Source organism: Gossypium hirsutum, chromosome D12, assembly GCF_007990345.1.
Source record: "Gossypium hirsutum isolate 1008001.06 chromosome D12, Gossypium_hirsutum_v2.1, whole genome shotgun sequence".
In the NCBI taxonomy this organism is placed as follows: domain Eukaryota; kingdom Viridiplantae; phylum Streptophyta; class Magnoliopsida; order Malvales; family Malvaceae; genus Gossypium; species Gossypium hirsutum.
The window spans coordinates 41453912-41526000 of NC_053448.1; the positions used below are offsets into that span (position 1 = coordinate 41453912).

General features: G+C 31.7%; 5 protein-coding genes and 1 long non-coding RNA gene across 6 annotated transcripts in view; 2 read left to right on the forward strand and 4 right to left on the reverse strand.

Moving 5' to 3' along the window:
• Window positions 1-3110: 3110 nt before the first annotated feature.
• On the forward strand, window positions 3111-4029 carry LOC107942883 (protein TILLER ANGLE CONTROL 1-like). Its single transcript, XM_016876618.1, has 3 exons — window positions 3111-3116; window positions 3385-3876; window positions 3970-4029. The coding sequence occupies exons 1-3, from the start codon at window positions 3111-3113 to the stop codon at window positions 4027-4029; spliced, it is 558 nt and encodes a 185-aa protein (XP_016732107.1).
• A 1701-nt stretch (window positions 4030-5730) lies between these two features.
• LOC107947532 (uncharacterized) lies at window positions 5731-5987 on the reverse strand. The gene is made up of 2 exons (XR_001697157.2): window positions 5900-5987; window positions 5731-5773 (listed from the first exon to the last, which is right to left on the reverse strand). It is a non-coding gene; the product is annotated as an uncharacterized lncRNA (long non-coding RNA).
• Window positions 5988-19622: 13635 nt separating this feature from the next.
• LOC107945903 (cytochrome P450 78A9) lies at window positions 19623-21738 on the forward strand. The gene is made up of 2 exons (XM_016880053.2): window positions 19623-20710; window positions 20791-21738. The coding sequence occupies exons 1-2, from the start codon at window positions 19733-19735 to the stop codon at window positions 21412-21414; spliced, it is 1602 nt and encodes a 533-aa protein (XP_016735542.1). The 5' UTR covers window positions 19623-19732; the 3' UTR covers window positions 21415-21738.
• A 7416-nt stretch (window positions 21739-29154) lies between these two features.
• On the reverse strand, window positions 29155-30401 carry LOC107945902 (cytochrome b5). Its single transcript, XM_016880052.2, has 4 exons — window positions 30238-30401; window positions 30028-30122; window positions 29668-29734; window positions 29155-29550 (listed from the first exon to the last, which is right to left on the reverse strand). Exons 2-4 carry the CDS (start codon window positions 30112-30114, stop codon window positions 29288-29290), a joined length of 417 nt encoding a protein of 138 aa, XP_016735541.1. The 5' UTR covers window positions 30115-30122; window positions 30238-30401; the 3' UTR covers window positions 29155-29287.
• A 34568-nt stretch (window positions 30402-64969) lies between these two features.
• Window positions 64970-67275, reverse strand: LOC107945901 (uncharacterized membrane protein At1g16860). The gene is made up of 4 exons (XM_016880051.2): window positions 66849-67275; window positions 66514-66669; window positions 65514-65725; window positions 64970-65432 (listed from the first exon to the last, which is right to left on the reverse strand). Exons 1-4 carry the CDS (start codon window positions 67167-67169, stop codon window positions 65264-65266), a joined length of 858 nt encoding a protein of 285 aa, XP_016735540.1. The 5' UTR covers window positions 67170-67275; the 3' UTR covers window positions 64970-65263.
• Window positions 67276-71190: 3915 nt separating this feature from the next.
• Window positions 71191-72089, reverse strand: part of LOC107945900 (homeobox-leucine zipper protein ATHB-7) — a 1143-nt gene continuing 244 nt past the window's right edge. Inside the window, exons 1-2 of the mRNA XM_016880050.2 lie at window positions 71860-72089; window positions 71191-71780 (exon numbers count right to left, since the gene is read on the reverse strand). The exon at window positions 71860-72089 is cut by the window's right edge and continues 244 nt beyond it. Coding sequence (XP_016735539.1) covers window positions 71442-71780; window positions 71860-72089 — 569 coding nt within the window. The 3' untranslated portion in view covers window positions 71191-71441. The remainder of the gene's footprint in view (window positions 71781-71859) is intronic.

Genomic DNA, 72089 nt, shown 5'->3' on the forward strand with positions numbered 1-72089 from the left:
CACACATTTAGGCATATTTACACTTTAGCCCTTAGACTTTCACATTTATCACAATTTAGTCCTTGTTACAAACAATCACAATTCATTCAATTTAATACAAATTCATGCTGGCCGAATATTACCCATTCTCATATCAGCCCAAAATTTTCATCTATTTTAAAATTCAACCACTAAATTTTCATATTTCACAATTTAATCCAAAATTGACATTTTTACCAAAATTCACTTTACAAAACTTGTACATCTAACAACAATGATTTATTTTCCATCATCAACTAAAAAAGTGCTCATGCATTCAACAATGGCAACATTCAAATACTTTAACAGTTTTAAAATCGAAGACATGGGCTAGCTAGTACTAGTTGCAACGATCACAAAAACATAAAAATCATCAAAAACCTAGTCAAAATGGACTTACAATTGAAACATGCATGAAATGAATGCTGAAAGCTCCCAAACTCATCTTTTTCTTTTGATATTCAGTTATGGAGAAAGATGATAGCATAAAAATGGTTTTTTATTTAATTAAACATTACTTAACATTTTACTAATTTGCCATTAAAATAAATTCATATTTACACAAATGCCAAACCAAATATCATCCACTAACTCACATTTGGGTTAATTATCACATAAGGACCTTTACTTTAATATTCTATAGCTATTTGACACATTTAGCTTATAGAACACAACTTTTATGCTTTATGCGATTTAGTTTTTTTACCTAATTAAGCATTTAAACGATAAAATTTCTTTATGAAAATTTCATACCATCATATATTCATGCTGTAAACAATAAAATAATAATAAAATAATCATTTCAACTTCAAATTTTTGGTCCCAAAACTATTGTTCTGATTTGACCCAAAAACGGGATGTTACATTAAACATTCCATATTAAACCTCCACTTAACAAGTATAATCATGTATAGAAGTAACCAATATCATCTGATAACATTATTTACATTCACTTCCCAAAATGACAAGCATAAGACATCCTAGGTACATGTCAACACAAAAAGAAATATACATCACCATGTTTTGAGTTCGGGATTATTTATGGATGCTGAATCGGCAATTTGACTTTAACCTAACTTGTGCACGAAAAACAAACCTTACACTGAGTATAAACTCAGTGATATTTCTATAATCCGAATGCTTAAAAGTAAAATTTCGAGTTATTCCTAGTTGACTTTATCTTTTCCCTTTTTAGTTGAGGGTTCCGGTACGACATTAGCTACGGAATTAAAACAATTAAAATTCATCAATACAATACAATACAATTTCACATTGAATATTTCAATTTTTATTCAACTTTTGTCTAAATTCTAATTTAGTCCCTAAACTGAGACTAACTTTATTTCTTTAAAACTAATTCCTTATTTTCATTCAATTTCCACTTTAGACTAAATTCAACTCTCTAATTTCACTCAAATCCATAAATTTTGAAATTTTTACAATTTAGTCCTTAATACTCAAAACTTATAATTTATTTTACAATTCAATCCATTTTTCATTTCTAACTTAAAATTCTATCAATTTAATCCCAAATACTTAAATTATTCAACATGAACAAAATCTAAAAATTCAATATTTTCTAAAATTCCAACATAGGTTAAGTAGTATTTAATACTAGGATTCTAAAAACATAAAAATTACAAGAAATGGACTAAATTGACTTACCAATTAAGCTTTGAACTTTGAAACTCTAATTTCTCCTTTCTTTCTTTCCCTTTTTTCTTTTCTTTCTTTTTCTCCCTGTTTAATTTCTATTATGTTTCTTTCTATTTCTTTTTGTTTCTTTTATTTATTATATTTACTTATTATAATATAATATAATATAATATAATATAATATAATATAATATAATATAATATAATATAATATAATATAATATAATATATAGTTAATAATTAAGATATAATATTATAATATATATTTTAACTTTAACTTTTATAAATATCTTATGCGGACTCATTTATAAGCAATGGCATAATTCTTATTTAGTCTCTTTAATTTTTATTTAATCTATAATTCAACTTTCACCATTTATGCAATTTAGTCCTTATACCTAATTTCTCTTAATTCATATAAATTCACCTAACAAAAACCTAATTAACCACACAACTAGCTAAATATTTACGAGTCCAATTTACGGTAACAGAGTCTCGAAAATGCACTTTTAGACACCCGTGACTATCGAGTCATTACACCCCTGACTATCAGGTCATTACATATACCATGCCCTTATATGGCATTTTTGGGTAAGAAGGGTCTGTGAACCCTTCGAGACTCTTGATGGAGTTGCGATACAAAATCCAAACTGAATACAGACACTTCAAGTCTAATATTGGGCTCGACACTTTACAGACTTCTCTTCAAACGAGTCCAACCTCCCCTCAACACCCAAATAGACAAAAAAAAAACCTCACAATGTTTCCAATTAGTGGAATTAGTGGAACCTACTAAAATCCCTAAGCAAATATGAGCCAAAAGGGATATGGTTATTTCTTCAAGATTCGAATGCATGTGCTCTAAAGATAACAGATATGTAACGTGTTTAAAGTAAAAGCTCTAAGGAACTTATGGTCCTTATTTCTTCAAACTTGTATTGTGGCCACCTATAATTATAAAGCAAACGATTGTGTTGTTTGCTCTACAATAATGAGAGAATATATGTATTCATAGACAAATTAAAAAGTGCTCAAATTATTAGTCTTTTCCCCCTGAAAACGAGAACAAATTAATTTATATTCTTTTTTCAAATGAAGTGAATAGAAGTACTCTTTTTTGCTGATAAACCCTTACCGGAGGGACCTTAGGTGACCCACCAAGGTAGCTAGATAGAGGCATATCATATGTATGTCCCTTTGAAATCAGATATGGTTTAAAAGGAATCCAAAGCGTCGGCCATGGTGGGAGATGAAAGATTGAACCCTTATAGGTTTCAAGGCAGCAACAAGAACAAGAACTAGACCCTTTGCTTTTTTACTATAGTTTCCTCTACAAAACATTCCCAGCCAGTCCCCCCTTCACTCACTACATTTTCTATTGACACTTTGCCCATTGCATTGATTTTTCTCACCAAACAAAAGCTTGTCTGAAAAAAAATGAAGGTAATTACAACATATCCATAAATTATTTCCTTTCTAATGAGTATATTTCCTCTGAATTTTTGTGTTTTTAATGTTAAATTTTACATAATAGATCTTCAACTGGGTGCATAGGAGATTCAATCATACCATCTTCAAAGGTTCAATTCCTATATATATATAATAACGGTCCAAGTATTTATATATTAATGCTTGTTTATTTTCATAATAATTCTACATTATCACATTGGATGATCATGAGAGAACTTTGGTATTTTGTGCAGATGGGTAGGCTCCAAATGTTAAGAATACCGATGATGCCATTGTAATCGAGCAAGTAGCTCTGGTTGATGTGCTTGATGGCATTCTAACAATTGGCACCCTCGGTTTCGACCCTTTGGAATCAGGTGGACAAAAAGATTACGAAAACGATGACGAGCACGGGGAAGAACCACGATGTTTCGAGGATGGTGTCGGCAATAACGATGATGGTGATGTTCATTTTGATGATGGTAATGAAAAAGTGAATCGGCTGATGTTCGGTGCTTTGGACCACGGTTTTAAGGACGAGGCAATGCCAGTTTGTGAAATTAAGTGCCAGTCTGGGAATCAGAGAAGAACCACATTGGCAGAGCTCTTCTCCACAGACTCGCCGAGCGGTCTTGAAATGGAACTGAATTGTGGCAAAAAAGCCATTGTTGGAACAAAGCAGGGCGTTTTTTTGGCTACGAAACTGGTTCCTCAAGTAGAAGAAGGTTCAGGTCCTATCAGAATGTTACACAAAGTGAGTGGCCATGAAACCATAAACAAAGCTTTAATTAGTAAGTTGATTAAACAAATTGGGTTTTTTTTTTCTTTTTATATTTTGGTTTATTAGATGATGAGGAGAATGTTGAAAAGGAAGATCCATCCAGAGGTTGAAGGCAAAAGAGGGTAATGTTGCAAGAAACATGAAGCTTGTGAATTCGTTTCTTTGCTTCAATCTCAAGGTATATATAATTTTACTAACATTTTAGCCCCTGTTAGCAAAACCTTTACTAAGAGCGCTCCATGATGCTACCACCAATCTATTTAGGAGAATTCTCAAAAGAGGGTTAAGACACCACTGTTATTTTAGTACTTTGTCAATACTCTCTCGGAAACTTTTCATTCCCTTTTGTGCTCTACAAAATTCTCAAAAACCATCACTAGTGGCTCTCAGCACATCGTGTGAACCATCTTCAATCTCCGACCTTACATTCTGTGACGTATACCTACCATTTTCTTCTTGTTGTATTATATGTGAAGGGTTTGCAACTAGCTCTTGTTTGTACGTACTCCATGCCTCCATGGTTAGATCAAGTTTTTATTCACTACACCAAAATAGGCTTTTAGCGGCACTTTTTTAGGCCTTTAGCGCCACTAAAGTGCCGCAAAAAATGCCGCTAATGACAGCGTTGCTAACTTTAGCGGTGGTTTTAGAAACAAACGCCGCTAAAGAACAAGACCTTTAGCGGCGCTTTTCCACAAACGCCGCTAAAAACCAAGACCTTTAACAGCGCTTTCCCACAAACGCCGCTAAAGACCAAGACTTTTAGCGGCGCTTTCCCACAAACGCCGCTAAAGACCAAGACCTTTAGCGGTGCTTTATACAAACGTCGCTAAAGACCATGACCTTTAGCAGCGCTTTTTTAAACAAACGCCGCTAAAGACCATGACCTTTAGACAACCTAATTTTTATCCATTATCAAGGCATTTCCAACACTTACCCTTGGAAAAATTAACCAGCCTTTCTACTAATTTTCCCAGAGAAAATATGAAAACATGTAGATGAGAAAACTTCCAAGCAAGTTCATCCACATATTACGCATTTTGGTCTACTTTTTTAAACTAGTGCAATTTTCCTCACTTGTGTAGATTTCGTAATACATAAACAACTTCCTAATTACATTTCAAAATGTCAATGAGTAGGCATGTGTCAGTACAACTTTAGACAACCTTAAATAGTTTTATGTATTACGAAATCTACACAAGTGAGGAAAATTGCACTAGTTTAAAAAAGTAGACCAAAATGCATAATATGAGGATGAACTTGCTTGGAAGTTTTCTCATCTACATGTTTTCATATTTTCTCTGGGAAAATTAGCAGAAAGGCTGGTTAATTTTTCCAAGGGTAAGTGTTGGAAATGCCTTGATAATGGATAAAAATTAGGTTGCATGAAGCTCATCCATGAGAAAATATTCCTAGCAAACGATAGCAAGAAAAAGGCACCTATTTTTCTTGCTTCCATCCTCCTAATCTCTCTCCAGGGTCATAGTTTGTGAACACCTGAAACTCATTTCCAAGTTTGCTTGAGTGTCGTGGCTGAAAATTGCATGCACGCAAACCCAAAAGCTCTGCAGCTCTATCCCTCTGCACCTCTCTTACAAGTCATTCTCTTAGCAATCAATAATACCAAACCACGAGAAATGATGCAGATTAATTAAGACAGAATCTTGCAAAATCTAATCGTAAATATATTTCATGTTCTTGTGGGGAAAAAATTATCTCCCTGCAGAGTAGCAACTATAAACCTATAGTTGGAAAAATGTAGAACATGAGGATTGGAGAAAATACTCACCAAAACAATAATGATGAAGAGATCTTCCCTGTGTTTTTCATCTACTAGTTGAACTGCAAGACTATCACTTCCATCATCCTCCTAGAGGTATTAAAAAAGAAGAAAATATAAGAATTGGTTACTCAAAGGTACTACCCTTTCTGATGAAAGATGAACTGTTAAATACATGCAGAAATGAACCGTACAACACAAACAGAAAGAACTTACTTTTCCCATAATCCACTTAACGAATCCACCAAACAAACTCCGACAAGCACTACCTGAACCTTGCCTACAAAATATTTTTAAAAAATCAATAAATCATCAATTGAATTACAACTATCAATAAACAAGTATACAGTCATACAGTACAATTATCAATAAACAAGTATTGAAATATTACATGATTAAAATAACCAATATATAGCCATTTTCATAAAGTGTTCCCAGGTAATTTAGACTCCTTTTACATGTTAACAATTAAAAAGATAAAAAAAATAAATAAGAGGGTAAGTTAAAAAGTGGGGGTCCAATTAAAGAGATTGTCCAGCAGTACCCATTTTCGAAAATATCAGTCTAATCTAGTAAACTCAAAAAGAACTAAGGCAATACCTTTTTCACTCGTATGCACATCTATTCCGCCTCTAAAAGGATACAAGAAGTCAAACAACTATAAAGGATACAAGGGTTAGGAAATTTCAAGTTCAAAACTCCAAATTTCAATAATTTCTTGATCCAAAGCTACCAAAATCAGAAATAATAGAAGTACTTATAAGCTACACCATAAAACGTGAGATAAACAGAAAACACATGTAACCCTAAGAAAACCTAGAAATTAAATAAAACTTATATAATAAATTCCTATAAAATTTCAAGTCTTCAAACTTCTCTTTACTGTGCTTTATTAAGAAGTAATATTGCTGAGTACAAGGGCTAAATAAACCATTGAACATTCCAATAGGCCAAGTAGATTTAACACTAAAGGAAGGTAAACCATTGCAATCACAATTCACAAGTAAAATGTAGACAACAATAAAAAAAATTCCAATTTTTGCTATTACAATTTCAGACAATTTCTTTACATGATAAACAAGAATGCTAAATCAAAACATAGCATCTATGATAAGTTAAAATGTATTTTTCAATCTTGAGATCATATATATATAGGTTAGTAAAGGATGGGTTTCATTTCAGTTATAGATTATCAGTGATTGGTTCGAAATAGAGAGGGGGGAAATCAAATAAACCTTGGCGACGTACTCCATCTCCGCGAATTTGAAGGCGAGACCGAGGGAGTTAAAAAGAACAGAAACCAAAGAACAAGCATCACAGAATTTATCCAACGGAAGCCCTCCATCCTTGGTTCCACACTGCGATAACTCTTCAAATGCCTGCAATATTTGGAGTTGAAATTTGAAGTTGGAGGAAGAGACAAAAAACCCTTATGAGTTTGGGTTTGCTGGATTGTTTCAAAAAAAAAGATATTGGGGCATGGAAAAAAGAGTGAAGAAGCCATTTTTATTGTGGTTTAAGGCAAACCCGGAACTGGCTTCAGTTCTCTATATATAAACAAGAAGGAAAGAAAGATATAAAAAGAAGAAGAAGAAGAAGGAGGAGGAGGAGGCGATGAAATTTAAGAAATGGGAGAAAAATCTGAGGAAAAACCAAAGAAAAAAACAACCCAAAGAAGGCGTGATTTTAGGGGTTGCTCAGTAAGAATTAGGTGTTTTGAGGATACCGATTTTAGGGGGAAATTTTAGGGGTTTTGAGGGGGGAAATTTGGGATAAAACTGATTTTTTTTAAAATAAAATAATTTTCTGGCGTTTTTTATAAAAACGCCGCTATTGCTTATCTTTTGCGGCGTTTTTCACAAAAACGTCACAAAAAATTATTTTATTTTAAATAAAATGATGCTGTTTTGATCTGCTAAATTTTTTTTGCTAAAATTTATTAGTTAAGTAATTTTATAAAACATTTATTATTACTATTTTTTATAAATTGGATTTTTATTAAAAAAGCTAAGTATTCTCAAAATAAATATCATATATTTTAATAAGAAAATAAATGATTAAATGATTGTAATTAATTATTAACTTAGAATTATCCAATATAAACAATCAATCTCTCACATATCAAATTTCTATTAAAGATTGAGACGTTAATCAAGATTTTAAATTATTCTTTTCTGATCTAATCTCCATTTTATTAGAGATTTTTTTTCTAACTAAAATATAACTATTATTTTGCTAGATGTTCGACGTGGAATGATTTTAGTTTTTGTATTTTATTTTTATTTGTTATAATTTGGTCTTATCTAAAATAGATAGTTGCCTATTCATATCAATATGTTACTTTTTTTATTTATTTATCAATGTTTTTTTTAAATCTAATATTTAAATATATCAAATGGTTTAGATTAAATATTTTTAAATATAAAAGCATTAATTTGAAGAACTATTTTAGTTGCCTATTCATATCAATATGTTACTTTTTTTTATTTATTTATCAATTTTTTTAAATCTAATATTTAAATATATCAAATGGTTTAGATTAAATATTTTTAAATATAAAAGCATTTTTAAATATAAAATGGTTTAGATTAAACATCAAGCCCTAAAACAGTAAATTTGATCATTATCTTATAAGCTGTAAACACTAAACTCATATTAACACTAAAATGTAAACTCTAAACCTTAAATCCCAATCCCCAAGCCCTAAACCTAAACCCTGAACTCAAAACTGTAATCTTAAAATAATAAACATTATGATGATATTTATTCATCATTATCCACTAACCCGACCCAAATCCAAATGCAAACCCTGCTCTGCTCATTTTGTTTTCCCAACCCTGGACCTCAGCACTCGCCACTCACCCACCCTAACGAAGTACCCAACGTAATTCGATTAATGATTGAAAATATAAGATATTTGCTTTCTTTTGCAATTGGGCTATTCAAATAAATTAAACCTACCTGTCCACCACTACCACTATACCGCCTGAAGCAGCATTCGGCTTTAGACTCGAGAGCCAGCCAACACTTTTTGTTATCAAGAAAAACAAACAACTTTTTCTTTTCGGGAGCAAATCGTCCAACTAACCCCACCGACTCTACTAGCTAAATTGAATCCCAACTTCACTTAATTATTTTCTAAAATTCAATATTTAATAAATTTTATTCGAATTTCAATATTTATAATATTTTCCTATAACCCTTTCTTAGCCTAAAAAACCTAGTATTAATTTCTAGTGGGTATTAGACCAAGTAACAACCTCATTTGTCCCTTTTCATTCATTTTCAGTTCTTACTCTTGAGTAGGTACTATTAAGTCATTGTTGTGTTCATGTTTGATTAACTAAATATAAAATTATTTTTGGTAATAAAATTATCAATATATAATATTATTTATCGCGATATTTGGTGTTTTATATTACTTTCTTTGATTAATTTAGTCGAACTATCAAAATCTATTATTCTTATAAAAAATTATTCTATTTTTTATTATTTACAACACAACAATTTAAGTTTTATGATATTTTATTTTACTCATAATTTAATATATTTTTCTAGTAAAGTAGTTTAAATAAACTGTGATTGAAAAATAATAATAAATAGTTAGGAGTTAGGACTTCTCTTTAATAAAAACATTTTGTATTAAACAATATTATTTGTTATCATTTAAATGTAAATTTGACCAATATATAATAAATACAACGAAATATTAATTTTTCCACTTATAATAAAAATATAATTGAAACATTACTTGAGAATATATCAAAGAATGAGACAATTGAAATGGTTATAGATTTTATTATTAGCGGCGCTTTTTCAAAAACGCCACTAAAGGTCAGCATTAGCGGCGCTTTTTCCAGAAACGCCGCTAAAGGCAAGAGCATTAGCGGCGCTTTATCAAAAACGCCGCTAAAGGTCAGAGCATTAGCGGCGCTTTTTCAAAAATGCCGCTAAATGCCCCAAAAATTCCGCTTAGGTTTTTTGCGGCGCTTTTTGAAAAATGCCGCTAATGCTTATTTTTGGCGGCGTTTTCCAAAATTCGCCGCTAATGCTCGAGCTTTAGCTGCGTTTTTGTAAAAGCGCCGCTAATGCTTGATTTTTAGTGGCGTTTTTAATTCAAACGCCGCTAAAAGCCTATTTTGGTGTAGTGATTGCAAACTTTAAAAGGGTTAAATCACTATTTGAGACTTGAATTTGACAATAATTTTCGTATTGGGACTTATTTTATTTTTGGTTCAAGTTAGTTCTTGAACTTAGTAATTGTTCCTATATTAAGACTTGAACTTTCGGGTTTTCAAGAAAATATCACTTGAAAAAAAAAATTTAAATCCTAATATAAAAGTAGTTGCCAAATTCGGACACTAGAGAGTGATTTAACTCCTTCAGAAAAAAAGTTAATAATAACACCGAGTTAAATCCTACCACAAGGCCCCATAATAATCCCCCTCACATGGCTACTACGTCTGCTGCCATTCGTAATTGGTAGGGACGAAATTCTCACTATCCTTTAACCACCATTAATGAATATCACATTCTTCACTAAGTAATTAAATTAGTACCAATATATATACACATATATGAATTTGATATTAACTATTTCACCATTGTTGTTGCAGGTGCTGCTGCTACAGCTTGAGCTACGAGTTGATGATGATGATGACCTTGTGCAGCTGGAAATTAATTGTTTTCTCGTCTTGTGCTTTAAATAATTTTATGTTTTATTGTTTTCATTATGGGCGAAGGGACGATGTTAATTCAATCCAAGCTATTTTTCATGTATGTGAGAAATTTTGTAACCATGTCATTTTCTTTTTTCTTTTGTTATTTGATGATTAATTTTTCGGGATCCAGGATGAGTATTAATTTGACTGAAAGTTTCAGCTATGGTGTGTATTTTGGACTTCATTAATTAACTGGGTTCAAGCCTACATGGGTAACAGGTCTTTGGTGGATTAAACCATAAACAAACAGTTAATTAATCCGATTAAATTCATAAGTTTATAGTAAGGCTTGCCTCACCTTTTATTTAGTTTGAAATATTTTATATTTATTATTTTTATATATTGTGTAATTTATATTACATAAAAATTAAATTTACAGTTATACTACTATAACATAAACAAACAAAAAAAACATGTTAAGATGACTATATATAAAAATTTAATCATTAAAATAAAAATGAAATATATATTTTTTAAAAATTAATATGGGTGGACCTAAACTGGACTTGGATTAGCTATATACAAATATGGACGAGCATGAGCAAATTTTAGGCCCATATTTGGGACAGGGTTGGGTTGAGCTTAGGCAAATAAAAAGTGTGTTAATATCGTGCTTGGCTTAACCCATGAACACCTCTAACTCAATCTTCAATGTATGAATATTGTATCAACCAAGTCCTATCAGTCTAATGTCAGTATGGGTGTTAAATGCAAGCTCGGGTTATGCGTATACTTATAACATCAACAACATGGATCTAACATGTTAAAAAGAAGAAAAAAAAAAGAAGAAGCAAACATCATCATCAAAATTTAATCCATGCGTTTCAAGGCTTAGTTTATCATTGTTTCTCAAAAGTGTTTTTGAACAAAAACTAAAATCTTCTACTTTTATTTGTTACGAACATCGTAGAAATCGAATTATTCTGTATTTTAATAGATAAAATTTGTTAATCCAACATAGATCATGATAATATGGATAATCTCTATCCTTTTTCACCTAAAACTCTTTAAATAAAATAATAATTATATACCAATTATATTATTTGAATTTTTTTAAATAGTGACTCAAAGAAGCAAGAATTCAAAGCATATGCTATGTCTGGTGTAAGATTTATGGAACTGCAACTGAGTTGTTCAGCACCAACCAATTTTAATAATTTATTAATAAAAACACATAATTAAGATTATATATAGACACAAAAGACAGTACATATTCTTCATCTACTTAATAATATTATATATTGCTAAAAAGAGATCTATATGTGTATGATGTGCATGGGCTACCAATACAAAGCATGCAAATTGCTTCAGGTGTATGAAATTATGGTCTAAAAAAAAAAGAAGAAAAAAAGTTCTGTCTGGAATCAAATCTTTGATTAAGAAGGAATATGAACACAAAATTTCTTACCTAAATTTGGGGTTTTTTTTAAAAAAAAAATAAAAAATTCAAAGATACAAATCTAGCTATGGGTGTTCAAAGTGAAGAAAGCTTTATTTGTTTATGCTATTTTAATATATCCCCATTTTTGTTTCCTCTTATTTTTATGTTGACAAGTTCATGTATGATCTTTTAGATAGATATAGATTTTTTATGTCAAAATGTTGGTCCAATATCCAAATGGGACCAACTTACAAGCCTTTTGTCATCAACTTAGTGGTCAAATTCATATATATATAATATGCTATTTTAATATATGTATAATGAAAATTTTAATCCTCAATGCCTATATTTTTGTCAATTTGTAGCTTAATTTAGAAATTACTCTTTCAAAAAAATTAAATCGTTTTTTATGGAAATACTGACTAAAACATTATTTTTGTTAATGATATTAGCGTGGTAGCTTATGTGTACTTCATACTGACATGACACCATTTGTCTTATATGACATGTTAACAAATAATTTAAAAATTATAAAATTATTCAAAAAATTAATAAATATATAAAAACACATAAAAATAGCATGAAATGCACATGAATTGCCATGCGCGCTGTCATGTTTAAAATTTAACATTTTAGTCAGTATTTCTATTGAAAACGCAGAAATTTGACTTTTTTTTAAAGGATGATGGTCAAATTTGACTCTTTTTAAAAGATTGAGGACCAAATTTAACTAAAATAATAATAAACGCTAAATTGACAAAAAAAAAATTAAGGGTTGAATTTGTCATTATACTTTTAATATAAAAGTGTTTTTTAAGTATCATTGAAGAACCAATACACCTTCAAAGTTTTAAACTCAATTTTGAAGAAAGTTTAGGGACGTCGGTTGAAGAGCGAGTGCGACATTGCTAAAAAGCTTTGTACATGTGATGGTTGGAACCCATGTTTTGTAGCATATAGAAGATCCATGAGCAAGGTAACACTTCGAGAGAGCACTTGATTAGCTAGACCAAGTGAGACCTTAGATGCATGACGTACTACGTATTGGGTTGAAGGTTATCTTTAAATGGACAACGAAATATAAGTCTCTTTGTATCTAAAGGTGTTCTAAATCATTCTTTATGTGCAATCACTCTTCAACAATTATGGATTTCACTTTTTAAAATTTTTTAAGTTGAGATAATTAAATTCTTAAAGATAAAACGATTCTCCAATTACGTTCAAAGAAAATGTAAGGGTTTTTGCTTATAATTTGGAGAGAAAACTTGACATTTAAAGGACATAATAAAAAGTTTCCCATATTAACAAATATGAAAATATTGATTGATAGATACAAATAACAACAGAGAGAGTGAGTTGGGAGTTTTTTAATAGATATTTCATATGGAAAGCAAATCCAAGTTGTTCAACTTTTCTCAGTCAAAAGCTAAGAGCAAATGGCAATGGAAAATGTGATATGATCCATAAAGCATGTATGTGGCTCTTAAAAGTACCATGGATTCAAAGCTGAACATATTCTTCCATCATTCAAAGATTCAAAATTGAAAAATATTTATTTATATAAATATATCAAAGTCAAGAATCTTTACACCTTCCCCAAAGTGGGTTAGGCCTTAACTATCCCACTAATATATGAATATTTTTAATGCAAATTAAGTTTTTTTATAATTAAAGGGTTAATACTTACATACCGACATACATTCTCATATTCTACGTATTATGCGTTTAAAGGGAGTTATCTAAATTACTTACTCCTTTTGAAACTCAAACTTAGATAAATTCTACGATTGAATATCAATCACCAGAACAATCACGCGTTTAATTTTTAAAATTCTAAGTTATGGGTACTTTTTCATTTCAACTAAAAAGGTTTAGTGTTGATTTCATGTAGGATCAAACCCAAGTTGGTAAACCCAATTCCCAAAGAGTTTATGCTTTGTTTTGTTTTATTTTTTGGCATAATTGTAAAAAAAAAACCTCAACGTTTGAGGGCTTTTGATTTTGTACCCTTGACCTTTTTATTTTTTGATTGACACCGCCAACATTATGATTTTTTAAGAAATCAGCCCAGTTTTAACGGTCAACCCAATTTTAATGGTCAATGTGAGTTGACCGTTAATCAAATTGTGACATCTATTTTGTTAAATAGATTACGTCATTTATGACGTCGTGTGCTTATGTGGCATGCCACATGGGCTATTATATTGACCTACAATTTGATTAACGGTCAACGTCCTACAATTTGATTAATGGTCAACTCACGTTGACCATTAAAACAGGATTGGTTTCTTAAAAAATCGTAATGTTGATGGTGTCAATCAAAATATAAAAAGGTCAAGGACACAAAACCAAAAGCCCCAAACGTTGAGGGTTCTTTTTGCAATTATGCCTTGTTTTTTTTTTGGTCAAAAAGAGGATATAAAAATGAAGACATAGTCTTAATGCAGACTAATTTGGACTGAGATGGTACAAAATCTATATTGCAAAGATGATGTAATTGCAAACATAATCTCATGTTTGACCACAACATTAAAACCAAGAATGCAGATAATTATTTGATTAAACAAATTTTTTAGTCTAATTTTAAACAACTAATTAGCAAGTTTTTTCCACACTAAAGGACGAAAGCACAGAAAAGAGAAAACTATGGAAAGTTGAAACACTTTTTGAGTGTTTCGCTTGGTTGCCCTTTAATATTATTTGATTGGTGATTTATATGTACCACTTTCAATTCTCTACGAATAAAGTACATTTAAAAATTCACTTTAAGGGGTTAAATTTAAATTATAATTTTTTTTTTTAAAAATTAAATTAATTTATATTTTTTAATTTTAAAAAGAATTCAAAGAAACTTTGTTTAGAGAGATAAATTTTTAAAATTTTGAGAGGTTAAAATTAAGAAATTATTTTTTTATATAACATTAGGGGGTTTAAACCGTGTTAAAAGAGTTTTAACCACGGCTCTATATAAGTTAATTTGGCATAATTTAATTTTCCACATGATGCTTTGAGTAGGTAAAGAATGATAACAACGTTAGTTGCTACTGTTTCACTGAATTTGAATAAAATTAAAGTCCTTTTACTTGTTTGATTCAAATTTAATGAAAATTAATTACTAGTATTTTAATCATAGAAGTAAAAAAATTAAGCCTTTGAAATTAAATTTAAAGTATTGAAAGGGTACAAAAATTGAGAGCATAATTAGACCCACTAAAAAACAAAGACAAAAGAAAAGGAATAATTAAAATGCCTTTGATCTAGAAACATTACATGACATCAATGCTAGTTATGCCCATACTTTTGATTCCCTCAAAACGTCCTCCTAATTGAAGAGATTGATCATAAGTTGATTCGCAAATGCGCCAAATAATTTAGTTACATAAAATAAAAATTATAGGTTACAGTGTTAAAAAATTTGATATCTTTCAAGTAAAATTATGGGTTCCAACCCAATAGATAGAAATCATAATAATAAGTTAAATGTAATTCATCTCAAACCAACCCAAAAAGACATGTTATTGCTTCTTCTTCTTTTCCCTTTTGATCACCTATGAGGGGAACAAGAAGAATAGGTATATATGATTTGGGTTTTGGTCTTCACTTTATTATATTCAAAGGAGGTTTGGTGGGTGATATGAAGCTTCTTTTTTCAGATCTTTGAATTGTTATTCCCCCATAATCATGCTTAAAAACTACTCTATGAATTGCTTTATATATTCCCATGTTTAAGGTTCTGTTTTTGGAAATTACTTGCTTCAACATATTAATCAACAATAATAATTGTCGTAAGAATAACGCTAAATGCTCAAATTAGGGTTTATGTAAGGGTGAAACTTTTTCGAAAGTGTTAAGATAAGGGATTCTTAAAAATCGTATGTCAAGCTTCAAATTATGTTTTTGTTTCTTTTTCTTTTCATGTAATATTTGATTAAGATGTTATGTGTTTTATTCAAATAATCAAAATTAAATATTAAAACTAAGTTCAATCTGATTTAAAAGCTTTCACTAAATAATCATAATTTGAGCTCTTGTACTTAAAATGATACGTTTCAAAGTGTGCTACAAAATTAAGAGACAACTTTTTGATTCATAAAAAGGCAACTCAAATAAAAAATTTAATGCAAACTGACACGTAGTTCTACCTTCAAAAACAATTTTAATTCAACATGTGTTATCCCATCGAGATATTATCAGGATTTGATTATATTATCTTGTGCAAATCATGCATGGGTTTTAAGTCTTACACTACATGGGTCATATCCAAATTCGTTTTACCCTAAATACGGATATATTTTGATTTTTAATTTAATTATACATTATCATAATTGATTATGATTATAATTATTCGGATGTTATGAAAAATTTTTAAAAAAAAACAACAACAACAAGCTTAGGATCAAATTGTTACCGGGAACTTGTACTTTTTTTTACAATTCATAAGGGCTTTATTAGTCAATTGACCCCCTAAATTCCTCAATTTTCAAATTGATCATTAATTTTCTTTTTGACAAGAGTAGTCCCAAACGATCAATTTCATCCCAATTTACTCCAGTAACCAGTATCAAGCAAAAAATTGACATATGGCATATTCTTGTTAGTCACATACATCTTTTGGATAAAATGGGAAAGAATTGATAGTTTAAGACAAAAAAAAATCTAAGGATCAATCTGAAAATTAAAATTAATTTAGGAGCTAATTTATAAATAATTATTTTTAAAGAGTCCAGAATATTATGTATTTAAAAGCCTTTGAACCCACATCTTCTAAAATATTAACGATACCAACTAAATTGAAATTCAATCCACTCATTAATATTTATCCAGTTTAAGCAAATAATAATTATTTTTTATTACGCGATTTGAGGATTTGAATTTTAAACCCCTACTTTTCATACATTTAAGTCCTATTCTGTCTTTTATTCCAATTTTTAATTCGATTTTTATCTTGTTATCTGTCATATGGTTTATATGTAATAACTAGACTATTGCATATCTACGATGTGGATAAAATTTATTTATGTAAAAAAATATGTTTATAAAAAAATTATATAAAAATACTCTTATAATAATTTTTATTACTTTGTAAAAATAATAAGTTTTTAATCATTTTCTAATAAAATTGATATCTAGTTAACTTGTTATACCAACTTAATCAAAGATTTTAAGCATATTATAGACATAGTTTTGGAACAATTATGGTTCCAGCTACAACAACAGTTGCAACTTGAGAGGTAATTGATCTGAAAATCATAACTTGCGATATTTGCGGTTGACAATCTTTTGATTCTTTGAGCTAAATTTATTTGGACTCTCGACTTGTGTGTTCTGGAAGTGTTTGTGGCTCAACTTTGATGTTGATCTAATGTAAAAACAAATCACAAAGGATCGGACTTCAACCATATCAAGCAAATTGTACTCTCTATTTTATAGAGATTGGATTGGACTAACTGAAGAATATCTTAAAGATCTCAACATTTATTTTAGCCTTTATTGAGGATAATATCATAACAGTCTGAAAGGGTACTTTGGTGGGAATTTGATTGTAATTGATATGTAACTTAGCAAGCTCAAAATTCTTACATATTTTCGACTTGTTAGTTAAAAAAACACGTGAGAAAGAGCACTAATTTTTGTGAGTAAAACAAGTGGTCATTATGATTTTGGGGGAAACATAGTAGAGAGTGATTTATATCGTAATTTGAGGTTACTACTTGAGTAGTTGTAATAATTAGATCAGTTGGAAAATAATGATTTAGCTCTCTAACTAAAACCCGAGAAATCAACTCACAAAAATAAACTATTTTCTCATATAGATATAAACAATGACAAGTAGATATAGAGAGTAGAGACTAGATCCAGTTTGACCCAACATAATCCAATCCACTAGTAACCCACGTTTCCTTGAGAAATTAATTTTAAATTCAAAATTAGTCGCATAACAATAACATTCAAATTTCCAATGTGTTCAATTGACAACAAATAATAAAAAATAATCAATAATTTAAAATTTAAAATTTTCTCAACAAATCTATGTTTTATAAAAAAATTTATGAGTCCCTAGACTCTTCGTAAAATTAGAATTTAATTACCATATTTTTACTTTTAAGAATTTAATTTTTTTTAAATTTTAAAATTCAAGTTCAAATGTTAACAGTATTAATTTTATTTTTTTTAATTTTATTGACGTGACATTTTAAAATAAAAAATACTCACTTGAAAGTTATCTAACTAAAAAAATAATGTTGTAATGAACAAAACAATTTTAATAATATTAAGAGTTAAATCTAAAATTTTTAAAATTAAAAAAAGACAAACTTTTTTAACCCAAAACAATCCAAATCAACTTCTCTCAAAACATTTAACTAACAGATGCACGCAATGTAATAGAAAATACGTGTAATTCAGCTAATGGTTTGTTTACTCATTCAACTTTCGAAATTTATGTATTTTTATTTCTTAATATAAAAATTTTAAATGTGCTACCCACCCGACAACATACGTCCACGCGTGCACCTCGTCTCATTCTTTATAGTTTTTTAAACAAAATAATAATTATTTCAAGAATTTCCTAATTACCCATCCTCCCAAAATGAAAGGAAAAAGCTTTTTTCAAAAAATTATTATTATTTAAATAATAAAATAGTTTCTGTTATTAATTTGTACGAGGAAATACGCTCTTCCCTAACTAAATTTTGCTAATTATATTGGTGTGTCATGATCATGCTTAGAAAATAGTGTCCGTTCACACTCGAAATTAAGATTTAATTAAGCTTTCATAAACAAAGAGTGAAGTTCAATCCAACTTTCATGGACTGACTTAGACCTACATTGTGTGTCCCCCCACAATCATACCTCACCAGTTTAATTTAAAATTTGGTCATTATCAAATCCATCTTTTTTGAATTTAATTATATTCGAGTTTTTCATGTCTTAGTTGTAAAATTATTTTTCTAAATAGATATTTTGAAGTTTCATTGCATCACATATCTTTATACTATCACCTAAAATTTAAATTAATCTCTTAACTTAAACATTCTGATTGATTTTTCAAAAGTTGTATAACCGTTAGCTTGTGCGTTAAACCCCAACCCAATTTTGAAAAGAAGTATATTTAAATACGTAAGTCAAATTATAAATGCGTGCGATTACAACATGGCCGATTTGGATCTAGTATGTTATAAAAATAAAAAGAAATAGGCATCTTAACGTATATGGCATTGTTTTTTTAATTAAATCTCAATTGTTTATACGGTAGATATACACATATGTCATTTGAACCACATGTTTAAAATATGCTTTATATAAGTAAAAACACCATGGACGTACTCATATTAGAAGTCAAATTGCATTTTGCTCCCTCTATTCAAATTAGTCCTTGTAATTAGATCAAAGACCGAACCGATCCCTCTGTTAAAAATTTCATCTATTTCTATTGTTAAAAATTGGTCACTGTACATTAGAATGAGGTACACGAGGCACGCCACATGTAACCATCTGTTTATTCCGTTTGCTACGCCAATTTTTAATAGTAAAAATTGATGAAATTTTTAACAGAAATGATTTTTTTTCTCTTTGATTTAACATAAATAGACTAGTTTACTCATTTTTCAAGTAAAATAGGATAAAATATAATCTAAATCCTACTACAGAGCCTTCATGGTACTTTTACCACTTTATATGATATCCAAATTATCATTTAACTCATAAACTAAAAGCTATGTAGGCGAAAAAGACCTAATTATTACAATACCGATACGTTGGGTACTTATATTATAATTAACCCTACTTTCTAGTCACTACGGCGCCTATATAAATAGCATACACACGCATTCATTTTACGCCCCAAAATAAAAAACCCCCAGTTCTTTTTCAGTGTGCTCTTCTAGTCTCTTCCACTTTGTTTGAACAATTGCAGTACTTTTATAAGCTAAGCCACCCAACACCACCATGGGAAGTGACATAGAGAGTGTTTGGCTCTTTGCCCTCGCATCTAAATGCAAAGCTTTTTCTCAACAGAACACTGCATGGCCAATTTTGATCATAGCTTTAGCTTGGCTGGTTATGACCGTAGTGTATTGGGTTCACCCTGGTGGTCCAGCTTGGGGCAAATATAGGTTCAAAAAGTGTGCTATCACTATCACTAATAAGCCAATACCAGGACCAAGAGGGTTGCCTTTAATCGGTAGCATGAACATGATGGCTAGCTCTTTAGCTCATCATCGGATTGCTACCATAGCCGAAACATGTAAAGCCAAGAGACTTATGGCTTTTAGCCTCGGTGATACCCGTGTTATCGTTACGTGTAACCCGGAGGTGGCTAAAGAGATTCTTAATAGCTCTGTGTTTGCTGATCGGCCGGTGAAAGAATCGGCTTATAGGTTGATGTTTAACAGAGCAATTGGGTTTGCTCCTTATGGTGTCTATTGGCGAACACTGAGGAGAATTGCGGCTACTCACCTGTTTTGTCCTAAACAAATAAAGAATTCCGAAGAACAGAGACGGTTCATTGCTGATGAACTGGTGAACTTATTCGGTCGTCACGGCCATGAACGAAGCTTCATCGTACGGGAAGTGGTGAAACGTGCTTCGTTGAATAACATGATGGTGTCGATATTTGGTCGGAAATATAAGTTGGATTGTGATAACAATGAAGTTGATGAACTTAGAGGTTTGGTTGATGAAGGGTATGATTTGTTGGGGACATTGAATTGGTCTGATCATTTGCCATGGTTAGCACAATTTGATCCTCAAAATATCAGGGTTCGATGCTCGAACCTTGTACCTAAAGTTAGTGGCTTTGTCGGTCGAATTATAGCCCAACACCGAGCTCGAACTAACGAGGAAGCTTGTGACTTGGTCGACGTGTTGCTGTCTCTTCAAGGTGCCGATAAATTATCCGATTCCGACATGATCGCCGTTCTGTGGGTAAGCTATCGAATAGTGCAAGTTAATGGGATCATTTCAATTTTAGTCCCTTCTAATAATTATTCTTTTTTTTTTGGTAGGAAATGATATTCAGGGGAACTGATACAGTGGCAGTGTTGATTGAGTGGATATTGGCTAGGATTGTGGTTCACCCTGATGTACAAGCAAGGGTTCATGATGAGCTTGATAAGGTTGTTGGTAGATCAAGAGCCGTTGATGAGTCTGATGTGATGAACTTGATTTATCTAATGGCTGTGATCAAGGAGGTTCTAAGGTTACATCCACCTGGTCCGTTACTATCATGGGCTCGCTTAGCTATTACTGATACAACCGTTGATGGGTATCATGTGCCAAAAGGGACCATGGCAATGGTGAACATGTGGGCTATAGCAAGGGACCCACAAGAGTGGGCAGACCCGACTGTGTTTGTGCCCGATAGATTCGTGGCTAAAACGGGTAAGGTGGAGTTTTCCGTACTGGGTTCGGATCTTAGGTTGGCTCCATTCGGGTCGGGTAGGCGAACATGCCCCGGAAAGAACTTGGGGTTGACCACCGTCAGCTTTTGGGTGGCGACCCTTTTGCATGAGTTTGAATGGCTACCGTCGGATCAGAATTCCGTTGACTTATCAGAGGTTCTAAAACTATCTTGTGAAATGGCAAATGCTTTGAAGGTTAAAATTCGCCCTAGGCGTAAGTTAACCTAAGCCTATCACAATAAAGAAATGATCAGTGCAGTATCGGAGAAGAATGACATAAACAAAATTTATCTTTGCTTAACCGCTGTACTGTAAATACAAGTGATGGAAGTCTATAATACAAAGTTCCCATGCCTTAATCATTTCCACTAACGTGGTAAAAAAGATGCATGCATGAATGGATGTGGGAATAAGCTTTAATCGATTCTTGTTTTAGAAATAAAATTGATGTGTAAATATATAGTTCCACAATGTTAAAGCCATTATATAATTACTTGAAAGCACGTGCTAATAATACTAGATATGATGTTGAAATTCATCATAAATTTAAAAGTCAATTTATGCTACAATATATTTTAGGTCCAACCTCCCTTAAATATTCCCCATTAACAATTTAATTCACAAGTTTGTTTTATCAACATATTTCTTTTGTCTAATTACATTTTTTGTTTTTGTACTCTTTGAATTTTTACAATTTAATCCGTCTACTTTTAACTTTCTTTACTTCTCCCATATAACAACTATAATTGATTTATATTACATTTTAGGGTAGACTTTAATAATAGTCACTTAATTATTAGTGTGTTTTTATTTTGGTCACTTAACTCCATAAATTTTTCTTTTGGTCTAAATGCTTTGGAAAGAATACCATTTCTACTTCTTTCAACCATTTATTGGTTAATAAGTGACAACTCAACCCTCTATGAAATTGATAACATTTCTACCTCATCCCACTTTTTAGTATATTTTTAGCTCTTTATCAATAGTACGTTCGAACTAGGGACAAAACTAGTCGAAATTAAATTATAATTTTTACGATAAAAAATGCAATTCCACCATTTTGATAGACTTTATCTTTACATTTTTTAAAGGATTAAATAAATTTTTTATATTTTTGAAGGGGCTAAAGTATAATTTTACCTTTACTAATTTAAAATTTTAAAATGACCATATAGAAAATTTTTCATTTTAGTGGGTGTTGGCTCCCAAATTTCTCCGATAGTTCGAGAAAACAAAAGAGTTATTCTATATTTAATATGTAAATCTACTTTATTAGATACTTTAATGTATTTATATTAAGAAAACCATAGAATAGGGATTTGCCCACAAAATATTATGTACCACAACAAAATCATTCCCATCTAACTACTTGATAGGACAGGGCGGAGAGGCCACAAATTAAGATTCCTTATTTAGTTTAGAATATATAGAAAACCAAATCATGTGAACGAGTCATGAACTTATTTCGGTTATCTTGTCATTTATATTTTATTTTAACTGGAAATTTGTGTCACACAATTTCTAATACAAGTGTATACAATAAATTTTAATTTTGATTCAATCATACACATTTAAAGAAGTAAACGCATCAATTTATTTTTATATTGGATAAATATAATTATTTGTATATACAACATATAAACATAAAATGATATTATATCATTAATTGTGTTAATAACTTTCACGGTTTAAAAAAAATTGTATAGATAGAGGGGGATGTCAAATCAAAGAATCTTTAATTATATTGGTAATGTTGACCTTAAATTATAATAGAAAATGATTAAAAATGACAAATGTTGAAATGACAAATTGTCCAATTAAAAACATGATTAAAATTTGGCTATTTATTAGATTTGGTATTATTATTTAAGGGGTTGATTAATTACTAATTAGTGCCTAAAAATAAACAATGGAATTAGTTGTTTTCAATTTTTGGTCCCTTGCAAATAGAATTTTGCCAACAAAAATTACCTCAAAATATTTAATTATAGCACATACCTCACCTTGCAATCACATCATCCTACTCACCTTTGCTTCTAAAAAACAATCTTCTTCCTAAACAAACCAATTACGTGTTCCAATTGCATCCAACCTTTATGTTTATTTCAATATTTAGTCTTGCTTAAGAATGATCTTGTAGTAAATTTGGCAACTAAATTGTTAAACCCGAGTTAATATTTAATGTCCAAATTGACAGAAGGACCTGATTAGCATGATATTGATACTTTGTGAATTCAAAAAACGTTTCCAAGTTTGGGACTAACATAAAAATTGGGTAAGAAGTTAGGGGTGTTTGGTGTAATTAAGCCAAAGATTAAAAATATATATTAAAGCTTAAAGTACGGTTTGATTAAAGCTGTTAGCCCTTTTTTTCTACTCGCTGACAGTGGGGTTTGGTAGAAAAATTTATCTGTTTAAAATACGAGCCGAGTTCGAATTCTATGTTTAAAGTTCAAGCTCAATCTAACTTATTATTTTTTCCATTTAACTCACATGTTAAATTATATGAAAAATCAAGAAAACCACTATTTGGATAATATTTAGCTTTAAAAACTCTACTCAGAAGAGATTCATGAAGCGTGCTTGTTTTTCAAGCATCGCAAGATTATTAATTTTAAATATTACGTTTTTTTTATTTATTATGTTATTTTTAAATATACACTCGTATTCTAAATTTGTGGTTTCCACACACATACGTGTAATAGAATTTCTAGTGATGATGATGAAGAACTAGAAAAAAAAAGGATAGATTTATCCTATAGAAACATTAATCAACCTGCAATTAGAAACGCCAATAATCGGACAAACTCTGTATAAACCTCTACAAGGACTCCTAAAAACGTCAACAAATAAATATGGTATGAATACCATGCACTGACTTTACCTGAAACATGGTAACTATATATGATATTGATACCATGCATCAATCCTATTTGAACCCGAATTATGTACGGATTGATCTCAAATGGGGATGGGTTTATTTTATTATTATTTACAAGGGGATGCACGCAATCGAACTGGGCAATTGTGATAAATACTTGCTCTGCTCTGCCTCAATCGTGTTTCAAAATTACTATCTATCCCTTATATTGACCTCTTTGTTTAAAATTGACAAAATGCATTTTGATCTCTTATAAAAAAATAATAATTCAGTTTAGTCCTTTTTAAATACAATTTCTCGACTTTAATTCAAAATCGTATATATTTTTATCTTGATCTCCTAACTACTTGCACTCCATTGCCATCCCTATCCCTTGTACCGTACCTTTGGACATGGATGGTGACCAGCAAAAGAAATCCAGGGACTACAAAATAAAACACCAAATGACTTCTCTTTGTCTGGATAAGGAGCAATTCGGCTTCTAGAGGAAAGATGGGAATTTAGGTCCACTTCAAATCTCATTAATTAATTTTGAATTGAGCTCTTGTTTATCAATGATAACCAAAAAAAAAGAATCTTTAATAATTTGAAAATGTACTTTTATTTTCTTGGTTGATAAGTTAAAGGGATTGATCTAATAATTAGATTCTTTATTTCAACAACTATTTAAAAGTGTTGAAAACGAGTTATGAGAACTAACCACAATTATTTACCTATGATTTTCATAATTTTTTCTTTATTGATTCGAAACTGATTTATGACTGAATCGCTTGATATCAGTAAAAAATTAAAAATCGAGACAAAAAGACGGCAGTGGAACTAGTTTTATAAAAAATTTAATAATTTGTTAATTTTTATTTAAATATTATTAAACTGAAGGTTGAATGTTTGAATCAAGAACTAATGATCTGGTCAGTTTAGTTTTTAAAACACGGATAAAAATTGAGAAATTACTCATTCTATTTAATTTGCCAAAATTATTTCTCATAATTTAGAAAAAAAATGAAGTTGAACTGCTGATAAATTATTGAACTAATGATTTTTTAAAAGTATTAAATTTTGACAAATTAAAGTAAAAGGACTAACTTTTAATTTTCATAAAACAGAGGGATGAAAGTCAAAAATAATTTTTTCAATTATAGTTGCTTAGTCAACTTCTTTTGTTGTTTACTAGAGCTTAAAAATTTTATTAATCAAAAGATTATTTTATGTCACCAATTAAACCAATCAATCCTGGCTGGCAACAAAGGAGACAGATAGAGATTTGAGGAATATAATTTATTTTTGAAAAAAAAACCCTAATTAAACAAATTTGTTACACGTCATTAACGTAATCGAACACACTAATCTAGATATTATGGGTTAGGTTATTAATTAGTGATATAATTAATAAATTGCTCTTGAATTCAATAAAGTAAAGGACTAAATTAGAAATAATAATAGTTAAGCAATCCTTCACCTATTTAACTAATCAAACTATGAATTAAAATATAAGAAAAGCCGATTGAGTCTTAACTCGATTGGCATGGATATTGTTGTGAATGCAGGAGGATGTGGGTTCGAGGGGCTATGGGTAGTTCTAGGCATTGTGTCAAAAATAGCATATATGATCAAAATCTATAATAAGATTGTTCAAAAAAAAAGAAGGTAAATTTCATCTGTGGTCATCCAAATATTAGTGTGTTTTTATTTTGGTCATTTAACTTATGTCACCAACGTAATTGACATTAAATTTTGTCATTCTATCGTTAAATCACCAATGAAAAGATGACGTGACATTATTTAATTGATAAAGTGACAAATTCAACCTTAATTTTTACATATTTTATTAATTTAGTTTTGATTTTAAAACATTTAATTTTGAATTAATGTTTATATGTTTTGAAAATGAGAACGAAAAAAGAAGAGGTGAAAAGAAAACTAGGAATGTGATTTTATACTTATTCATAAATTTTTTTTTTATATTTTTTTATAATAAAAGAAATGAATAAAGTGTGTGAACATTAAGAGCTAAATATGTTATTATGCAAATTAACAAAAAGTCATATCATCCTCCCGTTAATGATTTACTACGGAGTAGTCAAATAATTCATTGTCAATAGCATTGGTGATAGAATTAAAAGTTTTTGAAGCCAAGTAATCAAAATAGAAATAGACTGATACTTAACTAAAATTATTTACAATTTGTTGCAAATAAACTTAATTTTAGTGTAAAATTTTAGAATGATTAAACTATGAATTGGTAAGAAGAAAAAGTACAATGTGAGACCAATCAAAACCTAAGAGTAGGTTCTTCCAATGTACTAACAGAAACCCCAAGTACATGTTTGTTTTTTTCTTTCTTCTGTAATTAACTAAAAATGTCATTACAACAGATGAGTTCATGCTTTTATTAGAATTTCATTAAAAGTTTTAGTCATAAACGCCACTGTTTTAATTAACAATTTCCATATTTTAAAAACTTTTAATGCAGACTATTGCAATTAACATTATTTATAACCCATGTCACTTGTCCTAATTATTTTTGTTTTTTTCTTACAATAAAAAATAATTGGGGTTTCCTGTTTTCATAATTTAGCTAATTTTTGTCAGTGGAATTTATACTAGAATTAGAAAACCCGGTCAAATCGTTATAAACCCAAATCTAGTCAACAACTCAAACACGTTTAACCTCGAATTCATCTAAACCTAAATTGATTCAAACTCAAAATGACTTGAACATGAAATTATTTAGACCTACTCATGGGCTGGGCCACCTGAAAAGTGGGAGAGTTTAGGCAAAAAATACAGGCTTAAAAAATGGGTTTGGGCAAAAAAATAAGACTCGTTTTAAAAAAAGGGCCGGGCCTCAGGTAAGATATTTTTTGCCCTAGCCCGGCCTAAATTCACTAAATGCCAAAGAAAAAATCTGCTATTTTTTTGTTATTTTAATGGCATTTTCTTATTGTTTTCTCCCTATTTTTCTACCATTTCACTATTATATTGCTACTATTTTGTTGTTATTGTTAGGATATTGTATAACACTTGTTTTATTGTTAATTTTGTTATTATTTTAGAGACATTTTCTTGTTAAGTTACATCTAACTTAGTATTATTTAAGTATACATATTTTTTTAAATGTATTTTCAATTTGTTCGAAAATATTTATTTTAATACTTTTAGTATTTTTTATGTATTATATATTTAAAAAATGTGTAAAAAATAATATAATATAAAAAATTTAAAATAGGTGGGCCGGGTGGGTCCGGGTTTTAGCATATTTATTCAAGCTGAACTTAAAAAAATTTAGGCCCATTTTTCGGTCTAGGCCCAAGCCTAGTAAATGGGTCTAAATTTTTGCTTGGGCCCTACCCAACCTATGATCACCTCTAAAATTATCCGATCCTTTGGACACATAAACAAGAATGATCCCAACCTAAAGTGACCAAAACTAAAAATGATGTAAGTTTGTAATAATCTAACTTAAAAAAACTAAACCTCGAACTTGAACCCCAAACTACTCAAACTTAAAATGAGCCAAACCCAAAATTAATCCAATCTATAAATTGTTTGGCCCAAATTGATTTATAATTGCTCCAAATCAAATGTTTGATCTTTTTTTCCAATGAAACTAAAGAAAAAAATTATACTTTTTTTGTTGATTTATTTATTTTTAAGGATTTTTTTGCTATAAAGCTACCACATATTACCACTAGATTGAATATTAGTGCCACACCAACACAAACTAACAATATTAGTGGAGAGATACCACCAACCAAGGTGACAAAATACAAGTTCAGATACCAATTAAGTATTTCTGTACAAATTCAAAGGACAAATTACATATTAACACTTTTCAAAATTACTATCAAAATACACTTTATTAACTTACTGGTCCTTAGGGAGAAAATATTTTTAAGTTTGATAACATAAACTTTATTAAGATTAGACCCGAGGGTAATGCTAGGGGGCTGGAGAGGGCCTCGACTCCCCCTAAAATAAAAAAATAAAAAAAAATTAATCTTTTAAAATTTTATGAAAATTTGTAAGCTAATATGATAAAATTACACTTTTAACTCATAAAATTAATAAAATTTTGATTTAATCCTTTAAAATATTAAAAAGATATAAGTTATTAAAACGATAAATTTATATTTTAGCTCTTATAAAAACATACAAATTAACTTCCGTACTCCAAAACAATTTCCTAACTTCATCCCCGATTGGAGCCAATATAACTACCAAATACCCAAGAGTTTGAAAAAGAAAAGCTATTCTTGTATCTTGAGTACCAAATCCGAGATGATCCATCGGGCCAATATTGCAGATTTTAAGCAACAGAAGCTCATAAAAATGTGGCAAAATTGTAGACCATGTCAAAGATCATATATCATTGAGTGCTAGATGGGCAGCCAAGCCAAGTTCAGCTTGAGTTAGTGAGCACGGTTCACCATGCTGAAACCCCCTAATCCGAGGCTTATACATCGAAAGCCTCATGTCAATCCGAGTTTAAGACATTTGGGTTGTAATGAAGAATACTATCCTCCAAGGTATACGGAGTTTCAGGAGCAGTAGATCAATATAGCAAGGCATTTTCAGTAACCCAAGAAGAGGTGCTATGTCGGGATGCCGGAGGCCTCCCGGGATATGTAGTCTCATCAAATAACAACAGATACAAAAAATGGGCAAGAGAAACTTAGCAGGATGGTTACAGGCACAACATTCATCATTAACCTATCCTGCTAAACAAAAACCGAGATTCACCCAACAATTTCAATCACCATTTTGCAAAGGCACAAGGAAAATGGGAGAGAAAACGATGATCTTACAGGTACTTCCGTAGACTCGACAAATATGCTTTAAAAGATGCCTAGATATTTGATAAATCATAAGGCTATGAAGCTATATAGACCTAACAAGTTTAGACTCGATATGATTAAACAACAAACACCAACCCAATACAAATAAACAAACATGCAAAAATGTATATAATACAAATTATTAACGCGACTATGACACATGAAAATACACAAATACGATACAAACACATGAATTGCCGAGTCTAAGGCTATGCAAATTGCAATGCAAGTATCTCAAACAATAGAAAATAGATCGAAAACGACATTCCAAGACATTATTAATAGCAATCAGTTATAGACTGTCACGAACATTACAACAACAACAACAACAGCTTTAACAAGCATACATACGAACTAGCAGGTTCCGTAATGGGAAAGTTATCTAAGTTTCGGTTTTTTCCTTCTTCCCCAAGAACTGTAAACCGAATGCGAAGCCTAAGATCAAGAGGGGTACCAGGAACTGTATAATCTTAAACAGAAAGCCAGGCTCCTCTTGTTGAGTTGCCGCGGTTGACGTCTGTGCTTTGTACATCCTTCGTGCGGGAATGGTGGTGGCATCGACCTCACCAATATAGTACTTCTGCATCTGCTCTCTTGCATCATCACTGTGACCTACGTCTTCGAAATCATTGGTCGCATCTTTTCCTATATAATTAGATATTGATATGTCACAACATAAATATATAAACAGATACGATCCGGCTAGCTATATGAACATTAAGCTCGTAATTGTCGAACAAGACCATTGAACAAACATCTTACCACTAGCAGCAAGCAAAACTTCATCTCCACCAGGATGGTCCTCCAAGAATTGGGTTACATTATACACCTTAAAGAACATGCAAGGGTAAGCTAATCATTAAATTAAATTGCTTCCATTATTATACTAATTTTCCCATAATTTCATCAAAGATGCACGTTTTCTGCAGAAAAAAAAGATCTAATTTTGCATACTTTTTATACCTATGAATTTCCATTTCTTCACAGTTCAATCCAAAAAAAATTAAAAAAACCTAGCTTTGCATATTCCACATAGTTCCAACTACTTAAATAAGTAAAACAAAATACAAAAAGGGGGAAAACCCAAATCAGATTCATCCAAAAATGAAATGAAAACCAAACCTTTCCAGAGATCAAAAGCCAACAATCATTTCTGTCTTTGTGCTTCACCAGATCTTCATAAACAAATACCTTTTCTCCTGAACCCATTTCTTGAACTACAAAATGAAAAGAAAAAAAAAAGAGATAAATTCAACAGAAAAAGCAAAGTGAAGTGCAGAAATTGACAAGTTTTATAAGAAAAGAGTAAAATAGAGCAGGATTTGTTCTAACATGATGAAGGGAAGTCAAAGGAATGGAAATCGAGGGGAAAAGGTGAATGGACTAATGTCTAAGTTTGAATGGGGCAGTTAATATTATCTTTGGCTTAAAAATGTTGCCAATTTCTGACCAGTCAAGTGGACACGTGCTTCATACTCCGGTGTGATATACGTATTCTTCATGTTCGAGTTACCAACATTAATTCTTTTGAAGTTTGTAATTATTTTTTTCGATGAGATGATATAATTTTTGCTTTTAATTTTAATAATTAAGTTTATTTTCGTATTTTATTTTTTTATTATATTAGATTTGAATTTGATAATTAGATTCGCTTAGAATTTTTAATTTATATTCCATTAAAATATGATGATATGATCGGTATTTTTGAAATACGATTGGATTGATTGGACCAAAAATCGAACGATATATTAATCCGAACAAAGGGTTGAACTGATTGAATCAAAAACTACTCGAAATTGGTAAAAACTGAAAACTGTGACAAGAATTAGTAGTTGAACAGTTTAATAGTTTTTTTTTATATATTTTTATGAACTTTTAATTATTTATTTAATTATTGTTGATTTAGCAATTGAACTAATCAAATCGATTGAATTGAAAATCAATAATCTATTCGGTTCGACCATTGATTCGATTATTAAAACATTGTATGTGACACTCTAATATTGTACCATATCATCGCTTGAAATTTTTTATGTTTTTCAAGTTCATGGATCAAAATAAAATACTCGTACAGAAAAAGGTAAAGAGAAGGAAAATGAAAAAGTAATAATATAGAGTAATTATTAAATAATGATATTTATTTTCTATTATCAATGATTTTCCAAATATATTTTTAATTATTTAAACTCGAAAATAAAGATTGAAATATGTCATAAGTCTTTAGATCCTAAATTTTCAACCTTAGGATTTTAGTCTTTTTATTTTTCAGATTTTAAAATTCAAGTCTAGTTGTTAATATTATTAAAATGATTTTGTTAAATTCATGTTGATTCCAACATCATTTTTTAATTACACCAAAAAATTAATAAAAAATATTAACAGTATTAATAATTGGATTTAAATTTTAAATCTAAAAATATAAAAACTAAATTATATAATTAAATTCCAAATTTGTAAACACATAAAATATATTTTAACCCAAAAACAAATTGTGAAAGTAGGTGGTTTGGTCAGTGTTTCTCATCCACAATTTTTAATAGTCTAGACGGGATGGCAGTGGTGGGTCATAAAATGTAAAATTTCACGTTTGACCCTTTAAATTTTATAAAATTTTAATTTAATAGAAAATTAAATTTCATTTGGGCCCTCTAAAAATGATAAAAAAAATTTAATCTTTTAAAAATTATAAAGATACCTTCTAGTAAAATTGTGAAATTACATTTTAACTCTCATAAAAATTTACAACTTAAATCAGACCTCCAAAATAAAAAATTCTGAATTTGCTCCTGCTTTTATCCAAGCAAAGGGGTCAATAAAATGCTAATAAATAATAAAAAGGGCCAGCAATTTTCGCTCACAAGAAAATGATATCCAACCAGCTTTGCTTGCTGTTTGGACTTTGATACTAATAAATTTCTATTGTTTGAATTTTTAATGGAGTTAGTATTAAGAGTTAGTCGAAGATTAATTAAAAATATTATATATATATATATACTCTTTTTTACAAAGAAAAAATATTATTTTGAGAGCTTATTTTTTTATTGTTATATGAACTCTATAAATTCAGACAATTTAAAGCTAAAAGCATCATAATTTATACATATTTAATTTTACCATTTTTGCCAAATTCTTATTTGACTAAACTACAAAAATAGTCATTTTTGTTTATCTCAAGTTACATTTTACTCACTTATATTTGAGATGTTACATTTTAGTCACTTACGTGAACGTGTTGTAACATCATTAAATCATTATTTCAAAAAAAAAAGGTTAAATTATATAATTGGTCCCCATATTTTTTCATTTTAAGCAATTTAATTTTTTTCTTTTATGTTATTTTAACTTTCTTTTTTTTCTTCTTTATTTTTCATTCTCTTCTGCTTCTCCATTTGTTTTCCTCTCTTCTTCATCTCCGTTTTCAACATAATTAATTCAAAGAAATGAGATTTCAAACATGAGGCATCTGCAAAGTTGTTTTGCTTCAATGATCTAATAATTAATTCAAAGAATTGAGATTTCAAACTTGAGGCATCTATAAATCATGTCAAACAGTCAACTAAAGGTTACTTGTTAATGTGTAGCATTTAACCATATGATGGATTTAAGGGCTTGATTGCATGTAAATCATTTGAGGCAGCTCTTGAAACCGCCATTAGAATATGGAGAAGGAAGAAGGGAACATAAAAGAAAAAAAAAGGAAAGTTAAAAGAACATAAAAGAAAAAGATTAGATTGCTCAAAACGAAAAAAATATAGGAACCAATTGTACAATTTAACATAAATTTTTTGTTTGAAATGATTTAACGTGCCACGTCAGCTTACTATTACATCGTTAACAACAATTAATGGCTCAGTGACTATAATGTTACAACATGATAATATAAGTGACTAAAATATAACCTGAGACAAATAGAAGTGACTATTTTAATAGTTTACCCTAATAATAATTCTATTTATTTTTTTTTCAAATAAGTTATCGCTTGCCATTTTACCTATTAGACCAAATAAATGCAAGTTAGGTAATATCTATATTTAGATTAAATATTTGGATTCGAGTATTTTTTTATATGATGTCTACTTTTATACATAATTTTCAGATCTGTAAATCAGAGAAAAAGTGTAACACCCCTAACCCGAATCCGTCGCTGGAACAGAGTTACGGAGCATTACCAGTGTTTACAAATTAATTATCAGACATTTTATTTCATCTAGCATTCATATTAGAAACCAATCAAAATTATACATATTGTACCTTAAACGAACCCTCTAGGCCCAAATTATGCATTAGAAACAAATAGGGACTAAGTCGAAAACTCAAAAAAAATTCAGAAATATTTAAAATTTTCAACACTGCAAGGATCACACAGCCGTGTGGCCAGGCCATGTGACTCACACGGTTTGGAGACACACTTGTGTCTCAGGCCATGTGGGCATTCGGAATAGGGACACACGGCCGTGTCTCAGCTCGTGTCCTTGCCCGTGCAAGTATACTGACTTGGGTCACACAGCCAAGTCACACGCTTGTGTGCTAAACCGTGTGAGCATTCTGTTTCATGCAAATTTAAGATACAAGGGACACTCGGCCGTGTTACCTGGTCGTGTGTCACACACGGTTGAGACACACGCCGTGTCTTTGCCCGTATGGACAAAAATAGGTCATTTTACAAGCCATATTTCTTACCCAATTCTATGTCAATCTACAATCAACATTACACATATCAACAAGCCATAATTAGACATCCAAAACAAGCCAAAATAAGTGGCTAAACTTAACAAATTACATATAGGCCATCATTAAACAAAATACCTATACATGTCATTATAACCAAAATCAGAACATTCGAAAGTACCGATAGAACCAAATGATAGTGTGATATATCTCCGACAAGCTTCCAACACAATCGAGCTTCTAATAATCTGTAGGGTAAATAAAAACAAATACATAAGCAATGAATGCTTAGTAAGCTCGTGTAATCTTTAATCATATTAATTCATTTCAAATATGAAATCTATACATATCAAGAATAATCCAATATTGATACCACAATACTCATGAAGTTATATTCATCAACTCACAATGTGAATAAATCCACAACATCACTTATACATATTATCCCAAGTTTAGTAGTATTTTATATAACTTTAACTCTTCCAAATTTCTTTATTTTCATTTGCATTGCTTTACTTTCCACACTTATTCCATATGCATGTCACACAAGTCATAAACATATCATTCAACCATGGCCACAAGCTAGTGCATTTAACCAAAGCCTTTTTTGAATTGATCACATGATAAGTCATTTAATAAGAAATTGCATAATTTAAACCTTACCACTCTTTCATGAGCACTAGCATATTTTCACTTAAATACTTACCATTTCAATGCATCATATAAATAAACATATTACCATTCAACCAATAGCTTGACACTTGCCTAAGCATCAAACTACAACACTGGTTAGCGTACTTGCACATATTACATATAAATTCAACATTGATAAACTTATTTTCTCGACATGTCACACTTGAGTTTATTACTCGTCACAACATACATAATTCCCTTGTATCAACATATAAAAGATAATCACATATTTACATGTCATGATACATATCATTCTCTTGTCGTTTCTTCATAAACATATATCATTCATTTCATTATATCAATATTTCATGTACCATCATTTTCATGAATTTTGTGTATATTTACTCTAGTAACAGTTCATAATCATGAATATACATAATTCTCAGGCAGGTTTCATAGACATGTATTTTCCATGTCATGTTTCAATACATCAAGTAAATATCATTTCCATGTATTTCAGGTATATACTGGTAATAGTTCATTTCAAACTCAATGTTATCTTATATCAGAACTTTACTCGTTGAATTTATTAGAAATATTGATGGATACACAGGTAGTACACTTGAAGTGTACAAACTATAAACCATTAATTCATATTCGGGAGTGCTCCTTAGAGCACATAATCAGGAAGCCCTCTCTCGAGCTATATAACAGAAAGCTCCGGAGAGCCATTAACGGGAAACTTATCCGAGTTTTATAACGGAAAGCTCATAAGAGCCATAATCAGGAAGCTCATGCGAGCCAATAACAGGTAGCTCTGAAGAGCCATTAATGGAAAGCTTCGGATAGCCATAAATTGGGAAGTTCAAGCGAGCCATATCGGGAAGCTACGGAGAGCCATTAATCAGAAAGCTCACAAAGAGTTTTTAATCGGGAAGCTCCGAAGAGCCATATATCGAAACACTCATAAGAGATGCAGTGTGTCTACAACACATGCAGGATCACAACCAATTGGGATGCTCGGAAGAACTATTAACGAGAAGCTCGCAAGAACCATATATCGGGATGCTCATGAGAGCTAATAACGGGACGTTCTTTCAAGCTATGTTATGTTTGCAACATATGCAGGACCGTAACCAATACAGGAACCATGTATCCATCAAATTTTATTTATTCAATCGGGACTTAATATTTGTCGGGCATTGTCGGATATGCGATTAATTTCATATACATAACAATAATACAATCTCATACATACAATTAAATTAACACATGTGAATTCTCAATTTAGTTACATGAACTTACCTGGCTAAATTGCAAAAATACCAAGATTCAAGGGTATTTTGGTAATTTTCTATTTTCCTTGATTTTCCACCCGATCTTGATTTAAATTAGTGATTTCATACAATTTATTAATTTATACAAAAGAAAACAATTCATTTCTTGCAATTTGGTTATTTTGACTTTTTACAAAATTGCCCCTAAAGTATTACTTTTATTCAATTTAGTCCCTGAGCCTAAAACATGCAAATTAGCCATTTTTAATGTAAACCCATGCTAGTTGAATATTCATATATATTTTCCTCCTCCTCTCCATTCCACATCCTTAATGTATATATATTTGTTAGAATCTTTAGCTTTTAGTATATAACATGCTTATATGTTCATATCAAAGTTGTCCACTTGAGTCATAGTCACTAAATTATTTATATCTTGAGCTAAAGAATTCTAAATTAAGATCCGCTTGATGTTTTTGAAACTAGACTCAAATATATTTCGACCATAAAATTTTTAGAATTTATAATTTAGCCAATAAGTACAGTAAAATCTTCAAATTTATCCCTATTCTGCTGTTTGACATCTTCGACCTTTCTTTACTAAAAATTAATTATATCTTAGTACGGGGTTTGAATGATGTTTCTATTTGTTTCTCTTAAAAATAGACTTATTAATAATTTAAACATATAAATTTAAACCCCTAATTATTTTTTACAATTTTTATGATTTTCCAAAGTCAGAACAGGGAAACCCAAAATCAATCTGACATTGTCTCATAAAAATTCATATATCTCATAATAAAATTCTTTTGCTTACAACTTTTTCTTCTATGTAAAACTAGACTCAATAGGATTTAATTTAATACTTTAATTAACTTCTAATTCAATTTCTACAATTTTTGGTGAATTTTCAAAATCAGACTACTGTTGCTGTCCAAAATTATTTTAGTACAAAATGTTGATAACCAAGTTTATAACACCCTCATTTCCTTTCTCTACAATATTTCCATCACTTCCTCTTATTTCCCTTCACTAACATATCAAGAACATAGAACCTTATATAAGAAAACTCTACTTTAACATCATTTTCATGCTTTTTCAATAATATCAAATTTAAAAATATATTGAAATCTTGATGTTTTTACCTTGTCCTATTAATTTCAATCTTTAACTTGATTTATTCTCTCCTCCAACTTCCATTTTCTTGAATCCAGGGTGATTTTCTTATTCTCTATTGTCTCCTTATCACTTTTCTCTCTTGGTCACCATGAAAATTTCTTGAAATTCTTGGTGAAAATGGTGGATTTTTGGTGAAATGACCAAATTGTAAGGAAAATAAAATTTCTTTCTTTCTTTTCTCTTCTCACGTTAGTAGCATGGGAAGGATGAAGAGAAGTCTTTTTTTTCCTTAAATACTAAATAAAATAATAAAATATAATTAAAAGTCAAATTAAAATATTAATAAATTAATCTAAAATATCAACAACATCATCATTACTCTTCAAAATTATCTTCCTTGCTAAATGACCATTTTGCCCCTTATGATTCTTCAAAATTCCTCCTTTGACTCATTGCTCATTTTGGTAAAATTGTGATTTAACCCCCTCATACTTTTTTCACTTATTCAATTTGGTCCTAATTCATTCATTTTCGTTAGTTTCTAGATCATTCCACCCTTAAAATATTTTCACTATTGGTCCTTCAACTTTTTTATATTTACACTTTGACCTCTTAAATTTTAAGTATTTACTCTTGGGTCACAAAATTTTTCTCACTTTTACAATTTAGTCCTTTCTTGAATTAATATATCATAATATACTTCCCAAATAGATTTGGTTGACATAACTCAAAATTTCCCTCTTGTCACTTTATTTCCTTATTTTACTATATCAAGAACAATATCACATTTTCTTACTGTAGCAACTTCCGGGGTATTACAAAAAGTATGTTCAAACTATTTTTTTTGTTACAATAACAACTGTGCTAATTGAATTAAATTTCAATTAGCTCGACTTCAAGTATTTAGATTAAATAAATTAGCATTTTGTATGATAAAAATTATTTACTTTTCATATAATTCATATTCACAACTTAAGATTTCCTTTTAGCTTTTTTTTAAGATACTAAGCTACTTTTCTATAAACATGTTATCGAAACCATTTTTAAGTTTGAAAAACAGGGATCGACTTTGAAAATAAAACGGGAGTCGCCACCGATCTTTTATTAAGGTGTGATCGGTTCACCATTAAAAAATAAATTTTAGGTTTGCGAGATTTGAGAAAATAGGTCCGGGAGTCGGTTATGCACAAGGAAGGGTTAGCACCCTCGTAACGCCCAAAATTGGTACCGAATTGATTGTTTAATGTCTTAGTGTCGAAAATTTGAAAAGATTTTAAAAATACGATCCCATGAAATGAAGGCTTAAATAATTGAATTGGTTAAATGGACGAACCCATTTCAAAGAAATAGACTGCCACACTCAGTTAGTTAGAGCGCAACAGTCCAATTTTCGGAGTTAGGTTTGTCCCTTTCTAAAATTTTTAAACATGTTTTAAAAAGGATATTTGATAATTTAAGTCAATTGAGAAATCAGAATCCAGTAAGTTAGGGTTAAATTTCTCAAAATTCTTAAACATCAAATATTGCCTTTATTTTAAAATCGAGATAACAAAATGTCGTAACCAGTAAGTTAGGATCCAGCATTTTGAAATCTAAAGAATTTTATTTTAATAATTGTATGGTTTTAATAAAATGAACACTTGATTATCTTAATTCATCGAGAAGAATTGAAGCCCAGTAAGTTACGGCACAATTCTCTCGAGAACCTATGAACACCAAGCCCTTTTTTTTTTAAAAGGATTATGAAATAAAACGATCATGATGCTTTATTAAAATTCAACTCTTACAAATAGAACATAATTGAATAACGATATAATGTAAAAGATAAATATCAATTTAAACTTAAACTAGAAGCAATTAGACAAATAATAGGCAAATACAAACATTGACCTTAATCATATCGTACAAACATCCATATTAATAAATTTGAAAATAATGTCATACTAAATATCAAAATAATATTAGAAAATGAATTAAAATAAGAATTGATTTGTTTAAAAACATTTTTTGAAGACAAAATTAAATATAATAAAACAATTTTTAAAATGTAATAACAACAAATTATAATAAAAATATTAATAAATTTAAAATCGGAACTTGAAATTATACCAAAAGAAAAATACAAAATTAAATAAATATAGTAGATTCAAAAAATTATTATTAATATATTTAAAATATAAAATACAAACTAAAATAATAATTTATTATATCTTAAATTATAATAATTGTAGATTAAAAAAACATCAAAATCGAATGTTACAAAAATGTTAGATTTTATAATATGTGAAAATAGGATTAAATATTGTTGAATTTTAAGAAAGAAAACCAAATTTATACTAAATCAAAATTTATTTCAAAACTAAATGACCAAATCAACAATTAAACGCAAACGTTGAGATAATTTCAATCAATCACAGAAACGGCCCCGTTTAAGCTTGGGTCAAAATGAAAAATAAGTTAAATACACGGTATAAATTACAAATAATTAAAGAAATCAAGTCGTAATTTCGATAAACACGCAGGGACCTATTGAATAAATAGACCAGACGATCCTTAATGCGCGGATCCTTCCCGGATCGGGTCTTCAAACGACGCCGTTTCAGAGCCATTGCATTAACTCTAAACGATAGCTTTTTAAAATCATGCTTAAAGGTAAAAACCCTAAAAATCTATTCACTTTGAAAACCTAAAGGGGAACCAATGTTCCCTGCGCCGTTTGGCGTTCAGAGGGCAATCGAATGGCTGCCGATTCAAGCCCGTTCTTCGATGACGACAGAAAGGGCCTGAATCCCGTCGCCAGGTGCGTTCTCTCTTTTCTCTTTACTGTTTGCTCTCTTAACTAATGACTATTGAACACAAAAAAGAAAAGAAAAAGAAAAATAATGAAGAAAAGAAACTCGGAATCACCTTTTAATATTTTTTTTGTATTCTGAATGTGCGTAATCCTTTTACAGCGTTCGGATCGGTCTTCTTATAGCCCGATTTATAGAAAAATAATAAGAATAAAAAAAGGGTTCCCCTATTTTGTTCTTTTCCTATTTGCTGCTGCTTCTGTGTGTTGTTTTTTTTTTGCAGGTATTCGGCCAGCCTGGAGGTACGGAAGTGGCCGTACGGAGGCGCGCATGGCTGGGAGGTGTGGTGGGGCACGTGCGAGGGCAATTGCTGCAGCGCTGGATGCTGCGTTGCTGCCCTAGGGTTTTTGATTTTCTTTGGTGTTGGGTTGGGCCGAGTTAGGTTTTGGGTTAGGTATCGGGCCACTGTAACTGGGCCAATCAGGTTTAGTGTTCTGGTTATAGGCATTTGGGCTAATTGGGACTTTAGATTTTGTAATCGGGTTTGGGCTTTGGTTTGTAACTTGGACCGATGTTATGGACATTTAAAATTTGATTTTATGTTGGTTTTATTTATTTTATTATTTTTTTATCGGGCCGGGCAAATTGGGCCTATTACAGCTGCCCCTCTTTGCTTATTATCGTGTAACATGAATGAAGCAAAAACTAAAAAAAAGGCCAATTTTGCCCGGTCGTGCTAGATCTTGGTAGTTCTCTTTTTCGACCAGTTGCCACATTCCATCCTACTGCATCTTTAGAGGTATAGGAATTGGTGCTTTGATCCACTCCACGGCAATATCAGGGAGATAGGGTTTGTAACTCGTAACTTTTGGGAAGTAAGATTCGCCATTGTAGCTTCAATCTTTTTAACTGCACCGTCAGGGAAGTAAGATTCGCCTTTGTGGCTTTAATCTTTTTAATTGCACTGTCAGGGAAGTAAAAATTGCCTTTGTGGCTTTAATCTTTTTAACTGCAGTATCAGGAAAGTAAGATTCACCGATGTGGCTTTAATCTGCTCCACTGCACTGCTTGAGAGATAAGAACTGTAATTTTTCGGTCTATTCCACTGTAACCTCAGGGAGATAAGACTTGATGCGATTTACTCAACTGTAATTTCAGAAAGATAAGATCCTTTACTTTAACCCGCTCCACTGTAATCTCAGGGAGATAGGATTACTGGCTTCAATTTGTTCCATTGTAATCTCAGGGGGATAAGATTTCTGGCTTCAATATGATGCGATCTACTCTACTGTAACTTCAGAGAGATAATATCCTTTATTTTAATCCGCTCCACTGTAATCTCAGGGAGATAGGATTACTAGCTTCAATCTGCTTTACTGTAATCTCAGGGAGATAGGATTACTAGGTTCAATTTGCTCTGCTGTAATCTCAGGGAGATAAGATTTCTGGCTTCAATCTGATGCGATCTACTCTACTGTAACTTTAGAGATATAAGATCCTTTATTTTAATCCGCTCCACTGTAATCTTAGGGAGATAGGATTATTAGCTTCAATCTGCTCCGCTATAATCTCAGGGAGATAAGATTTCTGGCTTCAATCTGATGCGATCTACTCTACTGTAACTTCAGAGAGATAAGATCCTTTATTTTAATATGCTCCACTGTAATCTCAGGGAGATAGGATTACTAGCTTCAATCTGCTCCGCTATAATCTCAGGGAGATAAAATTTCTGTCTTCAATCTGCTTCTTTACACTTGAAGATGAGATTTACCGTCTTCGATCTGCTCCGCTATTACTTAGGGAGACAAGATCTGTAATTTCCCAAATCTGTTCTCTGGGGAACATGACCTGTATAATGAACCTAATTATGCTTAATGATTAGGATGGTATGATTAAAATGAATCAAATGCTTTTAACTAGACATGTGAATAGTGTTTGCATGAATGCAGAATTTTATTTTTTTCGAGAATGATCCCGCTTAGGTTGTTATTAATCGAAATTTATTAAGACTTTGTGACTGACGTGCTACAACGCCTTCTCACTTGACCAGCTTTTCTGAAAACATTTAGCCAGGTTGCCCCCCACTGTAAACTTTAAAGTTTAATCCATTAGGGCGCACAATTTGTGCCATAATTCTCCCACTGCAATCCAATGGTAACATTATGTGGTTTTTCCTCAATCCTTCCTTATCACAATTTAAGGATACCAGATCTTAATATTTCTGGTCCCCTTACACCATTTCTAGGGTGTCGTACCTAAAACTTATGCGCAAAAGAAGGCTCTCTTCTCCGAGGTAACCTCTTCTTATTGCCTGATGATCATCACTTGCTTGTTTATTTAAGCTTTATCATTAACCCGTCATCTTATCATTTTGTTCAATCAATACATTTGACAACAAAATCCAAAGAGAAAGTCCAAAATTTAGACTCTTCCTTCTCAAATTTTCAACCTTTAGACCTGGTGTGCTCTAAACAATAGTCATGTTTCAAGTTCCTATATTATTTAGAAACTTTTTAAACTAATATGCAAAACTTCCTTTATGAAAGTTTTATTAGTCCATTAATCATTATTCCAATGCAACACACTTGCAAAAATGGTCATAGCAATGGATAAGGATAAAGTTAGTTCTGGGCATAACTCAGAATGAATAAATTATCACAAATCGTAAAGAAGTAAAGAAGTTGATTGGGAACGTATATCTTGGAAAAGAAAAGAAGTATTCCAAGAACAACAAATTCAATATAAATAATAGGAGAATTGGGTGCCCAGATATTGTAGCTTGAACTTCTCTGTACAAACTTTCTAAAGGCCATTCTGAGTTTGACATGTGTTTAGGAGATCTACAGTGCTTTGTCGATGCCCCAAGATGTCGCCTATCGATTCCTGTTGGTTCAGGCATAGCAAGATTGCCACACGCCTCGATCTGATCAAGATACAAGCTGCTCTAAACACTTCATGTCCCATTCTGATCAATGTTTGAGCCGTCCCTTTCGGGTTTTCAACTCAAATCCCCTTTGGCCTAAGGTGCCCTTTGCGGGTTTTCCCCTTAGCCTCTCCATTTTTACTTTTTCATCATCATTTTTTTTGGAATCAAAGCGCCCTTTGCGGGTTTTCACTTTGATCCATTTCCTTCAAGTGAAGTATTTCTTGACTGAGTTTGAGTTTACAGGATTTGGCAAGTTTTTTCCATCCATCTCACTTAGAATCAAAGCTCCACCAGAAAAGGCCTTCTTTACGACATAAGGACCCTCCCAATTTGTTATCCATTTTCCTCTAAAGTCTTTTTGTATAGGGAGAATTTTCCTCAACATCAGATCCCCTTCGTGGAATTCTCTAGGACGAACATTTTTGTTATAGGCTCGCATCATCCGTTTTTGATATATATGACCATGTTGGATGGCTCTCAACCTTTTCCCTTCTATTAAGTTCAACTGGTCGTATCGAGACTGAACTCATTCCGCCTCATCCAATTTCAATTCAGCTAATACCCAAAGAGAAGGAATCTCCACTTCAATGGGTAAAACAGCTTCCATCCCATAAACTAGAGAAAAGGGTGTTACCCCAGTAGAGGTCCTAACAGATGTTCGGTAAGCTAAGAGAGCAAATGATAGCTTTTCATGCCAATCCTTGTAGGTTTCAGTTATTTTTCCCACAATTCTCTTAATATTCTTATTGGTCGCCTCCACTGCACCATTCATTTTTGGGCGATATAGGGACGAGTTATGGTGACTAATCTTGAACTGAATACAAACCTCCGCTATTGTGTTATTATTCAAATTCAACGCATTTTCGAATATGATTCTTTTAGGCATTCCATATCGACAAATGATATATTTTTTCAAGAATTTACTAACCGCCGATTTCGTGACATTTGCATATGAAGTAGCTTTCACCCATTTGGTAAAGTAATCAATGACCACAAAGATGAAACGATGCCCATTCGAAGGCTTTGGTGATATTGGCCCAATAACATCCATGCCCCACATGGAGAACGACCACGGAGCAGTCATAGCGTACAGAGGTGAGGGAGGTACATGTATCTTATATCCATAAATCTGACATTTATGACACTTTCTGGCATAGCTAATGCATTCCCCTTCCATAGTAGACCAGTAGTATCCAAATCTCATGATCTGTTTGGCCATTGTAAAACCATTTGCATGGGTTCCGCAAATGCCCTCATGGATTTCCTCCAGGATCTTTCTAACCTCCATGGCATCTACACATCTTAACAGCAGTTGATCTTTCCATCTTTTGTACATCATTTCCCCATCTAAGAGATACTCAATGACTATTCTTCTCAGCGTTCTCTTGTCGTTTTCTGTCGCTTGGTCAGGGTATTTTCGATTCTTCATATACTGTAGTATACTCTGATACCAAGGGTGATCATCTTTTCCCTCTTCTTCGATACTATAGCAATGAGCCAAAACTTCATATATGCTCATCTGAATAGGCTTCATGATTTCTAACATGTTCACCTTAATCATCGAGGCTAGAGTAGCCAGTACGTCAGCCATCTGGTTTTCCTCTCGTGGGAGATAACAGAAAGTGATGTCATCAAACTCATCAATCAATTCAAGAACCAGTTCTTTATAACTGATCAACTTAGGGTCTCTGGTTTCCCATTCTCCTTTGAGTTGGTATATCACCAATGCAGAATCTCCATACACACTTAGCATTTTAATTTTATGTTCAATGGACGCACGAATACCCATAGTACATGTTTCATATTCTTCCATGTTATTTGTGCAATCGAAGTCCAACTTGCTAGCGACAGGGTAATGATCTCCAGTTGGGGATACCAAGACTGCACCAATTCCATTACCTATAGCATTTGAAGCTTCCATCGAAATTTAACTTCCAGATGTGGTCTACTCGAGGGTTTTCTTTAGTGTTTGCCACATACAATAAGTCCTCATTTGGAAATCAAAGTTCAGAGGCTCATAGTCTTCCAAGGCTCTGCTGGCTAGAAAATCAGCTATTGCACTTCCTTTTATAGCCTTTTGACTTACATATACTATGTCAAATTCAAAGAGTACAACTTGCCATCTAGCCATTCTCCCATTTAAAGCAGTTGATTCCATCATGTACTTTAAAGGATCCAATTTTCAAATCAGCCAAGTCGTTTGATACAACATGTATTGCCTTAGTCTTCGATTTGTCCAAATTAAAGCACAACACAACTTTTCAATGGACGAGTACCTCATTTCACAGTCGGTGAATTTCTTACTGAGATAGTATATTGCTATTTCTTTCTTTCCTGTTTCGTCATGTTGGCCCAAGACACATCCCATGGAGCTGTCAAACACCGTTAGATACAATATCAATGGCCTATCTGGACTAGGCGGTGATAGTCTTGGAGCATTAGCCAAGTATTGTTTTATCTTGTCAAAAGCTTTCTGACATTCCTCATCCCATTCTCCCGGATTATGTTTCTTCAGAAGGCGAAACACTGGATCGCATTTCTCAGTCAATTGCGAAATGAACCGGGCAATGTAGTTCAACCTTCCTAGAAAACCTCAAACCTCTTTCTGGGTGCTTGGAGGAGGCAGATCTCGTATTGCTTTAACTTTATCAGGGTCAATCTCAATCCCCTTCCTACTGACTATGAAGCCTAACAAATTTCCTGATCTGACTCCAAATATGCATTTTGCTGGGTTGAGCTTGAGCTGAAATTTTCTCAGTCTAGATGATCCTCTTCAGTTCTAGATTTTTCAATCATATCATCAACGTAGATCTCAATTTCTTTATGCATAATGTCATGAAAAAGGGTGACCATTGCCCTTTGATACGTTGCTCCTGCATTCTTCAATCCAAAGAGCATTACTTTGTAACAATATGTTCCCCATAGGGTAATGAATGTGGTTTTCCTCATGTCCTTAAGATGCGTCTTTATTTGATTGTATCCAGAAAAGCCATCCATGAAAGAAAATAATGAGTAGCCAGCTGTGTTATCTACCAAAGTGTCAATGTGCGGCAGCGGAAAATTGTCTTTTGGACTAACCTTATTCAGGTCCCTATAATCCACGCACATTCGTACCTTTCCATCCTTTTTGGGAACAGGGACGATATTTGCTACCCATTCTGAATACTTAACCTCCTGTAAGAACCCTGTATCGAACTGCTTTTTGACCTCCTCTTTTATTTTCAACACAATATCAGGTCTCATTCTTCTCAGCTTCTGCTGAACTGGTTTGCAATCCTCTTTTATAGGTAAACGATGTACCACAATACTAGTATTTAGCCCCGGCATATCCTGGTAAGACCATGCGAAAATATCTTTGAACTCTCAGAGTAACTCAAAGAGGTCATATTTTGTCTTTGCGGTGATATCAGTTCCGATTTTCACCTCTTTTCTTTCCTCTAAGCTCACAATTTCTAATGATTCCTTATCAGGTAAAATTTGTTTATCCTCTTGTTCCACCATTCTCAACAAGTCCGGAGATACACCACAGTCTTCGTCATTTTTAAAGTCATGAAATCCTTCCAAACACATGTCTTGCTCAAAAAGAGACTCCGTGTTTGAAACAACATCACTCATGTCATTGATATCTGAGGACCTATGGGGATACACCAAAGGATATACAAAGTATAAATTTATGAATAATTATTTGTATGATCAGGTTATAAATGAAACAAATATTTGGAAGACAATTAATCAAATGAAAATATTTACTCGCTTGGAAAGAATAAAAGAATAATTGCTCAAAATGAATGCAAAGATGTATTTTATTAAGATAAAGATATTCAGACTTAAGTCTATTTCACAAAGGATTTCTTATCATTCTTAGGCTAAAAACAACAATAATGTTTTGAACATTACTCTGAATAAGCTCTAAAGACTACAGGTATTTCTTCCGCAGTCTAATTGTTTAGCTCACTCCCAGGTTCGTAAGGGCAAATATCCAACAAAGACCTTCTTTCAGCTGTCTCTATAGCATTGATATGAACTTTTCCAACATCTCTTCAATGCCTTCCCTTCTGGACACCCCTCGCTCAGGGTAAATAAACCCACCCGACACGAAGGATTTAGATATGTGAGGAAAGGTCAAAGGCTCCCACTTGACTTCCTCTCCGCTTAGACGTGGCCTTCTTCTCTCCTGCCTTTTCTCTACTTCTTTTCTCCTTTGTTTCATATCTGGCTTGTAACCTAAGCCAAAAAGATCCAACTTTCCCTTCAGCATGGGTGCTTCAACCCTTTCTTGAAGGTATTTTCCCAACCCTTTCCCTGGCGAAGCTCCTCTTCCTACCATCATCTGCAGACCCATCTCAGTAGTCTTGAATATCTTTGGTACCAAGATCCTGTTTCCTTCAGCGATAAACGTTGCGTTCACAAATTCCAAGGATCGAAAAGAACATTCCACTGCCTCATCATTGGTCTCTACATAAGGTGCATCACCCGTTACCATCGCGATAATATCCTCCTCTGCACTTATTGTTACCAATCGACCCTCTGATATTAGCTTCACCTTCTGATGTAACGATTAAGGTACTGCCCCTGCCGAGTGTATCCACAGTCTCCCCAATAAACAATTGTAGGAAGGTTTAATATCCATTACTAAAAAGTCCACCTCATAGGTAATTGGGCCAATTTTTAATGGTATTTCAATTCTTCCTATAACCCTTATTTTCGTTCCATCAAATGCCCTTACTATATTCTGGCAGGGTTTCATATGTGAACTATCTACAGGTAATCGATTAAGAATGGACAAAGTCAATACGTTTAATGCGGATCAATTATCGATCAAAACCCCCGGTAATATGTCCCCCTGACATCGGGTAGTAATGTGTAGAGCTTTAGTAGAACCCCTACCTCCAGACGGTATTTCATCATCGTTGAAGATGATAAAATTGTCAGCACTTATATTGTTGACCAAGCGATCCAATTTATTGACTGAGATGTCCTCGGCCACATATGTTTCGTTTAGTACTTTCATCAGCACACTTCGATGTACTTTTGAACTTAGGAGCAAAGCTAATACAGAAATGCGGGCCGGTTGTTTGTGCAGTTGCTCCACAACACTGTATTCACTGTGTTTCAAAAACTTCAAAAACTCATTTGCTTCTTCTTCTTTTATTGGTTCATTAACCAATGGCTCAGATTCCACCGCCTTCCCTTTCCTCTGTTCCACCGTCGGAGTCTTTTCTCTTGGCAATTCTGCTCGAGTGTCATAACGCTTCCCATAACGTGTATAAGAACCCATTTCCTGGTATTCTTTTACCATATTGCCCTCAACTTCTTTTCCTGAAATTGTCACATTGCATCCGTAATTCCACGGGACCATTTTGCCATCCTTATATGTGAAACTTGATGGTTTCGTGATTATAATTTTTGGTGTTACCTGAGCCCTGCCTCATTACTCTTAGGGCGTGAGATAATGACTATAAGATGATTTATTTTCGGGGTCCCTGTTCCCGACTCTGTCGCGCATATGCTCCTCCTTTCTTTCGCATCTTCATAGAACCTCATCTCCTTGTTATCCATCATGCTTTGAACCAAAGCCCCGAATCCTTCACATTCTTGGATTTCATGCCCTGTTTTATGGTGGAATTTACAATAATTTCCCATCTCATACCATTCCTCCAGATCTGAAATAACTAACCCTCTTTTTGCCATCACTTTCCATACCCGTTTCAATGGAGTTCTTACTTCGGCGATATCAGTCTTGAATTCTTCCCCCGTACCTTCGCTCAACATATTCACTCCCTTATCATCACGATTGGGCAATGGACCTTCTGTGCTGGGTGAGTCATCAAATTTGACAACACCCAATTTTATAAGTCCTTCTACAACCTTCTTGAAAACGGTACAATTTTCTATTGAGTGTCCTGAAATCCTCGCATGGTAGTCGCATTGTGCGTTCGTGTCATACCATTTTAGATACGGGGGTTATAAATGATTCAAGTAACGAGGAGCAACATTGAAACGGGTTGATTGATATTTTACCTCATTCCTGATTCTTGTTTCGATAACCCTTGTTGATTAGCAATCATCTTCCCCGGTTGATTCACTGTAATTGATTTATTGTATGCGTTCACATTGTTTACTTCACCTTCTCTTTTCTTTGAATCTGACCTTCGATTATTCTCTCCACTATCTATTTTTTCACTTTTAATAGTATGTTCAATCATTTCGCCATTCATGATTATATCCGCGAAACTCTTTGAGGCACTTCTTAACATGTGCGTGATAAATGGCGCCTTCAATGTGTTGATGAAAAGCATCGTCATTTCTTTTTCCAAAAGTGGTGGCTGAACTTAAACTGCAATCTCTCTTCAGCTCTGTGTATACTGTCTAAAACTTTCGTTTGATTTCTTTTCCAAGTTTTGCAAAGTAATTATGTCAAGCATTATATCAGATACATAACTTTACTGTCTCATAAAAGCCTGCGCCAAATCCCTCCAAGTGCTGACTTTGGCCCGGCTCAACTGGTTATACCATTTAGACACCGCCCCAATGAGGCTATCCTGAAAACAATATATTAACAGCTGATCAGTGTTAATGTTCCTAGTCATTCTCCTGCAGAACATTGTAATATGGGCTTTAGGGCAACTGGTCCCACTATATTTCTCAAATTCCGGCATCTTAAACTTGTAAGGAAGTACCAAATCAGGAACCAGACTCAGATCTTATACATCTATTCCACGATAACTTTCAATGTTTTCTATTGCCTTAAACTTCTCTTCAATCTATTTCCATTTCTCCTCAAACTGTTTTGGTAATTCTTCCTTTTCTTTATCCCTCTCAGCTGCTTCATCGAAGTCCGGGACAACAAGATTAACTAGATTTTCACTAGGGTTAGAACCTGATCCAGCTTGGGAGTTCATCGGTATTGGAATATCGGCTTGAAACCGCTGAGGCCTTATTGAAACAGAGGATCTACGCGGCGGCATCTCAGTCTGAAACTGCGTATGCGGAGGCGTAAAGCCTAGAGGATAAGTGGATCCAGTCTTGTCTTCTTGTTCATCATTAATCATAGGGCATTTCCCCTTATTTATTCCTTTTAATAACTGCGTCAGCTCAGTCATCATGTCCTTTTGAGACTCCAACACTTTTTCTGTCATGTCCTGTTGAATTTTTTCAAATTGCTCCTTCATTTGCATCTGTAACTGATCTTGCATTTCCTTTTGAAGTCGCTCCAACTTTTCCAATCTTTGATCCATAATTCTTGATTTTGCACGGGTACCGTAGCGATGTTTGGTTGATAACTTTTTGCCGGTTTCCAGATTAACTGAAGCACAATTTTAACCAATTAAAACCCCTTTTTAATAATCTTGAATGCATATGATGACATGTAATGCAGATGCATGAAATGAATGCAAAAAGAAACGTCAATTCTGATTCAATTTCTTCTTAGAAAACTTTATTGATAAACAAAATTCTTTACATAAAATGGATTACAGACATCGCTTTGCCCTAATGCTCAGAGCCTTAACTTCTTTCAACAATGAAGCTAACTCCTGACCCCGGTCCGATTCTAGTTCATACTTTACACTTAAAACATCAGCCTGAATCGCCATTGTTTGCAAATGATCAGCTACCTCCCGAACCTGAGCAATAGCTCTGCCCATAATGTAATCCCTGTTCTGAAATTGATTCTGCGAATGATGAAGTTGCTCCCTCCAACGCTCTTCGTTTCCTTTCAATGATTCGATCCGTTGTCTACAGCCTTATAATGTGTACTCCAATTCTTCTATCCTCTTTTTCAATTCTTCAATCTTGCACAGACTTGTCTTTAATTCCACTACAGAATTACGACTTCTATTCGCAGCAAGTGATCTCTCGAGTTTTGCTATTCTAGCTTTTAAGTCCGCTTGATAGTTTTAAGTTTCTAACACCTGCCGCTCTAAGGTCTCTTTCTAAACTTGAGTCTCTCGGGACTTTCTTTCCCACCAATCAGTTTTGCTTCTTTCTTCCTGGATCTCCTGTCGCCACTGCTCTGAAGTCTTTCCCAGCCCGGCAGTTCTCATTGATACTCGTAACCTCTTGTAATCCGTCTTCAACCTATCGAGATCCTCCTCTACTTTATTCTTCCCCTTCTTTAATTTTTTAGCTTCTAATTTTTGGACGTCGACGTCTAGCCTCAAATGCATCTTCTCTTCTTTCAACCACTCTATTTTCTTTTCAAGTTCTAAATTCCTCTTTTCAAAATCTCGTTTTATAATCTCCAACTCTGATGGGATCACTTGTAGATACTTTTCCATTGGTCGAACACTTTCCAAGTTTAACTCCGGGATGTTATCATTAATCCTTTTATGTCACCACTCACCATACTCTGGAGTTGTCATCGAACCTACAACTAGCCTTTTCATCCTGTGAACCTGATTCCAAGCCTGAGAAATTTCCTTCACCTTTTTTCTTGTAATTGTCTCATCGGTACGAGAACTCACATTGAGCTAAACCATATGTTGCCGGCACAAACTGTCTTGAATTGTATTGCTTTAGAACCAGCAAAGGTACATATCCGACGGCTCCCCAAATCCCAAGCAACGGAACCCAATCAAAGCTTCCACAACGGTAAAGAATTCCATCAGGAATCAACCAAGGAGCTCTCCATTCCACATCATCCTTTTGAAGATTTTGCAGAATTGCTATCCAATTTTCTTCTGATATATCGTCCATTCTGGGGGTAGCCACTATCTCCTTTAACGGGGAGTAATGCTCAAAGAAAACCCGATACAAAACTTTGTTAACCTTCCAGAAATGACTATGGAACCAAGCTATCAACAGTTGCGCACAATCTATAAATCTGCCTTCACCAGCTCGTCTACACGCATTCAAATATCTAAACGTTTCAGCCAAAATTGTAGGAATAGGTGTGACCCCTTTACCCAACCGATCAAAAAGATCTAAAACAGCTTCGTCAACATGCCCCAGTGCCCTAGGGAAAATCACTAACCCGTAGATACTAAAAGCAAACACATCAACCTTCTTTTTTCCATCAAGATGTGCTAGGATCAAATCTCGCAAATTCCTCCATGGGATACATTCACACTCGCCCTTCTGTTTAATCCTGGATGTGATCCATTGTTCGCTCATTCCCGTAATACTCATTAATTTCTTCCAAAATTCTTAGACATATGCGGCTTTGGAATATGCTTTATCAACCTGAAGCCTAGGGCAATGCAGTAAAGTCGTATATTCCCCTACTGTAGGCACCAAATCTACATTCTCAAAAGTAAAACAGCTATATGCAGGATTCCAATATTGAGCGAGAGTGCGAAACAGTCGCTTATCCACCTTGATGCTAAGTAAGTACGGCAAGTCCCCAAATCTCACTTAACTCCTGAAGGCTATTCACACTAATACGAGTGTAGTCCCAAAGCTCTGACACATAATCCTTAGCTAGACAGTCTCCCTTTTCCAATTGCACTTTCTCTGACTTTATACGGACAATGGCATTGTCTTCCACTTTATCAAGAAAATCGTTTGCCATGACAATTTTCTAATTTGGTGACTGAACTCGACTCGACACTCCTTGAAATATGCAATGACATGCAACATATCAACAAAACACAAACAAGTCAGTATAACACCACAACAATTCAAAGCAAGTATAACAAAATCAAGCATCTATCCGGGTAATCGCTAGAGGTTGGAATAATTCTAACCAAGTTGGTCTCCTAAGTCAGCTATATGAGGTTTGGTTCTAGAGTCAAGGTACCTGAACTAGCAGATTCCTCGATCTTCACCCATTATAGGCTCATATAGACCGAGTTCGGTTTAGGGGAATACATTTCCCTATGGCTGCACGGAGATGAAAATCTCACGAAGACATAGGTACGGATGTATCCCGAAAGTGATCCACTATCCTGCACGGAGGTGAAAACCTCACAAAGGAGTAGCTTCTCACTCTCACTTAGAGGAGTAAGACAAAAATAGCCTTCATGCAATATGATGACAAAATATAAAATTCAATTTACAGTAATCATGTAAACAAATGGAACATAATTGAATAACGATATAATGTAAAAGATAAATATCAATTTAAACTTAAACTAGAAGCAATTAGACAAATAATAGGCAAATACAAACATTGACCTTAATCATATCGTACAAACATCCATATTAATAAATTTGAAAATAATGTCATACTAAATATCAAAATAATAATAGAAAATGAATTAAAATAAGAATTGATTTGTTTAAAAACATTTTTTGAAGACAAAATTAAATATAATAAAACAATTTTTAAAATGTAATAACAACAAATTATAATAAAAATATTAATAAATTTAAAATCGGAACTTGAAATTATACCAAAAGAAAAATACAAAATTAAATAAATATAGTAGATTCAAAAAATTATTATTAATATATTTAAAATATAAAATACAAACTAAAATAATAATTTATTATATCTTAAATTATAATAATTGTAGATTAAAAAAACATCAAAATCGAATGTTACAAAATGTTAGATTTTATAATATGTGAAAATAGGATTAAATATTGTTGAATCTTAAGAAAGAAAACCAAATTTATACTAAATCAAAATTTATTTCAAAACTAAAGGACCAAATCAACAATTAAACGCAAACGTTGAGATAATTTCAATCAATCACAGAAACGGCCCCGTTTAAGCTTGGGTCTAAATGAAAAATAAGTTAAATACACGGTATAAATTACAAATAATTAAAGAAATCAAGTTGTAATTTCGATAAACACGTAGGGACCTATTGAATAAATAGACCAGACGATCCTTAATGCGCAGATCCTTCCCGGATCGGGTCTTCAAACGATGCCATTTCAGAGCCATTGCATTGAGTCTAAACGACAACATTTTAAAATCGTGCTTAAAGGTAAAAAAACCTTAAAAATCTATTCACTTTGAAAACCTAAAGGGGAACCAATGTTCCCTACGCCGTTTGGTGTTCAGAGGCCAATCGAATGGCTGCCGATTCAAGCCCGTTATCTGATGATGACAGAGAGGGCCTGAATCCCGTCACCAGGTGCGTTCTCTCTTTTCCCTATTCTGTTTGCTCTCTTAACTAATGACTATTGAACACAAAAAAGAAAAGAAAAAGAAAAATAATGAAGAAAAGAAACTCGGAATCACCTTTTAATATTTTTTCTTTGTATTCTGAATGTGCGTAATCCTTTTACAGCGTTCGAATCGGTCTTCTTATAGCCTGATTTACAGAAAAATAATGAGAATAAAAAAAGGGTTCCCCTATTCTGTTCTTTTCCTATTTGCTGCTGCTTCCGTGTGTTGTTTTTTTTTTGCAGGTATTCGGCCAGCCTGGAGGTACGGAAGTGGCCGTACGGAGGCGTGCGTGGCTGGGAGGCGTGGTGGTCCACGTGAGAGGGCAATTGCTGCGTTGCTGCCCTAGGGTTTCTGAATTTCTTTGGTGTTGGCTTGGGCCAAGTTAGGTTTTGGGTTAGGTATCGGGCCACTGTAACTGGGCCAATCAGGTTTAGTGTTCTGGTTATAGGCATTTGGGCTAATTGGGACTTTGAATTTTGTAATCGGGTTTGGGCTTTGGTTTGTAACCTGGACTGATGTTAGGGACATTTAAAATTTGCTTTTATGTTGGTTTTATTTATTTTATTATTTTTTTATCGGGCCGGGCAAATTGAGCCTATTACACATGCTAATGTGATTTTCATGATAAATGTGAAAAAGTTATTTTTCCAAGTTGATAAAAAATTTTAAAAAATTATTAAGACAAAATTAACTTCATTTAAAATTTATGTTGTGATTTTTTATAAGGTAGATTATCTTGTTATTCACTCTAAATACGTGTCGTTCCTATTCAGGTTGTCCAAATTTTTTTGTTAATTTAGTTTCCCGAAATAGAAATTTATTAAATTGGTCATCCTATTGTTAAATAGTGATAGAATACTGACAGTGCATTTGGAAATTAGCCACTATAAAATTAGGGTAAACTACCCATCAATCACTTTAAATAGGATCATTCCTGTTTTTGTCACCCCAAAATTTTTTTATGCAAATGCACCATTAGACTTCCATTACCATCTAACAATGGAATGACAAATTTGATCAATTTCTTTTTTGAGTGACCAAATTAACAAAAAAAAGTAATTAAGGTGACCAAAATAGAAATAATCCCTATTTAAAGGATATAGTTTACCCTTTTTAATAACTAAGAAATGATGTATTATTTTGTAGTGTACTATGTGTTTGGGTGGGAAATTTGGAGGTGAAATTTCACTTCTATCAAAGTTTTTAAATCTCGCAAAATATATTTACTTAATTTTATAAAAATACAAAATTTCAAAATTTATAAAGAATTTCAAAAGAAGTTTTGAGTAACTCAAATTCTCTATTCAAATTCACCTATAAAATTTCGTTTAATATATATGGTTGGTTCCAGTATAAAGTAATGACATGATGACTTATTTGGCCCTCCAAATTTACAAAAAAAAATAATTTTAGTCGTTCATTTAATTTGTCGTCTCTTTTAGTCTTTAAACTTATGTTACTTATCAAATCACCCTAAAATGAATAAAAAACTTAACGTTTGTTAAATTTGCTAATGTGGCATACACGTGAATTTTCACACAAATGTCATGTAGGCAATTAATTAATTATTTTAAATTTTCAAAATATCAAAAAAATTATAAAAAATATTTTTTAAAATTAAAAATTATAAAAAAATTAATTTTTAAGAAACTAAATTAATTGCTAATGTGGCATATACGTGGATGCCACACCATGTCAACAAAGTTAACAAACGTTAACTTTTCCATCCATTTTTAAGTGATTTGACAGACAATGGAAGTTTAAGAGTTAAAAGGGGAAAAATTAAATGGCGGGCTAAAATGACTTTTTTTTTGTAAAGTTAGAAGGCCCAATAAGTCGATATGCCTAAAATAAATAGCATAATGACATAATGATAATTTTAGCCCCTAAAATTTGCATTTTTTGTCAATTTGGCCATTATTATTTTTAGTTAAAGTTGACCATCAATATTTTAAAAAAAGTAATTTAATCATCAACCTTTCAAAAAGAGTCAAATTGTTGTTTGTTTAACAAAAATACTGATTAAAATATTATTTTTTTAACATGACGGCTTGCATGGCAATCTAAGTGTACTTTATGCTAATTTTTTGAAATTTTATAAACTTTTTATACTATTATTATTATTTTATTTTTTGAATATTTTTATAAATGTTAAAATATAAAACAAATAATGACGTGCTAGCATGAAGCACACGTGAATTACTACGCAGGTTGCCTGTAACACCCCTAACCCGAATCCATCGCTGGAACAGGGTTACGGAGCATTACCGAAGTTTACAAATTAATTATCAGACATTTCATTTCATCTAGCATTCATATTTGAAACCAATCAAAATCATACATATTGTCCCTTAAATGAGCCCTCGAGACCCAAATTTACGCATTAGAAACACATAGGGACTAAGTCGAAAACTCAAAAAAAAATTTGAAAATATTTTAAGTTTCCAACACTGCAGGGGTCACATGGTCGTGTTTCAGCCTGTGTGCGTGCCCGTGTGAGTATACTGACTTGGGTCACACGGCCAAGTCACACGCTCGTGTGCTAGGTCGTGTGAGCATTCTGTTTTGTGCAAATTTAAGATACAAGGGACATACGACCGTGTCACCAGGCCATGTGTCACACACGGTTAAGACACACCCCCGTGTCTCTGCCCATGTGGATGAAAATAGGTCATTTTACAAGCCATATTTCTCACCCAATTTTGTGTCTATCTACAATCAACATTACACATATCAACAAACCATAATTAGACATCCAAAACAAGCCAAAATAAGTGGCTAAACTTAACAAATTACATATAGGCCATCATTAAACAAAATACCTATACATGTCATTATAACCAACATCAAAACATTCGAAAGTACCGATAGAACCAAAGAATAGTGTGATATATCTCCAACAAGCTTCCAACCCAATCGAGCTTCTGATAATCTGTAGGGTAAATAAAAACAAATACATAAGCAATGAATGCTTAGTAAGCTCGTATAAACTTTAATCATAATACTTCCTTTTCAAATATGAAATGTATTCTTACCAAGAATAATCTAATATTGCTACCACAATACTCATGAAGTTATATTTAACAACTCGCTATGTGAATAAATCTACAATATCACTTATACATAATATTCCTAGCATAGTAGGATTTTAAACAACTTTAACTCTTCCAAAATTTCTTTATTTTCATTTGTGTTTCTTTACTTTCCACACTCATTCCATATGCATAACACACCAGTCATAAGCATATCATTCAACTATAGATACAAGCTAATACATTTAAACATAGACATTTTTCAAATTAATCACACGATAACTCATTTTATAAGAAATTGCATAACTTAAAACTTACCGCTATTTCATGAGCACAAATATATTTTCATTTGAGTACTTACCCTTTCAACGCATCATATAATAAACATATTACCATTTAACCAGTAACTTGGCACTTGTCTAAGCGTCAATAACAACACTTGTTAGTGTACGTGAACATAATTTATATAAATTCAAAATTGATAAACTTATTTTATCAACATATCAAGATATTGATATATATACATATCATGATACATATCATTCTATTACTGTTTCTTCATATACATATATCATCCAAAAACAACTCCTGTTATTTTACCATTTGAAGAATGACTTACGGATATGAGTACATCGTTTTCAGAAGCCTGAAGGTTGAATAGAAGCTCATGAGAGCTAAACAGAAAGTAAACATGAAATTTCGCAACAAATTCTGAACCTCGATTTACTTGGGTAATTTTTCGTCAATTCATCCTTTACATTTTCCGTCAATTCATCATTTACATTCGTAGTGCCATAACCCAGTTATGGTATTATCATCAAAATGCCATAGCGCAGCTATGGTCTTACATATAAACACAGCCACGGTCCAGCCATGGTTTTACGTTCATAGTGCCATAACCCAATTATGGTCTTATCATTAGAATGCCACAGCCTAACTATGGTCTCACATATAAACACTGCCATGGTCCAACAATGGCCTTACGTTCATAGTGTCATAACCCAGTTATGGTCTTTTCATTAAAATTCAATAGCTCAGCTATGGTCTTACATTTAAACATTGCCATGGTCCAACCATGGTCTTATCCGTCAATTCGTTCTTTGCCACGAAATGATCGTACTCAATCCTGCGTTCTACTCGTTTTAAACATTCAATTCAATTTTCATACTTTTACAATAATCTTAATTTCAACAACAAAATATGAATAAATATATTATAACATTCCTAAATTAAAAAATAATCGTGAAATTTTAACCATATGTGTAACACCCCTTACCCGTATTCGACACCGAAATAGGGTACGAGGCATTACCGGAGTTTAATAATTAATTTTCAGACATTTCATTTTATCTAACATTCATATTTATAACCAATCAAAATCAAAACATTAATGAGCTAACGTTAATCAAATTAACTTATACACGCCATAATAACCAGAATCAAATCATCCAAAATTACCGATAGAACCAGTGGATAATGTGATATATCTCCAACAAGCTTTCGATAATCATTTCAAAGCATCTAATAACTATACATATTACCAATAATAATTCAATTCCAATATAAAACACACATATATATAATATTCATTACCAAATAGCATTCACTTCAATTGAAATTAAACAAAATATAGTTCATACGAACTTACCAGGCTAAATTGCAGAAATACCAAAATTTAGGAACATTTTAAAAATTTTCTATTTTTCTCGAATTTCCACCCAATTTTGATCTAAATTAAAATTTTATTCAATTTACTACTTTAAATAATAAAACAATTCATTTTATACAATTTGGTTACTTTTTGACATTTTTACAAATTTACCCTTAAATTTTCACATTTGTTCAATTTAGTCCCTGAAACATATAAATTGGTCATTTTTAATAAAAACTCATGCTAGTTGAATAATCATATATTTTCCGCCTCCTCCTCTCCATTCCACATCCTTAATATATATAACATGCTTATATGTAACATTAACTATAATTTCACATTTATTTATATTCATTCAAAGCTGTCCACTTGAGTCATAGTCACTAAATTATTTATATATTGAGCTACAGAAATCCAAATTGAGATCCGTTAATTTTATCTGAAACTAGACTCACATATATTATTACCATAAAATTTTCAAAATTTTTAGTTTAGCCAATAAGTACATTTTATTCTTTAAAGTCATCCTTGTTCTGCTGTCTGACAGTTTCAACTCTTTTTCACTAAAAATTAATTATCTCATCGTACAGGATTCACATGTTGTTACCATTTATTTATATTAAAAATATACTCAGTAAGGATTTAAAAATATAAATTTAAGCCTCTAATTATTTTTTCCAATTTTTTATGATTTTCCAAAGTCAATACATGGGAACCCAAAATCATTCTGACCTTATCTCACAAAACCTATTATATCTCATAATTTACAATTCCATTGCTTACACCATTTCTTTTATGAGAAACTAGACTAAATAAGATTTAATTTCATATTTTTTTCATCCTATAATTCAATTTATACGATTTTTGGTAGATTTTCAAAGTCAGACTACTGCTGCTGTTTCAAAACTATTTTAGTGTAAAATGTTGATAACTAAATTTATAACAATTTCCTTTCCTTTCTCTTCAATATTTTACATCACTTTCTCTTATTTCCCTTTACTAACATAACAAGAATATAGAACCTTATATAATGAAACTTTACCTTAACATCAATTTCCTACTTTTTAAATAATATCAAACTCAAAAGTATATAAAAAATCTTGATGTTCTTACCTTATGCCATTGATTTCAATCTTTAACTTGATTTTCTCCCTCCTCCAGCTTCTATTTCTTGAATCTAACTTGATATTCTAGCTCCCCATAGTCTCCTTATTATCTTTCTCTCTTGATGGATATGAAAATTCTTTTGATTTCTAAGTGAAAATGGTGGATTTTTGGTGAAAGGACCAAATTGTAAAGAAAGCAAAGCTTTCTTTCTTCCCCTCTTCTTCTCACATTAATGCATGCAAAAATGGTGGGAATGGATGGATGCTTTTCATCCTTCTTTCCACATATATATATACTAAATAAATTAATAATAATAAAATAATATCATTAAAAAAATCAAATTAAAATATTAATAAACTAATATTTATTTATTAATCTAAAATATCTCCAACATCATCATTATCTTCTAGATTTCTCTCTCTTATTAATTGACCATTTTGCCCTTTATGATCTTTTAAAATTCCATCCTTGAGTCATCACTTAATTTGATAAAATTGTGATTTAGTCCCTCAAACTTCTTCACCTTTTTCAATTTGGTCCTAATCCATCCATTTTTCTTAGTTTCTAGATTATTCCACCCTTAAAATATTTACACTATTGGTCCTTCAATTTTTTCATATTTATACTTTAACCCCTCAATTTTTGAGTATTTACTCTTGGGTAACAAAACTTTTCTCACTTTTGCAATTTAATCCTTTCTTGGATTAATATGTCATAAATATACTTTCCAATGTTGACATAACTCAATTACCCTTTTTATCACTTTATTTTATTATTTTACCATATCAGTATTTTCATGCAACCTTCCTATCATAATGCAACCCATGTCATAATTTTAAAATAAATTTTTCCTTGTCGGATTTGTGGTCCCAAAACCACTGTTCCATCTAGCCCCAAAATCGGGCTATTACAATATGAACTTACCAGAATTGAATTGTAATAATTGCAATAGTTCAGGGACTATTCCGCTATTTTTCCTTTTTCACAAGTATATACGAAATCTTGATCTAAAATATAAAATTACTCATTCATTAGCATATATTTCAGTTCCACTTCATTTCACTATTTATACGCTTTAATTTTTTTGAATTTACATAATTACCCCAATTTTTACAACTTTTACAATTTAGTCCTTTAACTAATTAATCTATCAAATCAACTAATTTTCCTCAATTAATAATTTATCCAAATATTCTAGGCTATCAAACATCCCTTAATAAAATAGAAATTTAATACCAAACCCTAATATTTTAACCATTTTCACAATTTAATCCTAACATCAATATTTAACAAAATCATTTTATAATATCATCATACAACAAAACTAAAGCTCTAAACCTATTTGATATTAAAAATTTCTTTCAATATATTAATTTAGACAATAAAACAATTCATTTCATGCATTTTGGTCATTTTTGACATTTTTATAAAATTACCCTTAAAATTTTACTTTTATTCAATTTAGTCCTTGAGCTTAAAACATGCAAATTAGCCATTTTTAATGAAAACCCATGCTAGTTGAATATTCATATATTTTCCTCCTGCTCTCCTTTCCACATCCTTAATGTATATAACATGCTGATATGTAATATTATCTATAATTTTACTATTTACTTATGTTCATATCAAAGCTGTCCACTTGAGTCATAGTCAATAAATTATTTATGTCTTGAGATACAGGATTCTAAATTAAGATTCACTTGATGTTTTTGAAACTAGACTCAAATATCTTTCTACCATAAAGTTTTCAAAATTTATAGTTTAGCCAATAAGTACAATAAAATCTTCAAATTTATCCCTGTTCTGCTACTTGACAGCTTTGACCTTTGCTTATTAAAAATTAATTATCTCTTAGTACAAGGTTTGGATGATGTTTTCGTTTATTTCTCTTGAGACTCATCAAGAATTTAAAAATATAAATTTAAACCCCTAATTATGTTTTTACAATTTTTGATGATTTTCCAAAGTCAGAATAGGGGAGCCCGAAATCAATCTGACCCTATCTCACAAAAATTCGTATATCTCATAATATGAAATTCTTTTGATTACACCGTTTCTTCTATGTAAACTAGACTCAATAAGATTTGATTTAATACTTTAATTAACATCTAATTCAATTTCTACAATTTTTGGTGAATTTTCAAAGTCAGACTACTGTTGTTGTCCAAAACTGTTTTAGTGTAAAATGTTGATAACCAAATTTATAACACCCTCCTTTCCTTTCTCTGTAATATTTCTCATCACTTCCTCTTATTTCCCTTCACTAACATATCAAGAACATAGAACCTTATATAATAAAAGTCTACTTTAACATTATTTTCATACTTTTTCAATAATATCAAACTCAAAAATATATTGAAATATTGATGTTCTTACCTTGTCCTATTGATTTCAATCTTTAAGTTGATTTTCTCTCTCCTCCAGCTTCTATTTCTTGAATCTGACTTGATATTCTAGCTTCTCGTTGTCTCCTTATTATTTTTCTCTCTTGGTAGCTATGGAAATTCTTTTGATTTCTAAGTGAAAATGGTGAATTTTTGGTAAAAGGACCAAATTGTAAAGAAGGAAAAATTTTTTTCTTCTCTTCTCACGTGGGAGCATGGAAGGATGATGAAAATTCTTCATCTTTCTTTCTTTTTATACTAAATAAAATAATAATAAAATCTCTCATTAAAATATTAATAAATAATATTTATCTAATTAAATAATTTAAAATATCATCAAAATATCTCTAATATCATCATTGCCTTCTAGGGTTCTCTCTCTTTCTAATTGACCATTTTGCCCTTTATGATCTTTTAAAATTTCATCTTTGAGTCATCACTTAATTTGGTAAAATTATAGTTTAGTCCCTCAGAATTCTTCACTTATTCAATTTGGTCCTAATTCATCCATTTTCCTTAGTTTTTAGATCATTGCACCCTTAAAATATTTGCACTATTGGTCATTCAAGTTTTTCATATTTACACTTTAACCCCTCAAATTTTGAGTATTTACTCTTGGGCAACAAAACTTTTCTCACTTTTGCGATTTAATCCTTTCTTGAATTAATATGTCATAATATACTTTCCAATGTTGACATAACTCAAAATTTCCCTTTTTTTTCACTTTATTTCATTATTTTACTATATAAAGGATACTATCTTACTTTCTTTCTGTAGTAATTTTTGGGGTATCATATTGCCACACTAACATCGTTAGAAAATTAATATTTTAGTTGACATTTTCATTAAATAAAGTGATTTGATTCTTTTTGAAAAGATAATAGTCAAACTTAGCCAAAAAAAGGAACAAATTTGATAAAATATGTAAACATTGAGGGCAGCCTAACATAAACTTCAAATGTATATTTTAATTATAATATATATTTAAAAATATTTACATATTTTTACAAATGTATAGATTTAACCAGGGGCAAAGCTAGAAAAAAATTTTAGGGGGTCGAAATGAAATTTTAATTTTTAATAGTCTATATTTTTATAATTTTTAAAGGATTAAATTAAATTTTTATAATTTTAGGGGCGCCAAAGTGTAATTTTATCTTTACTAATTTAAAATTTTAAAATTTTCTAAATGGCCAAACAATAATTTTCCATTTTAAGAGGGCCAGGGCCCTTGCCAGCCCCCCTAAATTAGCCTTTGGATTTAACAAATTAATGCGCTTTTATACTTTCTAAATATATATTACATCGAAACCTAACTGATTTATTTATCATGTATACACAAATCTAAAATTTGATAACAGCTAGGTTAGAGAAAGGTACTAGAGCAACCCCATTTACCAAACTGGATCAAGGCTTTTTCTTCTTTTATTATTGGACTGTTTTATTTTTGTTTCGGATTTCCTTAAATTTTATTATGTTTGTCTTTTGGGCCTGTTTTTTTTTCTAATAAAGGATCTAGGTATTTTATCTAAAAAAAATTGAGATCTAAGTTACTAAATACAACATTAAGAAATTAAATTATTAAATTATTAGTAAATTTATGATTTGGTCATTTAACAAGGGGTAAGCGTTTGGTTGAATTAAATTGAGTGAAAAAATTTCGAGTTAATCGAATTGGCGAGTCCTATTTTATCTTCCTAACTCAATTTGAATTTTTTTCAAATGAGTTGAATGAAATGAAATTCTAGTCGAGTCAAATCAAGTGAAATTATTCGAGTTAAATTAAAAAAATTAAACATGTCAAATTAAAATCTTGTTATAGTATAACTAATTCCATATTAGAGCACATAAATTTGAAACCATATATATTTGAATTTATTTTCAAAGCAAAATAAAATAAAAAGATACTTTAGTATGATAAACTTGAATCATTAATTAACTTATTTAGGCCCCCAAAATTATTATTTTTGAAATTTTTTAAAATTTTAACTTTCTTTATATATTCTTTAGATTTTTTTTTTAAAATCTTATTATTTTTAAAATTGTAGCACCATCGACGAGTAGAAGAACATATTTTAGATCAAAGTTGACTTGAGAGTTAGTGTCGGAGATTGGGGGAAGAAAGCTATTTGGATTTGGTTTGTAGATTTGTGACATTTAAAGTTGTTTCATGGAAAAAAAAAACTGAACTGTAAAAGAGAAAGGGAATGTAGGTTTTCGATTGGTGCAGGTTGTGCAAACAAAGAAGACCATATAGCAGCGATTTTAACATTCCAATAACGTAAATGAAAACTTTCGAATAGTTCAATGATTATTTTGTAATTTGTTGAAGTTGAGTGATTAAAATGTAAATTTGCTAAGAGTTTAGTGACATCGAGCGTAATTTACCCAAGAAATTATGCAAATATAGCAGTTTTAGATTGACACCGGATTACACGTGATGCATAAGAACCGTTCGTAACCTGCAATTTAAATTAAACACATGATTGAGAACCAAACATTTCAATTTAATCCTCATCACTACTCATTAGCGAATAGAAGGTAAACGTTTGTCAGCCTCTACTTTATATATTTGCTGTCTTCCTTTCCAATGTGGGACTTTTCTGTATAAAATCCCAATCAACCCCTCCATTTTAACGACAAAAAGAACGCATCCCACAATTTAAAAAAATCAGGTTAAAGAAACATGGCTAACAAGCAACAACCATCGTTCACATTGGCCTTTGTTGCAGCGGCCTTGATTCTCCTTGCCGGTCAAGTCACGGCCAGACGTGAAATCATAGAAGTCAAAGGTCGCGCAGTAACGGACCCTATCCTCGAAGCCAAACTAATAGACATGCTTGAAGAAACAGAGCGTACAAAGGATAAGGTACCGGTACTTGGTAACAGCGAGATGGTTAAGTATTGTGATAATGCTTATGGAATGTCCATAGAAAACTTGAAAAAGGCATTGGGTATGCTTCAACGTGGTATTAAATCACCCCAAGGTTTCAAAGAACTCGAAGCCATCGTGTTGGTAGTGATGAAGGCTTATGAGGAATGTGATCATGTTTTTGCAGAGAATGCTAAGCCTTCACCTTTTGGTATTAGTAATACTAAATTGAAATCATTGGGCACTAAGTGTAAGCAATATGCTGAAGAGGATGCTAAACAGAACTAAGTAATGTATGTGTATCTGTATGTGTATGAAGGTTGATGTTTCTTGGATGCTTGGATTGGGATGTAATATTTTTAACAACAAAACTTAAATATAGAGAGATTCAAGATCATTGAGCATGCTTGGGAATGTACTTTTGAGAACAATTTCTAATTTTTTAATAGGTAATAATACTTTTTAATTTCACGGTGGAAGAAACCCTTCTCTTTTCTTACTTTAAGAACATAAATTGAAAATAACATAAATTCTCATTCAATTTAAACTCTAAACCCTAAACCGAATCGGAAAGTTTTTGATCTATCCAAAGGGTAATAATATTTAAGAACTTTTCACCATAATATAGTTTTACTTTTTATCTTACAATTGAAAGGGGTGAAAAGAACAAAAAATTTACTATAAAAAAGGTAACATTCCTTGAATAAAATTTGCGTTTTTATCAGTAACCATCCAAAATCTTCTTCACTTGGATATATTTCTGTTAATATGTCAGACATTACTGTTTTGGGTGTCAAACGGAGTTCATTGAGGTCAATGGCAGGGTTATTATGTATTAAGAACACCCCGGGGCCAATATCAGACCATCAACATCAATAGGAAGAAGTAACTTTTGCCATAAGCATCCTGTAGAGAAGAGCTCAGGTGGTTGAACGATTGTTACAACTTCATCATTTTTATGTAACATTCCGGTTACGGTTACGGTGTTGCCTTCCTGTATGTACCTGCAAGTTGTTAGTGTTTGAGTAAGCATAGGCAAAAGGCAGCCAGGAATTCGAGATTCATGTTTGTATATGCAGGGTTACCCTTCTTCCAGACGTAGTAGACGGGCATCTGCGGAAAGGTTTCTTTCTCGTAACCAATTGGTGAGGTGAGGAGATAGGACTCTACATTGTTTCGTAGTAGTGACGAGTTTGCTGTCGGTGATCAAGGGGATAACTTTACAACCCGAACCGGCTTTTACCATGGCTCTGATACCGGATATGCGATCGGTTATATAGAAATCTGTAGAAAACCTCTGTCATGCAAAACAAAGTCAAGCAAAATAAAGAAACTCTACATAAACATTTCTATTTCTTACAGACACCACATTTAAGAGAACACGGATATGTTTGAAAGAACAATCGAGACGATAAACATATTGAATGTGAAGAAGCAACCTGCTTTATACTAAGTATCAGATCAAGAACAGTAGAACAACATTCAGAAACAACAGATTATGTTCATCCAGTTTTCCCACCTAGTTATTCTTCGAGATGTTTAGAGACAAGCTCGATAGAGAAACCATTACGGTCCAAATTATTAACCATCTGGCCTTTGATCCTTTAGACTACAGACTCCTCATAGATAATTGCTATAGATTTGGACCACATACTTAAGGACCACATACAACATACTAGTTGATCTTAAAGCATGCTATAAGTCATTAAGTTGCAAAGTTCACGATTCAGACTGTAAACAGAAGAAATCAGCATGAAATCAGGACAATCGGAGCAAGAAATCAGACTGTAGCATGGAACTCAAGTGCATTGCAATAAATTATTTCTCTTGGCTATGAAAAAACAAAACGAGAACAATGAAGTGTCATTATGGGAACCAAAACTAATACCGGATAAGCAGCGATGGATATAGTTACACAAGTAATCTAACAGAAGATATCATTGCCATTATAATCTAATGCCAAAATGGAACAATGGACGTTGGCAACAATTGTGTTAAGAGCATTCTCATTATAATCTATCACAATCTATCAATGCAACCAAATGGCATCAATTTAATTCAATAAGAACATACACATACACATACCTCACAATAAGCTAGGTTCCATTGAAAGCAAGATCTTTTAACATTAACAGGTTTGAGACCAAATTGTCCATATTCATAGAGAAGAGTAGATGCATATATGCATCTGCCAACCCTTTCATATGAAGTTTCTAAAGATAGATTTCCACATGATGCTACCTACAAAATGAGCAACAACAAAACAGATTAAATTTACCAAATAATGTCAACTTTATAACACGCAAACAAGAAATTTTCAGAAACCAAATGAAAATCCCAAGAAAAATCACAAAAACCCCACAAATTATACGAAATGCAGTTTAAAAAAAAGAGGAAGGAACTTTGAAGTGGAGATGTACCCCAGTGACCTTCACAAGCTGTCCTTCACGTGCAAGTCGAAGATCAGAATCGGGGAAAGAGTTAAGAAAGAACATGAAAGCAGATCTGTTATGGTGTCTCCAATTAATAGCATTCCAAGCTAAAAAAGAAGCAACTAAAGCAGATAGTAAAAGGAAAGAGAGGAAAAAAGCAGCATTATGGACCACAAGAAGGATGAAAATGGAGACAAAGAGACCAATGAAGAAAAGGGGTAAAAGAGTGTAAAAGGCTAAACTTGGTATAGGTTTGCAACTGAAACTAGTTTGGTGCTCTGTTAGGGATGCATTGGACAGGTCGTTCATCACTGAAAAAACAAAGAGAAGTGAGTGAACTGAGAAAAAAAATTTGAAACTTTAAAAATGGGAACTTGTTTTGTGAAAGTAAGGTTTTGCCTTTTGGATAATGAGAGATCCGGCCAAAAAAACTGTAGATCTTTTTCTTCATTGAGTCAAAGTTGGGCTATTTGTCTTTAGGACTCTTAAGAAAGATTAAGGTACACAGCCCATATGAAACAATGGAGTCCACCAATTTTGGGAATGAGTAGGGGTGTGCAAAATTCGGGTAAAACCGAAAAAATTCTGTTAATCGACCGAATTCGGTTAACCGGTCGGTTAACCGAATTTTTTCGGTTAATCGAAAAAATTAATAAATAAAATTATAATATATAAATAGGCCCACTATTCACCTAAACCCAATCCAAACTCAAGTATTCAACCCAACCCAATTACCCAACCCAACCCAATCATAAAAATTATAAATAATTTAATAAATAAAAATAAAATTCTAAAATTAAAACTAAAACTAAAACTAAAGTCTAAAAGTCTAAAAATAATTTAATTATGTAGTGATTCAATTCGGTTAATTCGGTTAATTCGGTTAATTCGGGTAATTCGGGTAATTCGGTTAATTCGGGTAATCCGGTTAATTCGGTTAATTCGGGTAATCCGGTTAAGTCGGTTAATTTTTAACCAAAAATAAAAAATATATAATTTTCGGTTAATTCGGTTAACCGACCGAATTAACCGAAAAAATTTCGTTTCGGTTAATTTTTTTTGAAAAAACTTCGGTTCGGTTAACGGTTAAAAATTTTGAAAGGTCGGTTAATTCGGTTAATGTTATTTCGGGTCGGTTAACCGGTCGGTTACCCGAATGAACACCCCTAGGAATGAGTACCATTGGAACCCTCTGTACTTTTATCCTCTCGACTCAAAGATGGGCAAATCAATCCCTATACGTTAGATCAAAGAGTAAATTGATCATTCAGTTAAAATTTTTATCCATTTTCATTGTTAAAAATTGGATCATGTATGTTAGAATGAGGTACATATGGCACGCCACGCGAAATTATTTGGTTATTCTGTCAACAATGCCAATTTTTAACAATAGAATTTGATGAAATTTTTTACTAGAAAGGACCAATTTTCTCTTTAATCTAACATATAAGGATTAGTTTGCTCGTTTTTTTAGTAAAGGGGACAAAATGTAATCTAATTCCTAGTACAGAAACCTTCATGGTACTTTTACTCCAACTTTGTCAATGCTCATCACTTCATAAGATTAAAATAGTAAAAGTACAATCGAGGTTCTTGTACTAATAGTTAAATTGTATTTTGCCCCATTTACTCTAAAAATGAGCAAATTATTTTATTATTAGATCAAAGAGAAATTGATACTTTTTATACAAAATTTCATTTATTTCTACTATTAAAAACTGGCATGACTAACATAATAGTTAGACAGTTACACATGGTGTGCCACATGTACCTCATTCTAACATACAAAGACCAATTTTTAACAGTTGAAATGGATGGAATTTTTAACAAAATTGACCAGTTTGCTATTTGATCTAACATACATGGACTAATTTACCCAATTAAGTAAAGTGGGCAAAATGTAATTTGACTCCTAATACAATGACTTCTATGGTAATTTTACCGATTAAAACTCAAAACTTTAGGTATCAATCTTCTTATGGTAAAAGTAGAACAAAAATATCGTACTATACCTCGGATTGCATTTTAGCCCCTCGACTGAAAAAAGGGAAAATTAGTCATTGCACGTCTGATGAGTGAGCAAAACAACCCCTCTATTAAAATTTAGCCCTCAACCTTATATATTTATTCAAATTTTAAAACTAATAAGACTAAAGGGTCAAAAGGGCCTTAGTAACAAATTAAAAAAAATCAATTAAGCCCTTTTAAAATTATTAAAAAATCATAAAAATTGTAAACATAATTTATTAAAAATAAGTTATAAAATTTTTATTAAAAAATAACAATACTGACCCATTAAATTTAATGGTTATAAGATTTTTTCTTTTAAAATTGACTTCTATTCTTTTATTGGGTTGGTATTATTAAATTTTTAGTAAAAATTTTATAACTTATTTTTAATAAATTATGTTTACAATTTTTATTATTTTTTAATAATTTTAAAAGGGCTTAATTGATTTTTTTTCTAATTTGTTACTAAAGCCTTCTTGACCCTTTAGTCTTATTAGTTTTAAAATTTTCTAATTTATTTCCAATAAAAGAGTAGGGATCAAATTGAATAAATGTGAAAATATCGAAGGTTAAATTTGTTACTATACCTCATATATAAACACTAAAACAAACATGTAATAGTGGAATTTTAATGGAGAGGCTAGTTTGCTTTCTCATCTAATCTAATGTACAAAGATTAATTTACCGTTTCTTTAGTAGAGGACTAAAATGCAATCTAGAGTATAGTGAAAGGGGTTTTATGGTAGCTTTATCATCTTCTTATCACTCAATACAGGAATTATTAATGGCATAATTTGTGAAGTTGTTTGCTTGTATTTAAGGTGTTAGGTTTACATTTAGGTAACATTAGGTATCCCATGGTGGTTTGGTTTCAATTTGATCCCTTTGTTTGGAATGTTGAAAGCTGAATGTTCTTAAGAATACTGGGTGTTTGTTTGTTAATGTAGTATAAGCCCTACATCTGTCTGGATAATTCCTAGAGAATCCTTGTGGGGATAAAATCTATAACCAAAATTACATAATATTCTGACACAGTCATCATGGGAGAAAAATAATATCTTGATTTTCATGTAATGAGACTTTTCCCCTTTTGTTTTTGTCAATTCAATTTCATCCTTACCAAGCTCTTACTTTCACATTAATTGTTGCATTTTGGCTGTGATTTTTACAATAATAAAAATAAATAGCAGCTTGTACATTATACTTTGGTGGTATCGTTGAAATGGGTAATTACGAATTCAAGATTAGTCTTTATAAATCGTGAAAACATACATGAAAGATTCTTGGGTAAACAACGCTTGTAGTCATCCAACTATTGGTGAGTTTTTTTTTTGGTCAATCAATTATGAAAAGTTATAAAATGGTCACTCAACTATTCAATTTTTTTTCTTTTTTGGTCACTGATTGTTAAATGGCTGATGGAAAGATGATTTGATATCTTTTACAATTGACATAATAGCAACTTTAACCCTCAAAATACTGTGTAAATTTAGTCTTGGTTCTAAAAAAATAACCCTCAAAGCTTACACATTGTGTAATTTAGTCTCTCTTTTTTTCAATTTTGCTTTTCTTTGTGACCCTTTCACTTAAAAAGCTTAAAAAATAAATCTATCGACTAAATTTAATCGGAAACACCCAAAAATCTAAGATAATCATTTCTGTCTTTTCTCATTCTTTTAAAATTAACCCTTAATAAAGTAAAACCGAAAAAAAATGGAGACCAAATTGCACCATGCGTAAATGTTTAAAGTTAACTTTTTTGGAATCAAGACTTAGTTGATACGATGTATAAACGTTTAAGTTACTATTATACCAATTTTAAAAGCTACCAAGTTATCTTTTCCGTTAGTAATTTAATGGTTGAAGATAAAAAAAGGAAGAAGAAAAATTCGAATAATTGGTTACTGAAAAAGAAAAATTAAAAATAACTAAAGTTACCATTTTATAAGTTTATATAGTTGGATGACCAAAACAAAAATTTACTGATAATTAGATGAGTATTGTTTGCCCAATTTTTTCTTAAAATTTATCCCTTTATTTCTAAAATTCAAGAATATTATAATTGTATTTATATTGCTGTTTATATAAGCTATATGTTAATGTCAACTAAATCTTTAATTTAATATTGGTATTGTTGATAGTATAAGAAAACGTAAATTTAAGTACGCTGAAATGCGTTCATTCTTCTATTTAAAGGTTAGGAGGAATTATGAACAATTTTAAGCATGGTATTAATATATATGTTTATGCCCTGAAATAGTTTCCTAAAGAAACAGGGGAAGCTTTATCTGCTATAAAGAACTGCATTTGAAGATTAACATAAAGCTAAGCTGCATTGTCATAGCTGCCATTAATTTCAGTGTAAAAGAAAGTTCAACAGCAATGACCAAAGTGATAATGAATTCATACATCTCTAGTTTTCATCTAAAATTCAAGTGATAACATAATCAAATTGTACCCCTCTCTCCTATCTCCCATACAAGCTACTTTGCCCTCATCACCCTATTGGGATGCTTACACAAAAGAAAAAATTATTTACATCCATTTTTCCTCCATGCTTTATGATTTGTTTCACGACCAAAAATCCCACCACTGATACCCATTACTAGACTGATCAAAAAGACCATCAGTCTCAAAACTATGCCAATCTTCACCACTTGGTCCTAGTTCCACCATGGTTATAAAACTAGTAGGCTCTTGTTCTAGTTCAAAATAGCTTGTCATTATAGTACTATCATCATCTGATAATACCCCAAGTCCATGCTCTGATCTTTCCATTGAAAAACTGTGCTGCTCCTCTGAATCAGACTTGATAGCTTCTCCCTCCATTGTTATAACTTGTTGGTCTCCACAACATTGACCATCATCTTCCTCTTTTGGCTTCTTTACCAAATCCTTCAGCTTCTGCAACTGTTAAAATAGGGATATTCATGTTAGTGCATATAAAAAGGTTTAATATTTGATGTACTGATTGTGTAAAAAGTAGTACCTGAAAGGCTAAAGCTTGTTTTTCTTTCTTTAAGCTCTCGTACTTGGAAGCTAAATTATCATAATTGGATTGTAACATGGTGTAGTCACGTTCGAGTTGCTTCGATTTCCGTCTAGCTCGTTTGTTCTGGAACCATATAGCTACTTGCCTTGGTTGTAACCCCAAGTCTTTAGCTACCTCCAACTTCTTCCTTGGCTCGAGCCTCGACTCTGATTCGAACATCGATTCTA

Bases quoted from the DNA above. Each gene is read 5' to 3' on its own strand.
- LOC107945902 (XM_016880052.2), bottom strand. From the start codon at position 30,114: ATGGGTTCAGGAGAAAAGGTATTTGTTTATGAAGATCTGGTGAAGCAC. The intron at 29,735-30,027 runs GTTTGGTTTTCA...ATGTTCTTTAAG, and splicing joins GGCTTTTGATCTCTGGAAAG to GTGTATAATGTAACCCAATT. The intron at 29,551-29,667 runs GTAAGATGTTTG...CTAATTATATAG, and splicing joins AGTTTTGCTTGCTGCTAGTG to GAAAAGATGCGACCAATGAT.
- LOC107945901 (XM_016880051.2), bottom strand. From the start codon at position 67,169: ATGAACGACCTGTCCAATGCATCCCTAACAGAGCACCAAACTAGTTTC. The intron at 66,670-66,848 runs GTACATCTCCAC...CTCATTTTGTAG, and splicing joins AGCTTGTGAAGGTCACTGGG to GTAGCATCATGTGGAAATCT. The intron at 65,433-65,513 runs GTAACCCTGCAT...AACAACTTGCAG, and splicing joins CTACTACGTCTGGAAGAAGG to GTACATACAGGAAGGCAACA.
- LOC107945903 (XM_016880053.2), top strand. From the start codon at position 19,733: ATGGGAAGTGACATAGAGAGTGTTTGGCTCTTTGCCCTCGCATCTAAA. The intron at 20,711-20,790 runs GTAAGCTATCGA...TTTTTTTGGTAG, and splicing joins ACATGATCGCCGTTCTGTGG to GAAATGATATTCAGGGGAAC.
- LOC107942883 (XM_016876618.1), top strand. The intron at 3,877-3,969 runs GTGAGTGGCCAT...TTGGTTTATTAG, and splicing joins CTATCAGAATGTTACACAAA to ATGATGAGGAGAATGTTGAA.